Below are 64,188 nucleotides of genomic sequence, written 5' to 3' on the forward strand. Positions count from 1 at the left end.
TTGTGATCAGGATCCTCACTCCTCTTGTCTCCTCCTCATAGATTGTAAGCTCTTGTGATCAGGATCCTCACTCCTCTTGTCTCCTCCTCATAGATTGTAAGCTCTTGTGATCAGGATCCTCACTCCTCTTGTCTCCTCCTCCTCATAGATTGTAAGCTCTTGTGATCAGGATCCTCACTCCTCTTGTCTCCTCCTCATAGATTGTAAGCTCTTGTGATCAGGATCCTCACTCCTCTTGTCTCCTCCTCATAGATTGTAAGCTCTTGTGATCAGGATCCTCACTCCTCTTGTCTCCTCATAGATTGTAAGCTCTTGTGATCAGGATCCTCACTCCTCTTGTCTCCTCATAGATTGTAAGCTCTTGTGATCAGGATCCTCACTCCTCTTGTCTCCTCATAGATTGTAAGCTCTTGTGATCAGGATCCTCACTCCTCTTGTCTCCTCCTCCTCATAGATTGTAAGCTCTTGTGATCAGGATCCTCACTCCTCTTGTCTCCTCATAGATTGTAAGCTCTTGTGATCAGGGTCCTCGCTCCTCTTGTCTCCTCCTCATAGATTGTAAGCTCTTGTGATCAGGATCCTCACTCCTCTTGTCTCCTCCTCATAGATTGTAAGCTCTTGTGATCAGGATCCTCACTCCTCTTGTCTCCTCCTCCTCATAGATTGTAAGCTCTTGTGATCAGAATCCTCACTCCTCTTGTCTCCTCATAGATTGTAAGCTCTTGTGATCAGGATCCTCACTCCTCTTGTCTCCTCCTCCTCATAGATTGTAAGCTCTTGTGATCAGGATCCTCACTCCTCTTGTCTCCTCCTCCTCATAGATTGTAAGCTCTTGTGATCAGGATCCTCACTCCTCTTGTCTCCTCATAGATTGTAAGCTCTTGTGATCAGGATCCTCGCTCCTCTTGTCTCCTCCTCATAGATTGTAAGCTCTTGTGATCAGGATCCTCACTCCTCTTGTCTCCTCCTCCTCATAGATTGTAAGCTCTTGTGATCAGGATCCTCACTCCTCTTGTCTCCTCCTCCTCATAGATTGTAAGCTCTTGTGATCAGAATCCTCACTCCTCTTGTCTCCTCATAGATTGTAAGCTCTTGTGATCAGGATCCTCACTCCTCTTGTCTCCTCCTCCTCATAGATTGTAAGCTCTTGTGATCAGGATCCTCACTCCTCTTGTCTCCTCATAGATTGTAAGCTCTTGTGATCAGGATCCTCGCTCCTCTTGTCTCCTCCTCATAGATTGTAAGCTCTTGTAATCAGGATCCTCACTCCTCTTGTCTCCTCCTCATAGATTGTAAGCTCTTGTGATCAGGATCCTCACTCCTCTTGTCTCCTCCTCATAGATTGTAAGCTCTTGTGATCAGGATCCTCACTCCTCTTGTCTCCTCCTCATAGATTGTAAGCTCTTGTGATCAGGATCCTCACTCCTCTTGTCTCCTCCTCATAGATTGTAAGCTCTTGTGATCAGGATCCTCACTCCTCTCCTCCTCCTCATAGATTGTAAGCTCTTGTGATCAGGATCCTCACTCCTCTTGTCTCCTCATAGATTGTAAGCTCTTGTGATCAGGATCCTCACTCCTCTTGTCTCCTCCCCATAGATTGTAAGCTCTTGTGATCAGGATCCTCACTCCTCTTGTCTCCTCATAGATTGTAAGCTCTTGTGATCAGGATCCTCACTCCTCTTGTCTCCTCCTCCTCATAGATTGTAAGCTCTTGTGATCAGGATCCTCACTCCTCTTGTCTCCTCCTCCTCATAGATTGTAAGCTCTTGTGATCAGGATCCTCACTCCTCTTGTCTCCTCCTCATAGATTGTAAGCTCTTGTGATCAGGATCCTCGCTCCTCTTGTCTCCTCCTCATAGATTGTAAGCTCTTGTGATCAGGATCCTCACTCCTCTTGTCTCCTCCTCCTCATAGATTGTAAGCTCTTGTGATCAGGATCCTCACTCCTCTTGTCTCCTCCTCCTCATAGATTGTAAGCTCTTGTGATCAGGATCCTCACTCCTCTTGTCTCCTCCTCATAGATTGTAAGCTCTTGTGATCAGGATCCTCACTCCTCTTGTCTCCTCATAGATTGTAAGCTCTTGTGATCAGGATCCTCACTCCTCTTGTCTCCTCCTCATAGATTGTAAGCTCTTGTGATCAGGATCCTCACTCCTCTTGTCTCCTCCTCATAGATTGTAAGCTCTTGTGATCAGGATCCTCACTCCTCTTGTCTCCTCATAGATTGTAAGCTCTTGTGATCAGGATCCTCACTCCTCTTGTCTCCTCCTCCTCATAGATTGTAAGCTCTTGTGATCAGGATCCTCACTCCTCTTGTCTCCTCCTCATAGATTGTAAGCTCTTGTGATCAGGATCCTCACTCCTCTTGTCTCCTCATAGATTGTAAGCTCTTGTGATCAGGATCCTCACTCCTCTTGTCTCCTCCTCATAGATTGTAAGCTCTTGTGATCAGGATCCTCACTCCTCTTGTCTCCTCCTCATAGATTGTAAGCTCTTGTGATCAGGATCCTCACTCCTCTTGTCTCCTCCTCCTCATAGATTGTAAGCTCTTGTGATCAGGATCCTCACTCCTCTTGTCTCCTCCTCCTCATAGATTGTAAGCTCTTGTGATCAGGATCCTCACTCCTCTTGTCTCCTCATAGATTGTAAGCTCTTGTGATCAGGATCCTCGCTCCTCTTGTCTCCTCCTCATAGATTGTAAGCTCTTGTGATCAGGATCCTCACTCCTCTTGTCTCCTCCTCATAGATTGTAAGCTCTTGTGATCAGGATCCTCACTCCTCTTGTCTCCTCCTCATAGATTGTAAGCTCTTGTGATCAGGATCCTCACTCCTCTTGTCTCCTCCTCCTCATAGATTGTAAGCTCTTGTGATCAGGATCCTCACTCCTCTTGTCTCCTCCTCATAGATTGTAAGCTCTTGTGATCAGGATCCTCACTCCTCTTGTCTCCTCCTCATAGATTGTAAGCTCTTGTGATCAGGATCCTCACTCCTCTTGTCTCCTCCTCCTCATAGATTGTAAGCTCTTGTGATCAGGATCCTCACTCCTCTTGTCTCCTCCTCCTCATAGATTGTAAGCTCTTGTGATCAGGATCCTCACTCCTCTTGTCTCCTCATAGATTGTAAGCTCTTGTGATCAGGATCCTCGCTCCTCTTGTCTCCTCCTCATAGATTGTAAGCTCTTGTGATCAGGATCCTCACTCCTCTTGTCTCCTCCTCATAGATTGTAAGCTCTTGTGATCAGGATCCTCACTCCTCTTGTCTCCTCCTCATAGATTGTAAGCTCTTGTGATCAGGATCCTCACTCCTCTTGTCTCCTCCTCCTCATAGATTGTAAGCTCTTGTGATCAGGATCCTCACTCCTCTTGTCTCCTCCTCATAGATTGTAAGCTCTTGTGATCAGGATCCTCACTCCTCTTGCCTCCTCATAGATTGTAAGCTCTTGTGATCAGGATCCTCACTCCGAAGTTTGCTCAGTGCACCGGATGTCTGGGGTGCCGCAGTCGAGATGGCAGGGGTCCTCCGCGATCAGACATCTTATCCCCTATCCTTTCGGGGGGGGGGGGGGGGGGGGGAAGAGTACCCCTTTAAGACATTTTCTGACAATACCACCGCCGTCTCCGTCATGAATAGATAAGATATAATGACCGTATCGTTCCAGTTTCTAACCTTCGCAGAGGCCGATTTATGGTCGATCTCCGCCGTACATCTTAAAGGGGAGCGTCATTTAGTTCATCGGGGAGATTGGAGGCTGATCCTGGAGATATTTCGGAGGATTCTGCCCTCCTGGGGTAGACCTCCTGTGGATCTGTTTGCTGCCAGACTTAACAGGCAGGTCAGCAATTTCTTCTCTTGTCCCTGTAGATGGGACTGGGACTTGGCCTATGCTCATTCCCTTGGTCACCTAAAAAACTACAGAGTGACCGTGATTCTAATTATCCAGAAGTCATGGTTCTCCTCCCTGAGGATCTTGTGGCTTTCAGACCCATGTGTCCTGCCAGAGATACAGGACCTTCTCGGTCAAGGGCCAATAGTCCACCCAGACACTCACAACCTTCACTGACGTCTTGGCTCTAGAGAGGTTAAAGGGGTTAACCAGGAAAAAACTTTTTTATATATATATATATATCAACTGGAACCAGAAAGTTAAACAGATTTGTAATTTACTTCTATAAAAAAAATCTTAACCCTTCCAGTACTTATCAGCTGCTGTATGCTCCACGGGAAGTTGTGTAGTTCTTTCCAGTCTGACCACAGTGCTCTCTGCTGACACCTCTGTCTGTGTCAGGAACTGTCCAGAGTAGTAGAAAATCCCCCATAGCAAACCTCTCCTGCTCTGAACAGTTCCTGACATGGACAGAGGGGTCAGCAGAGAACACTTCCTGTAGTCCTGAGCAGTTTGGTGTGCAGCTCATTCGGGTGTGTCTCTTTGTGTGCTCCAGAGACTTCCAGCAGACCAGAGCAGGTGTTTCATCAGCCTCCCCAGGAGTGTGGCAGCCTCCTCGGGAGAGCCTCTCTGCATGGCGTCCCTGGCCTCCACCTCCCGTTCTTCAAGGCTGGCGGGGGGTGGAGAGCAAACAGCAACAGCCATTCCGGCCCGGGGTAGAAGATCTGGCAGAGTCTGCAGCAATGCAGGCTCTGCTCCCCCGGCAATGGGTACCAGCCAGAGATCTGGTGGACAAAAGGCGAGGAGGAGAAGTGTGGAGTTGTGGGTAGAGCGAGGGCCCAAGAAGTCCAGTGCCAACTACTGCTCCCGCCTGGCCGCGAGGTTTGCTGAGTTTGATCGGTGCGGCAAGGATCTGAAGTTGGCCAGAGAAGATCTGCAAGGGGCTCAGAATCTGGTGAACACTGCACCAAAAAAGAACAGGCCAGAGTTAAGGAAAAAGATCGCAGCACTGAAAGCTGAGATTGTGCAGCTGGAGGAGAGGAGAGCAGAGATCTTGGAGGGGAGCGGTCTCTTTAAGGAAAAGCTTGAGAACGACAGCCGGTTTGCCGCCACGAAATCCCCAGGTAAGGTGGAGGTGGATGTTGGGGAGAGTAGTGGCGGTGAAGATAGTGAGGATGGTGGTGAAGCTGTAAAGGAGGAGGAGAAGGTGGAAGAAAGTGCACAAGTTGTGGAGATGGATGCTGTTCCTGTGGCTACTCCCTATGACACCAAAACACAGGACAGCTACATTGAGCCAGCACAGGTGGCACTACCATCAAGCGATAGTGAGGAGGATGTGGAAAGTGAGGCTGGGGGATTGTTGAGGGCGATCATAATGCAGGAGTCCCCAGCCCACCTCCAGAATTTTACCTTTGGAGAAGATCAGTGTGAGGATGTGGTGGTGAAGCGAAAAGCTAAGAAACAAAAGATTCAGGAAACAGTACAATATGTGTTTGTTCCCTTCCAGCAGTCTGGGCCAGCTGCAAAGCTGGTTCAGGCTGCTGGGCCCCCCAGACTGCCAGACCCCGTTTCTGTGGTGGAACGGAACCAGCATGGGGGGTACAGCATGGCGTCAGAAAAGGCAGAGGGCGCAATAGATGTGAAGCCCACCCATCTTGCCGGTAGGGAGGGGCAGGATGGGCTGATGGTGGGCAGTGGCGAGGCAAGCTATGCTGCCGTGTGCTCGGGGGGCGGTTCCCCGAGTGCTATGGGCATTACCGGCACTGCGGGGCACTCCCCTGTGAGGGGGGGGAGTGTCCGGGTGCCGGTGGAGGAGAGTGGTAGGTCTGTGTGCTCGGGGGGCGGTCCTCCGAGTACTGTGTATTCTGTGGGCGCTGCGGGGCACTCCTCTGTGAGGGGGGGGGAGTGTCCGGGCGCCGGCATCATCCACAGAACCCGTGTGGTTGGGAAAAGTAGGTGCTGGCACTGTGGGAGGAGCTGGGGTGCGCCCGGAGGGGCAGCCCCAGACTCCGGAAGTGACTTCAGCTATGGAGCAGGAACTATCAGCATCGACCCCGGCAGCTAAGCCAGAAAAAAAGAGTGTAATAAAACCTGCAACACTACAAGTCCCAGCCAGCCCAGAAAATGTTAGTCAGGATAAGAGTGCTGGATGTGAGAATGCTGAGTGTGGAAGTGTTGTGGATGAGAGGAGTGTATGTGGGAGAGTCAGTGGAGTGAATGATGGTGGGAGTAGTAGTGGTATGAATGGGAAGAAAGATGATGAGAGGAGTGGTGTGAATGGTGTTATTAGTGGTTCTGGGTTTGGTTCTGGGTCTGGTCCGGCTGCCCCCCCGGTAGTGACTGCTCCTAGGAGCTATGCCAATGTCGCTGCCGGGGGTTCAGGGGGGTCCCCGTCTCCGTCCGGCTCTGGAGGCCTCTTGCAACAGCGCTTCCTGGAGGCTCTACGCAGGGGTGACAGGTCGATCCAGGTAGAGGGAAGGGGTGAGGTCGACCTGTCTTTCTGGATAGAGAGGCACGGTTTGGGGGCTTTTCGAGAGAGGAATGGGGAGGTGGTCTGGTCCCTCCCGACATCCGGGCAGGACAATAACCGTAGGAATGTGGTCCGTCTGATTTGGAGGGGCGAGGATGCGTGCCCACCTCGCGCAAAAGTGGTTGAGCTCCTCCTTCAGATGGAATTCAGGGCGAGCGACATCTTTGCCCTGATTCACCCCTATGGTTCGTCTGAGTTTGACGTCAGTTTCGTTCGGCCAGAGGGTCTTGAACTCTTCTGGTCGAACTACGAAGTGGCGAAGAACGAGCCCGGCTGGCGGGATTTCGCCGTAAAGGCGATTTCCCGTCAGAACTCTGTCAAGAAAGTGACCGTTTTGACCCGTAACGAGTCGCTTTCTTGTTATGACATCATGACCTGGCTCGGACGGTATGGGGATGTGACGGACATGCCCAAGAAAAACTTTGATGAGCACGGGATCTGGTCCGGGGCCTGGACGTTTTCCGTCAAACTCAAGCGTTCAGGGAGTACAGTTGCCCACATTCCGTCAGCCGCCTTCCTTGGACGTGATAGGATCCAGGTCTTCTACCAGGGGCAGCCTAAGGTCTGTCACAGGTGTGGCAGCCCCACCCACTTTAGCGCAGCCTGTACTGTGCAGGTCTGCGCTTTGTGTGGTGGGGTGGGTCATCTGGCCGCATCCTGTAGGCAGATCCAGTGCCACCTGTGTGGTGTCCTCGGGCACCCTTTCAGCCGTTGTCCTAGCGCCTTCACCCGTGCAGCGGCCGCTCCGGCTGAGGAGAGCTGTGAAGTTGCCTCGGCTGGGGAGGGCACGGGCAGGGATGGGGGCGCAACAGGGCTAGTGAGGAGGAAAAAGGGCCCCGCCAAACTAAGGCGGGAGGAAAATCGGAGGAGGAGTAGGGAGCTGGAGAGTGCCCAGGTGGCGGGGGTAGTTCCGGCCCCTGCTCCTGAAGCTGGCCCTGTAACCGCTGAAACCCAGGAGGAGGACGTGCTGGATGAGGGGGTCAGGAGGCTGCGCAAAGAGGAGGGCAATATGGCCGACACTTCCGATTCCTCCCACTATGAAAGTGTGGATGAGGAGAGTGGAGAGAGGCCTAAAAAGAAAGACAAGGGCAAAAGAAAAGGGAGAAAGAAGAGGTCAGAGCCCTCTGTTCCCTGTACTACGGGCCAGGTCCAAAACGGAAGCCTGATTGCCCCCCCTCTGATTGACCTGTCAAACCGGTACCTCGTCCTCGATACCATCTCCTCCCCCTCCTTGAAGGGGGAAGGTGAGGGCCAGGTGCCTAGGAAGAAGGAGCCTCCGGGGGGAACTGGGCCCTGTCCTATTGAGGCTCCTTCCTTGGAGGGCAGGGCTAGACCGGGGCCGGACGTAGATGGGGATCAAATGGACCAAACTGAATTAAAAAAAAGAACTAAGAGTGGTCCTGCCCTCTCGTCTTCTTCGGGGGATGAGGGGGCTAAAAAGAAGGGAAAGAAAAAGTAAAGGGTGTGGCCGTCTAATTTAATCACCCTGTATGGCGGCACTCACCCCATTGACGCTGGCATCTATTAACTGTGCCAGCATAAAGTCAGATACGGCTAGATTCGCAGCCTTTGATTTTCTCGGCCGCGTTGAAGCTGACATTTTCTTTTTACAGGAGACCAGGTTGCCAGATCTAGCCTCTCTGGTAAAAGCCAGGAGAGTGTGGAGGCGCGGTCCCTCCCACTGGTCTCTTGCGGCTGAGCCGTATAGTGGGGTGGCGGTCCTTTTTACCGCTCCTGTTGAATGCCGACGGGTTATTGAATTAGAAATGGGGAGGTGCCTGATCTTAGATGTCTTCATGAAGGGACAAGAGCTTCGGCTCATTAACATCTACGCCCCGCAAACTAAGCGGGGCCGTAAAGATCTCTTTATGAGGAATAAGCCCTTTCTTTTTACGAGTCGGCAAGTGATCTTTGGAGGGGACTTCAATAATTGTTAGTACAAAAATAGGGGGGCTCACCAAATCATGCAGTGGGTGCTACTACTCAGTAAGCAAAGAACTTTATATACAAGGGTAAAGATTTACTGTAAAGAGTGCACACCACAGGATCAATATTCATATAAGTAACATGTTTTATTTTATTAAATATCATATAAATGTGAAAAAAGACAGAAAGAGCTAAAATCAGTTAAAAGGCTCTTAATTGAGCAACCTCTACAACATGGGAGAGGGGCCATGAACCCCCTTCTCACCAAAGTCCCGTCCCTCTATAATACAATACAATGGCTCAGGCAGTGGTGCTAACTAATAAGATAATACACATACAGCATCAAACTATGTCACCGAATAAATAATCCTGACTTCAATAATGTCACGAGGTCCCAAGATCAGAGAGGCTCCAATGGTCCGCTGGATTGCGATAGTGTGGCACTGATTAGCATAACTAGAGAAGCTCGCTTAGAGGACGCCCACATCCGGAGCCCCTCGGGCCACGCGGGTTTCACCTATCATCAAGGTAGTCGCAGGTCTAGGATAGACAGGTTTTATTTGAAGGAGGAAGCCGTCTCTTCCGCAGTGTCCATGGTTGAGGTGGAATTCTCCGATCACTGTATGATTTTGTTTTCCCTGAATGTTTCAGAGACCCCTCGGATGGGAAAAGGTTATTGGAAGCTGAATTCGTCCCTCCTGGAGGAAGCGGAGGTAAGACAGTCCTTTGAGGATTTTCTTCAGAGTCAGGTACCTTTACTGGGCCTTTGTAGTAGTAAGTCAGAGTGGTGGGAGATATTCAAGAAGCGGGTTGCGGGGTTCTTCCGCCAGCTCTCGAGCCTCAGGTCCCTGAACAGGTATCGCCTGTATCAGGGTCTGAGGAGGAAACTCGAGCTTCTTGTCTCGACTGGAGGTAGCCGAGAGGATATCTCCAGAGTGAAATCCTTGCTGATGAGGTGTCAGTACGATAGGCACGCATCTTTGGTTTTTGAGAGGGATTTCGGGAAGTACCGCTCGCCCGACCCTTACAGGAACTGCAAGATGTCAGTGAGTAGTAAAGTCATTTCAGGACTGATTGATAGTACAGGATCTCTGAATCGGTCCAGATCAGGGATCTTGGAGGTCGTCAGATCCTTCTACTCGCACCTCTTGGGGAGGAAGGATCTAGATCGAGACAGGATGTCGGTTTTCCTGACTGAAACCATTCCTGAGCCAGGGGTAGACACGTCTCTTGATGTTTTGGCAGAAGAAATCAGGGAAGAGGAAGTGAGACTGGCGATCGAGGGGCTTGCCCCCAAGAAGTCGCCAGGCCCGGATGGCTTAACATCTGAGTGGTACAGGACCTTTAAGGAGTCTTTAGCTCCCCTCTTGACTGAGGTATTTAATGAGTGTCTCTCCTCGGGCACTCTGCCGAAGTCAATGAGGAGGTCAGCCCTGATTCTTCTGTCAAAGGGTAAAGATCCTAGCCAGATTGAGAATTGGAGACCCATAGCTCTTCTCAATACGGACAGGAAGCTTCTGGCCAAGATACTGTTTAATCGGCTGGTGAAGTTTGCACCCCGGCTCCTTTCGGGGGCTCAGCACTGCTCTGTTCCAGGCCGAAGCACCTTAAGTGCTGTCCTCAGTGTCAGGGAGGCAGTGGAGCGGAGTAGTGCAGGTCTCTGGAAGGGGTACTTACTGTCCTTGGATCAGGCCAAAGCATTTGATCGGGTGAACCACGAGTACCTATGGTCCGTCCTCCTGAGATATGGCTTACCAACTACTTTTGTTAATTGGCTTAAGATCTTGTATGCAGGGGCAGAGAGTTTCCCGCTTGTGAACGGGTGGTCTGGCCGCTCTTTTGAGGTGGGGTCCGGAGTCCGTCAGGGTTGTCCTTTGAGCCCGCTTTTATACGTGTTCGCAATCGATCCCTTCGTCCGGAGGGTAGATTGTGGGCCGTTGGCGGGAGTCGGGATGAGTCTGGCGGAGCCGGCTGTCGCCCAGAGAGTGGTGGCGTACGCTGATGATGTCACTATTTTCGTCTCCTCGAGAGAGGAGGTCGATGTGGTGATGTCGGAGGTGGAACGCTACTCGGAGGCATCCGGGTCTAAGATCAACCGGGATAAGTGTGAGAGTCTCTGGCTGGGAGGGGGAGATCCCACGTTTGATCTCCCGGACACCCTTCCAGGGCCCCAAGAATCAGCAAAAGTCTTAGGCATCACATTCGGCCAGGATGATTATCCCACCAAAAACTGGGATGGTAAGCTCCAGGATGCCACTCAGAAGGTGAACCAGTGGAAGGGTTGGTCTATGACCCTCAGGGAAAGGGTACACCTGATCAAATCGTACCTGCTCCGCTTGTTTATCTATCTGGGCAGCGTATGTATCTTGCCAGAGGCTTACTATACTAGGATCTACAGCCTGTTTTTCCAACTGTTATGGGGGAACAGGATGAACCTAGTCAAGAGGGAGGTTACGTACCGCACGAGGAGACTAGGGGTTTATCTATGGTAAACCCTGTGGTGTTCTTTACGAACACCTTCTTGAAAGCAAACCTCTGGTCAGAGAGGGCTCCTCCGTGGGTACTCTCCTGCAGGGAATGGTTTCGGCCTTTCTTCCAGGAATGGGAGACAGGAGGGCAAGTGAAGGACCTCCGTACGCCCCATGGATATCTTCCGGGTTACGCTACCCCGACTCTGAAGGCGATACGTCGGTGGGGTCTGGGAGTGTGGGAGATCAGGACCCAGTCAAGGCAGTTCCTTGACAAACGGGTTCTGTTGACCCACTTCCAGAAGCCTCTGGCGCTCAGGGACTGCCCAGGTCGGGATCTGAGGGTGGGGTTGTATCTTTTGAACATGAAAAGGATCCCCCAGAAGTTTTGGGACTTGGCCTGGCGCTGCTTTCAGGGGAAGCTATATGTAAGGGACAACCTGAAGTGTAGGAACTCTGATGACCGGGGTTGTCCCCGAGAAGAGTGCGGGGACACGCTGGAAAGCATGGACCACTTCCTGCTTCATTGTCTCTTTAATATAGGGGTTTACAACCGGGTGGGCGCTTCCATCGGTTGGAGTCAACTTGCCGGCCTTACCTATCCGGAGTGGGCTTATGGGGCATTCAGGTCCCTGGGTGGCCGAGACCGGGGCACTTTATTCTTAGTTAGCTTAGTGGTTAGGTACTACACGTGGAGTGCACGGTGTTTAGTGTCGACCCAACAGAAAATCCTCTCCGAGGTGGAGGTCTGTAGGAATATCACCGGTGACCTTGGGAAGATCAGGTCTTTGGAGTATGGCAGTCTTGGTACCAGTAGGGCTTCTCTCCTATGGAGAGGTTTTTCTTTTGATGTGCCCTAGGTACTAGGCCCTTAAGGTGAAGTACCTTATTTTGGCCAGGGATAGTGTATATATCTTGGGGTGAGTATAGGGTCAGTTTCATGAAGGGATAGTGATAGGGTTAGAGGTTGATAGGGAGAGGAATTTAAATTTAATTTTATCAGGATTGCCATCCTTCTTCCTGGTGGGGGGCTATGCATGTCACCTTAGCCTTTTGTTTTGTTTTCTATGGATGGATTGTAAAGGGCTTGCAGGCAACCAAACTTGGGCCTTGTGGTTTTGGTGTATTGTACTGTTAATATTGCTTGTTGTAGAGTATGTAAATATTGTTTTGTATATATATATTGTTCTGTTTACATTAGGTGGGTAGGGGTGTATTTTAGGTTGGGTGGGGGGTTTTCGGGGGGTGGTGGTGGTCTGTACCCAGGACTGGACTGTTGCAGTGGGTACTATTTTGGGGGTCTGGTATGGGTCAGTTGTGGACAAAAACTGTGACCTATGGACTCTGACCCATGTCCAGAGGGGGTGGTGGGTGATGGGATAGTTTAGTATAGGTTGTTTTTCTGTGTTATTGAGTTGTTTGTTATGTATATTATGTATAGTTTTATGTATACACCTTTTTTTTTGTATTATTTTTTAATATTTTATTTAATTATTTTATTTAATTTATTTATTTATTTATTTATTTATTTATTTTTTTATTTGTATAATGTCATAATTATTTGGGAGAGAAAGGCAGTCGGACCAGTTTTCAGTTATTATAGTAAAGTGTTAAGAGTACTCTATTTTTATGTTTGTGTTTATGTTTGTGTCCCAGTGTGGATTAGTTTTTGTTTGTGGGTATATGTATGTGTGTGTGTGGTGGGGGTAGGGGAGGTTAAAAAAAACTTAAAAAAAAAAAAAAAGGGTGTGTGTATATATATATGTGTATATATATATATATATATATATATATGTATGTGTGTGTGTATGTGTATGCATATATATATATATGTGTATGTGTGTATATATGTATATATATATGTATATGTGTATATATATATATATATATATATATATATATATGTATAAAAAAAAAAAAAAAATATATATATATATATATATATATATATATATATTGTTATCCAAGTTGGATTATTTTTGTTACGGCAGCTAGCCATATTTTTGTTTTGTTATTGGGGGGGGGGGGGGAGCAGTGTGGTTATGTTTCCTAGTTTGGATATTTTTAGTTTTTGATCCCAACGTGGAAAGCTTTATTTATGTTCATTAGGTATGTGTGTGTGTGTTGGACTATAGTAGGTAATGATTTATTTATTCATTTATTTTTGGTTTATCTGGGCTGGACGGTTAGGAAGGTTTAAGTTGTTATTTTGAGACGGATAGTTTGTTTTTATGTTCAGTTTTGTTCATTTTGTTACAGTGAAATGAACTTGTTTTATGTTTTGTAAAGTTTTGTACTTTTATAATAAAAAAAGAGTGTCAGCAGAGAGCACTGTGGTCAGAAAGGAAATGACTTCCTGTGGAGCATACAGCAGCTGATAAGTACTGGAAGGATTAAGATTTTTTTAATAGAAGTAATTTACAAATCTGTTTAACTTTCTGGTACCAGTTAATTTATAAAAGAAATGTTTTCCAGTGGAGTTCCCCTTTAATGGGGAAGTGCTGGCCAGTGAGTTTAGGCACCTCAGGGTCCCCACTCCCCGAGGGACAAAAGTACCACCCCCCAAAGGATAGGAGATAAGATGTCTGAATAAAATGTCAGATGTGGCTCTGGATGCTTGTGACCTCATGGCCACACCCCCCTCAATGCAAGTTTGTGGGAAGGGGCGTGGCAGCCATCACGCCCCCTCTTATAGACTTGCATTGAGGGGGCCTGGCTGTGACGTCTCGAGCCTCCGGCACGAACGCTGGGTGCTGCAAGGAGATCAACGGCGGGACCCCCGCAATCAGACATCTTATCCCCTATTCTTTGAAGAGGGGGGATAAGATGTCTAGGGGTGGAGTACCCCTTTAAAGCCAAAGGCCCACTCTGCTCAAGCTGTTGCTTCTTCGCAGGCAGAAATAAAGAGGTGCCACCATTGCTCAAATCTGCGGAGCGCCCACCTGGTCATCTCCAAGTACTTTTTTTTCGTCACTATAGACTTAAAGGGATACTCCGCTTTCAAAGGATGGGACAATAGACAGGTAAAGACTCCAGGATGTGGACAGGACGCACGGGCGCTCGACAACCAGGTAACAGGATAAAAAGGTTTATTTTCCCATAGTGCAACGCGTTTCACAGCACAGCTGCTTCATCAGGCATAGTTGGGTGGGTTCACAGCACACTATATATATATATATATATATATATATAGATCCATTAACCCTTTCAGGATCATTCATCACCTGAAGGCTTATTATACATTTATAACATACCATCACAATAATAGCAGATAATACAAATATATATAATACAAATGGAACCCCATAAAATATATATATATATGACAACCTCCACACAGAAGGAGAAAACATAAAGGTGAAAATGAAATAAAAATAGAGATGTTAATAATAATAAAACTTCAAGAGAGAATACGCGACCCAATCTATAGATAAATATTCTATGGGAAGTGCTATTTATTTATAAAGTATCGAAGTGCGTATCAGACACCATTCGATGCCCACAACCATACAAACTGCACCATGTCAACATGGACCAACCCCAACAGGTCCGATTCCAAGTACAGTGCTCCCTCAAGTTACAATATTAATTGGTGCCAGGACGACCATTGTATGTTGAGACCATTGTATGTTGAGACCAGAACTCTATGGAAACCTGGTAATTGGTTCTGAAGCCACCAAAATGTCATCCAAAAATAAGGAAAAAGGGAGGATTAAAGATAAATAAGTAGATAACTAATATAGATAAAACAAATCCTTATATATAAAAGTAAGAAATAGCTGCTGGGAGCTGTAAATCACTGTCTATGTCAGTGTTTCCCAAGCAGGGAGCCTCCAGCTGTTGCAAAACTACAACTCCCAGCATGCCCGGACAGCCAAAGGCTGTCCAAGCATGCTGGGAGTTGTAGCTTTGAAACAGCTGGAGGCTCCCTGCTTAGGAAACACTGGTCTATGTAGAGGACAGGAGCTTCTACAGGGTCCTAAAAAAGTAAAATGGAGTCGCCCTTACCTGGTGTCCAAATGAGCAGGTAACCCTGGTACAGGTAAAGAGTACAGAACATGTAATACCTCCCTGTACTGTAGAGGGCGCTACCAGACATCAGTCAGTGCATACACTTCAGTAATACAGGTAAAGAGTACAGAACATGTAATACCTCCCTGTACTGTAGGGGGAGCTACCACATACCAGTCAGTGTATACACTTCAGTAATACAGGTAAAGAGTACAGAACATGTAATACCTCCCTGTACTGTAGGGGGCGCTACTAGACATCAGTCAGTGCATACACTTCAGTAATACAGGTAAAGAGTACAGAACATGTAATACCTGCCTGTACTGTAGGGGGCGCTACCAGACACCAATCAGTGCTTTCACTTCAGTAATACAGGTAAAGAGTACAGAACATGTAATACCTCCCTGTACTGTAGGGGGCGCTACCAGACACTAGTCAGTGCATACACTTCAGTAATACAGGTAAAGAGTACAGAACATGTAATATCTTCCTGTACTGTAGGGGGAGCTACCAGACACCAGGCAGTGCATACACTTCAGTAATACAGGTAAAGAGTACAGAACATGTAATACCTCCCTGTACTGTAGGGGGAGCTACCAGACATCAGTCAGTGTATACACTTCAGTAATACAGGTAAACAGTACAGAACATGTAATACCTCCCTGTACTGTAGGGGGCGCTACCAGACACCAGGCAGTGCATACACTTCAGTAATACAGGTAAAGAGTACAGAACATGTAATACCTCCCTGTACTGTAGGGGGCGCTACCAGACACCAGTCAGTGCATACACTTCAGTAATACAGGTAAAGAGTACAGAACATGTAATACCTCCCTGTACTGTAGGGGGCGCTACCAGACACCAGTAAGTGTATACACTTCAGTAATACAGGGGTTTTACCAGTAAACTGCCCATTCTGATTGGTCGGTTCTTCCGGCCATTGACACGTTTCACAGATCTGGACTGTCCGTAACATTGTATGTTGAGTCTGGTTTCAACTTACAATGGTTCAGAAAAGACCATTGTATGTTGAAACTATTGTATGTTGAGGCCATTGTAAGTTGAGGGATCACTGTACAAACAAAGTAAGAAAGATTTACATTTATTTAAGAGCATTATAAGGGGAGGGAGGGGGGGGGATACTCTTTATTTGTAGTGTCGAAGCGCATCAGAAACCGTCCCAAGCCGCATTGACACAAACTGCACCATGTGAACATGGACCAAAATGAGCGAGTCCGGATCCAAGTCCCAACATAATGAAGAGGTTGCGTTAGTTGCGGAGCATTTACTCCATTCAATGGAAAATGTTGACTCTTAAAATTTCTATTTTTAGTGGCAATCCTTCATCTCCTATTTTTTCTTAGTATATTCATATCACGTAAATGGTTATGCTCCATGTTTTCATTATGGGATACGCACTTTTTTTAAAATAATAAGTTATTTATAATATGTCAAACTTGGTTCGATCACTTTTCACACGGTGCGTGCATCGATTTCATTCGATACACGCCTCAACATTTTCCATTGAATGATAGCGCCCCCTACAGTACAGGCAGGTATTACATGTTCTGTACTCTTTACCTGTATTACTGAAGTGTATGCACTGACTGGTGTCTGGTAGTGCCTCCTACAGTACAGGGAGGTATTACATGTTCTGTACTCTTTACCTGTATTACTGAAGTGTATGCACTGACTGGTGTCTGGTAGCGCCCCCTACAGTACAGGGAGGTATTACATGTTCTGTACTCTTTACCTGTATTACTGAAGTGTATGCACTGACTGGTGTCTGGTAGCGCCCCCTACAATACAGGGAGGTATTACATGTTCTGTACTCTTTACCTGTATTACTGAAGTGTATGCACTGACTGGTGTCTGGTAGCGCCCCCTACAGTACAGGGAGGTATTACATGTTCTGTACTCTTTACCTGTATTACTGAAGTGTATGCACTGACTGGTGTCTGGTAGCGCCCCCTACAGTACAGGGAGGTATTACATGTTCTGTACTCTTTACCTGTATTACTGAAGTGTATACACTGACTGGTGTCTGGTAGCGCCCCCTACAGTACAGGGAGGTATTACATGTTCTGTACTCTTTACCTGTATTACTGAAGTGTATGCACTGACTGGTGTCTGGTAGCGCCCCCTACAATACAGGGAGGTATTACATGTTCTGTACTCTTTACCTGTATTACTGAAGTGTATGCACTGACTGGTGTCTGGTAGCGCCCCCTACAGTACAGGGAGGTATTACATGTTCTGTACTCTTTACCTGTATTACTGAAGTGTATGCACTGACTGGTGTCTGGTAGCGCCCCCTACAGTACAGGGAGGTATTACATGTTCTGTACTCTTTACCTGTATTACTGAAGTGTATACACTGACTGGTGTCTGGTAGCGCCCCCTACAGTACAGGGAGGTATTACATGTTCTGTACTCTTTACCTGTATTACTGAAGTGTATGCACTGACTGCTGTCTGGTAGCGCCCCCTACAGTACAGGGAGGTATTACATGTTCTGTACTCTTTACCTGTATTACTGAAGTGTATGCACTGACTGATGTCTGGTACGGCCCCCTACAGTACAGGGAGGTATTACATGTTCTGTACTCTTTACCTGTATTACTGAAGTGTATGCACTGACTGGTGTCTGGTAGCGCCCCCTACAGTACACGGAGGTATTACAGGTTCTGTACTCTTTACCTGTATTACTGAAGTGTATGCACTGCCTGGTGTCTGGTAGCTCCCCCTACAGTACAGGGAGGTATTACATGTTCTGTACTCTTTACCTGTATTACTGAAGTGTATGCACTGCCTGGTGTCTGGTAGCGCCCCCTACAGTACAGGGAGGTATTACATGTTCTGTACTCTTTACCTGTATTACTGAAGTGTATGCACTGACTGATGTCTGGTAGCGCCCCCTACAGTACAGGGAGGTATTACATGTTCTGTACTCTTTACCTGTATTACTGAAGTGTATGCACTGCCTGGTGTCTGGTAGCGCCCCCTACAGTACAGGGAGGTATTACATGTTCTGTACTCTTTACCTGTATTACTGAAGTGTATGCACTGACTGGTGTCTGGTAGCGCCCCCTACAGTACAGGGAGGTATTACATGTTCTGTACTCTTTACCTGTATTACTGAAGTGTATGCACTGACTGGTGTCTGGTAGCGCCCCCTACAGTACAGGGAGGTATTACATGTTCTGTGCTCTTTACCTGTATTACTGAAGTATATGCAGTGACTGGTGTCTGGTAGCTCCCCCTACAGTACAGGGAGGTATTACATGTTCTGTACTCTTTACCTGTATTACTGAAGTGTATGCACTGCCTGGTGTCTGGTAGCGCCCCCTACAGTACAGGGAGGTATTACATGTTCTGTACTCTTTACCTGTATTACTGAAGTGTATGCACTGACTGGTGTCTGGTAGCGCCCCCTACAGTACAGGGAGGTATTACATGTTCTGTACTCTTTACCTGTATTACTGAAGTGTATGCACTGACTGGTGTCTGGTAGCGCCCCCTACAGTACAGGGAGGTATTACATGTTCTGTGCTCTTTACCTGTATTACTGAAGTATATGCAGTGACTGGTGTCTGGTAGCTCCCCCTACAGTACAGGGAGGTATTACATGTTCTGTACTCTTTACCTGTATTACTGAAGTGTATGCACTGCCTGGTGTCTGGTAGCGCCCCCTACAGTACAGGGAGGTATTACATGTTCTGTACTCTTTACCTGTACCAGGGTTACCTGCTCCTTTGGACACCAGGTGAGGGCGGCTCCATGTTACTTTTTTTAGGACATTGCGTGTTCTGTACAGGACCCTGAAGAAGCTCCTGTCCTCTACATAGACCAGTGTTTCCTAAGCAGCGAGCCTCCAGCTGTTGCAAAACTACAACTCCCAGCATGCCCGGACAGCCTTTGGCTGTCCGGGCATGCTGGGAGTTGTAGTTTTGCAACAGCTGGTGGCTCCCTACTTGGGAAACACTGACATAAACAGTGATTTACAGCTCCCAGCAGCTATTTCTTACTTTTATATATAAGGATTTGCTTTATCTATATTAGTTATCTACTTATTTATCTTTAATCTTCACTTTTTTTTCCTATTTTTGGATGACATTTTTGGTGCCTTTAGAACCAATTACCAGGTTTCCATAGAGTTCTGGTCTCAACATACAATGGTCTCAACATACAATGGTCGTCCTGGCACCAATTAATATTGTAACTTGAGGGAGCACTGTACTTGGAATCGGACCTGTTGGGGTTGGTCCATGTTGACATGGTGCAGTTTGTATGGTTGTGGGCATCGAATGGTGTCTGATACGCACTTCGATACTTTATAAATAAATAGCACTTCCCATAGAATATTTATCTATAGATTGGGTCGCGTATTCTCTCTTGAAGTTTTATTATTATTAACATCTCTATTTTTATTTCATTTTCACCTTTATGTTTTCTCCTTCTGTGTGGAGGTTGTCATATATATATATATTTTATGGGGTTCCATTTGTATTATATATATTTGTATTATCTGCTATTATTGTGATGGTATGTTATAAATGTATAATAAGCCTTCAGGTGATGAATGATCCTGAAAGGGTTAATGGATCTATATATATAGTGTGCTGTGAACTCACCCAACTATGCCTGATGAAGCAGCTGTGCTGTGAAACGCGTTGCATTATGGGAAAATAAACCTTTTTTATCCTGTTACCTGGTTGTCGAGCGCCCGTGCGTCCTGTCCACATCCTGGAGTCTTTACCTGTTTATTGTCGCATTTTATTGGGGCGAGGAGCGGCTGCCTGACACCTTATTTATGTTCTACGCCTTGATCCATTGTTGCACTTGGTGAAGTGTAACCCATTGGGGTAAGAGCAACACTCACCATTAATGATTCCTCTGTGCAACAACGGTATTATACAATGGAGCGCTGTCTGTCTTTTGTCTCACTTCAAAGGATGGGGGCAAAGATGGTCGCGGGTCTGATCGCGGGTCTGATCACGGGTCTGATCACGGGTCTGATCGCGGGTCTGATCGCGGGTATCCCGGTAAGGGGCCTGGGCTCGGCTACACCCTCCTGTAGCAGCTGCAGCACAGAAGACCAATGTTTAAACAGAGGTGTCCTGCTTTATGTACGATACGCATATAGCGCACAGAGGCCCTCATTTACTAAAGTCCAACCGACTCTTTTGCACAGTCAGTACCGTAAAAGCACCAGTAGATGGCGATCTTTTATTGCAGTAAATGCTCACTGCAGGATATTAAAGGAGAACTCCAGAATATAAAAATTGTCCTCCTTAGGCCCCGTTCACACTACGGAATTCTCGCGGCTGAATTCCGCGAGCGGAGATTCTGCCTGGCGGCCGCCGCCGAAGATACTAGGGCGCTAGGGCCGCGGGGCACTGAGCCGTCACCATTGACGGCTTTGCGGTGCTCGCAGAATCCGCGCAAAGAATGAACATGTTCTTTCGTTGCGCGGAACACTTTCAGCGGCGGAAATGTCCGCCGCTGAAATTCCGCAGTGTGAACGGGTTAAAGTTCGCACCGTGGAATTGCGTCCGCGGAATTCCGCACAGAAATTCCGCAGTGTGAACAGGGCCATACTGCCAGCAAAAAAATAAAATAAAGATGTAGATACCTTCCTTCGCTCCCCTGGGGCCTTCAGTAACCGTCTCCCGTCTCCGCCGTGATCCTCTTTCTAATTTATGGTGGTCGGCGAGTCATACTGCACTCAGCCAATCACCAGCCGCAGCGAAGTCCCGACTCGGCCGGCGATAGGCTGAGCGGCAGTGTGAGAATGCTTCAGGACACAAAATTCTTCACCTGCTGCCGGGGCAGAAAACGTCACACTACCGCTCAGCCTATCGCCGGCCGAGTCGGGACTTCGCTGCGGCTGGTGATTGGCTGAGTGCAGTAAGACTCGCTGACCACCGGCAACCAGGAAGAGGATCGCGGCGGAGATCGGAGCCGGTGACCGGAGGGAGCGAAGGAAGGTATGTACATCTTTATTTTTTTTTCTGCCGGCAGAAGGAGGACAATTTTTATATTCTGGAGTTCTCCTTTAACATCTGAATGACCAGTAGCTAGATGGCGCGCAGAAGAAGAAGCATCACAGTAGGATCGCCAGATAGTGTCCGGTCCTGCGCATACACCCTCCGAGGGATAACCAGGTTGGTGAATGCAGGGTTTAAATTAGAATAAATGAAGATGACCGTGGTTAATGATGGAAGTGAGGACAGTGTGTGACCATTTTGTATGTCCGCAGTAAAGGCCAATTCCTGACGGCAGAGGAATAATGGATATGAGTGGGCCGGGCCAAATTATAGGTTGGTGAGGAAGATTAATTAACGAAAATGGAGTGAGATGTTAATATAGATGAATTTCATTTGTGGGCAGGTCACAGAGGTGTTAAGAGTGAATATATAATACTGAGTGGAAAAGATGAATGGTACATGTATATAATAACACATATATATATATATATATAACCAGACTAAAGTTCTCATACGATAAATCCCGTATACTTCTTTGTGCTTGAGCTTCTGAAATCTGTTTGAGAGGTCATGTGGAATTCTTTCCAATGGTGTAATTCGGTTCAGTTTCCGGATGAAATTGGGCACAATGCCTGGAGACGCCATGCAATTGGAATGTATTACGAATATTAAAACAATTTTTATTTAGTCTATTGTGTAAAGTGTTGTGCGTCCGACATACTGGAGGGAACATTCACATTGTACATATACAACCTAATCTGACTGGCATGTAAGTCGGGTTTTCATATTAAAAACGTCACCGTTATTTTTGGAAGTTATGGCTGTCTGGCCGTGTGTTATTTCAGTACAGCACAGGCAGTTTTTTCTATTACATTTATAGATTCCTGGTTTAGTTAAAAAAAATCTCCCTTCTTCATGGTATTCTGGCGGTGTTTTGAAGAAAAAAAAAAAAAAAAAAAAAAAGCGCTGGATGGGACTTTAAGATGTACCGTATTTTTCGGCATATAAGACGTTCCGGCATATAAGACGCACCCAATTTTAAAGGAGGAAAATCTAGAAAAAAAAGATTCTGAACCAAATACAATGTAAAGTATAGGACAATGATCTTCAACCTGTGGAAGGTTGAAGACCACTGGTATAGGAGGTAATACTCACGTGTCCCCGCCGCTCAGGACCTGTCACCGCTCGTCACCACTGCCCTGGATGTCGCCCTCCATCGCTGTCGCCGCGTCCCCGGGGTGTCCCCGTCGCTCCGGAACGTCTCTGCTGCCCAGTATCCTCGCTCTCCGTTGAAGCCATCACATCACTACGCACACTGCTCCTATTGGATGACGGGACGGCGTGCGCAACAACGTGATGACGATGAAGGAGAGCGCCGGCAATGCAGGGGATCCCGGCACAGAGCAGACACCGAGGAGGCAGGTAAGGTCCCTCCCGGTGTCCTGTAAGCTGTTCGGGACACCGCGATTTCACCACGGTGGTCCCGAACAGCCCGACTGAGCAGCCGGGTTAGTGTCACTTTCGCTTCAGACGCGGCGGTCAGCTTTGATCGCCGCATGTGAAGGGTTAATACAGGGCATCACCGAGATTGGTGATGTCCTGTATTAGCCGCGGGTCCCGGCTGTTGATGGCCGCAGGGACCGCCGCGATAGGGCAGGTTTTTAATGTGTATTTGCCATATAAGATGCACCAACTTCCCCCCCCCCAGTTTTGGGGAAGAAAAAGTGCGTCTTATACAGTGAAAAATATGGTATACAGTATAGTAATGATAAGTACCTGAGAAGAATAAGGAGGTAGAAAAAGGGTAAAGTGCATATGTATCTTAGTGTCTTTCTGAGACTGAAAGAAATATATATATATATATATATATATATATATATATATATATATATATGAAATTACCATATAAATACAAGAAAAGATGATTAAAACAAATACATATAATGACTAAAAGATGCAAACCTGGCATATCAGGGGCATGATGTGCTGCTGTATAATAGGTGATAGGAATTGCTGCCCGAACCTACAGAAATAGAGAGCGGTAGGTTGTAACTAATGTGCTACTAATGTGCAAAAAAGGCAAAGAATAATGATAATATTCACAGAGTCCCGCTATAGGGAATAACGCTGTGTTTTATGGCGGAGCTCTGGGTATCCTGCTGAAGTACATGCTACTGGGTTTTTAAAATGTTTTTTTTTAATGGTTGTAGTACTATTGTTGTATGTAGTAATGAAATTAGCAGCATATTTTTTATTCTTCTAGGAAAGACAGGGTGGCACCACTGCTGAGCATATCATAGATATGAAATTGCCATGTAAAAAACAATGGTAATCAGGGTGGAGGGTATGGTGTGCAATGTCCATAATATACAAACAGTAGAAAAAATGGTTCATGCACTCACCATAGAAATGACCTTTCTTCTTAAATTTCTCCGGCTACCAGCATGGAAAGATGGATGAACCGCACAGCCGAGGCTGAGCGGAGTGACGGCAACAAACCTTGTTTCTCGGTCTTCCCGCTTCCTCTAGCCTCACTGTTTGGATGCTCCCGGAAGTCTTTTACAGGAAATCCAGGATCGCTATCCGGAAGGAGGGTTAATCCAATATTTTTCACTCGTGCAAAAAATAAAGAAATATGTGAAAAAAAATTCTCTATTTAAAAACAAATATAATACAGGACCATAATCATAAAAATACGGTTAGCTCGTTTCTGTCATTTAGACCCAGGATTCCGAGCGCTTCAGTGCGCAGAATCCACGGACACTCTCATGTGCGTTCCCTTTCCGGTCTGTCAGCTGTCACTTTCTCCAGGCCGAAAAAGATGAGTTTATTTCTGTCACTATTGTGTTTTTCTTTCATATGCTCTGAGTCTTACTGATCCTAAACCCGTTATTAGGGAGCGCTTATGCTCCCTAAAACGGGAAAAAAGACACCTCTTAGTCGATCCGATGTAGTAAAATTTACAAGGACACAGAATGGCGTAAATTACCCACTCTGATCTACAACATATAAAGTCCTTCATGATGACATCTGTGCTTCCCAATTTTAGATAGGCACCTTTTACCAGCTGGGGCAATGGATACATGTCACGCATCTGAAATTACCTTTTGATTCATTTTCTTTGAGCCAATTTTTTGAGGGTTTATTATCTGAGCAAAATGTAGAAGTTACCAAAACATTTCACATCAAATGTTTTTTTTTTTTAGAGCGATTTCTTGCAGACCTGGATCTCTATGTAGAATATGCCAATTATTTATTATGGCTTTCTTGATGGTATCGGACATCGAGTTATTTTGGAATGTAAAGACAAACCTTTCAAAGCTCCCGTTCAACGCGATTAATACATCATCCACAAACCACATATATGTCTTGATGTGGAGTAAGAATGAGTTTGAGGAATTATAAATCATTTTTTGTTTTAGTGCGGCAAGATACAAGTTGGCGAATGTGCATGCCTGTTACGCCGAGCGCTCCGAGTCCCCGCTCCTCCCCGGAGCGCTCGCAGCATCCTCTCATTCGCAGCGCCCCGGTCAGACCTGCTGACCAGGTGCGCTGCAATATCTCTCCCAGCCGGGATGAGATTCGCAATGCGGGAGGCGCCCGCTCGCGATGCGCGTCCCGGCTCCCGTACCTGACCCGTTCCCTGTTTGTCTTGTCCCGGCGCGCGCGGCCCCGGGTCTCTGCAATTTAAAGGGCCACTGCACCACTGATTGGCGCAGCAGGCCTAATCAGTGTTATCACCTGTGCACTCCCTACTTATACCTCACTTCCCCTGCACTCCCTCGCCGGATCTTGTTGCCATTGTGCCAGTGAAAGCGTTCCCTTGTGTGTTCCTAGCCTGTGTTCCAGACCTCCTGCCGTTGCCCCTGACTACGATCCTTGCTGCCTGCCCTGACCTTCTGCTACGTCCGACCTTGCTCTTGTCTACTCCCTTGAATCGCGCCTATCTTCAGCAGTCAGAGAGGTTGAGCCGTTGCTGGTGGATACGACCTGGTTGCTACCGCCGCTGCAAGACCATCCCGCTTTGCGGCAGGCTCTGGTGAATACCAGTAGCAACTTAGAACCGGTCCACCAACACGGTCCACGCCAATCCCTCTCTAGCACAGAGGATCCACCTCCAGCCAGCCGAATCGTGACAGTAGATCTGGCCATGGATCCCGCTGAAGTCCCGCTGCCAGTTGTCGCCGACCTCACCACGGTGGTCACCCAGCAGTCGCAACAGATAGCGCAACAAGGCCACCAGCTATCTCAACTGACCGTGATGCTACAGCAGCTATTACCACAGCTCCAGCAAGCTTCTCCTCCGCCAGCTCCTGCACCTCCTCCGCAGCAAGTGGCCGCTTCCAGCCTTCGATTATCCTTGCCGGATAAATTTGATGGGGGCTCTAAGTTTTGCCGTGGTTTCCTTTCGCAATGTTCCCTGCACTTGGAGATGATGTCGGAACAGTTTCCTACTGAAAGGTCTAAGGTGGCTTTCGTAGTCAGCCTTCTGTCTGGGAAAGCTCTGTCATGGGCCACACCGCTCTGGGACCGCAATGACCCTGTCACTGCCTCTGTACACTCCTTCTTCACGGAGATTCGAAGTGCCTTTGAGGAACCTGCCCGAGCCTCTTCTGCTGAGACTGCCCTGCTGAACCTGGTCCAGGGTAATTCTTCTGTTGGTGAGTACGCCATCCAATTCCGTACTCTTGCCTCCGAGTTATCCTGGAATAATGAGGCCCTCTGCGCGACCTTTAAAAAAGGCCTATCCAGTAACATCAAAGATGTGCTGGCCGCACGAGAAATTCCTGCTAACCTGCATGAACTTATTCATCTTGCCACCCGCATTGACATGCGTTTTTCCGAAAGGCGTCAGGAGCTCCGCCAGGATATGGACTTTGTTCGCATGAGGCGGTTTATCTCCCCGGCTCCTCTCTCCTCTGGTCCTCTGCAATCCGTTCCTGTGCCTCCCGCCGTGGAGGCTATGCAAGTTGACTGATCTCGCTTGACACCTCAAGAGAGGACACGACGCCGCATGGAGAATCTTTGCCTGTACTGTGCCGGTACCAAACATTTCTTGAAGAATTGTCCTATCCGTCCTCCCCGCCAGGAAAGACGTACGCTGACTCCGCACAAAGGTGAGACAGCTCTTGATGTGAACTCTGCTTCTCCACGCCTTACTGTGCCTGTGCGGATATCTTCTTCTACCTTCTCCTTCTCTGCTATGGCCTTCTTGGATTCCGGATCTGCAGGAAATTTTATTTTGGCCTCTCTCATCAACAGGTTCAACATCCCGGTGACCAGTCTCGCCAGACCCCTCTACATCAATTCTGTTAACAATGAAAGATTGGACTGTACCGTGCGTTACCGCACGGAACCTCTCCTAATGTGCATCGGACCCCATCACGAAAAAATTGAATTTTTGGTCCTATCTAACTGCACTTCAGAAATTCTTCTTGGATTACCGTGGCTTTAACGCCATTGCCCAACCCTTGATTGGTCCACAGGAGAAATCAAGAACTGGGGTACTTCTTGTCACAAGGACTGTCTTAAACTGGTTCCCAGTACTCACAGTCGTGACCCTGTGGTTCCCCCGGTATCTGGTCTTCCTAAGGCCTATCTGGACTATGCTGATGTTTTTTGCAAAAAACAAGCAGAGACTTTGCCTTCTCACAGGCCTTATGACTGTCCTATTGACCTCCTCCCGGGTACTACTCCACCCCGGGGCAGAATCTATCCTCTGTCTGCTCCAGAAACCCAAGCCATGTCGGAGTACATCCAGGAGAATTTAAAAAAGGGGTTTATCCGCAAGTCCTCCTCTCCTGCCGGAGCTGGATTTTTTTTTGTGTCCAAAAAAGATGGCTCCCTACGCCCTTGCATTGATTACCGCGGACTTAATAAAATCACGGTAAAAAACCGCTACCCCTTACCCCTTATCTCGGAACTCTTTGATCGTCTACAAGGCGCCCACATCTTTACCAAGCTGGACTTAAGAGGTGCTTATAATCTCATCCGCATCAGGGAGGGGGACGAATGGAAGACTGCATTTAACACCAGAGATGGACACTTTGAGTATCTGGTCATGCCCTTTGGCCTGTGCAACGCCCCTGCCGTCTTCCAAGACTTTGTTAATGAAATTTTTCGTGATCTCCTATATACCTGTGTTGTGGTTTACCTGGACGATATTCTGATTTTTTCTGCCAACTTAGAAGAACACCACCAGCATGTCCGCATGGTTCTTCAGAGACTTCGGGACAATCAACTTTATGCCAAAATGGAAAAATGTCTTTTTGAATGTCAATCCCTTCCTTTCCTAGGATACTTGGTCTCTGGCCAGGGACTACAAATGGACCCAGATAAACTATCTGCCGTGTTAGATTGGCCACACCCCTCCGGACTCCGTGCTATCCAACGTTTTTTGGGGTTTGCCAATTATTACAGACAATTCATTCCACACTTCTCCACTATTGTGGCCCCTATCGTGGCTCTAACCAAGAAAAATGCCAATCCTAAGTCCTGGTCTCCCCAAGCGGAAGACGCATTTAAACATCTCAAGTCTGCCTTTTCTTCTGCTCCCGTGCTCTCCAGACCTGACCCATCTAAACCCTTCCTATTGGAGGTAGATGCCTCCTCAGTGGGAGCTGGAGCAGTTCTTCTACAAAAAAATTCTTCCGGGCATGCTGTTACTTGTGGGTTTTTTTCTAGGACCTTCTCTCCGGCGGAGAGAAACTACTCCATTGGTGATCGAGAACTACTGGCCATTAAATTGGCGCTTGAGGAATGGAGGCACCTGCTGGAGGGATCAAAATATCCAGTTACTATATACACTGACCACAAGAATCTCTCCTATCTCCAGTCTGCCCAATGACTGAACCCTCGCCAGGCTAGGTGGTCGTTGTTCTTTGCCCGTTTTAACTTTGAAATCCATTTTCGCCCTGCTGACAAGAACATTAGGGCCGATGCCCTCTCTCGTTCTTCTGATGCCTCTGAAGTAGAAGCCTCTCCGCAACACATCATTCCTCCGGACTGTCTGATCTCCACTTCTCCAGCTTCCATCAGGCAAACTCCTCCAGGGAAGACCTTCGTTTCTCCACGCCAGCGTCTCGGGATTCTCAAGTGGGGACACTCCTCCCACCTCGCAGGCCATGCGGGCATCAAAAAATCCTTTCAACTCATCTCTCGATTTTATTGGTGGCCGACTCTGGAGACTGATGTTGTTGATTTTGTGCGGGCCTGTACTGTCTGTGCCCGGGATAAGACTCCTCGCCAGAAGCCTGCTGGTCTCCTTCATCCTCTGCCTGTTCCTGAACAGCCTTGGTCACAGATTGGTATGGACTTTATTACGGACTTGCCCTCATCCCGTGGCAACACCGTTGTTTGGGTGGTCGTTGATCGACGGCATTTTGTTTCCTCCCGCCAGGATGACTGGGCAGATCTTCTACCATGGGCCGAATTCTCATACAACTTCAGAGTCTCCGAATCTTCTGCTAAATCCCCATTTTTCGTGGTGTACGGCCGTCACCCTCTTCCTCCCCTCCCTACTCCCTTGCCCTCTGGTTTGCCCGCTGTGGATGAAGTGACTCGTGATCTTTCCACCATATGGAAAGAGACCCAAAATTCTCTTTTACAGGCTTCATCCCGGATGAAAAAATTTGCTGATAAAAAAAGAACTCCCCCCATTTTTGCTCCCGGAGACAAGGTATGGCTCTTCGCTAAGTATGTCCGCTTTCGTGTCCCCAGTTACAAACTGGGACCACGCTATCTTGGTCCTTTTAAAATTTTGTGCCAGATTAACCCTGTCTCTTACAAACTCCTTCTTCTTCCTCCTTCTCTCCGTATTCCCAATGCCTTCCATGTCTCTCTCCTTAAACCACTCATCCTTAACCGCTTCTCTCGCAAAGTTGTTTCTCCTACTCCTGTTTCTGGTTCGTCTGACGTCTTCTCTGTGAAGGAGATTCTAGCCTCCAAGATTGTCAGAGGTAAAAAAAAATTTTGGGTGGATTGGGAGAACTGTGGCCCAGAGGAGAGATCTTGGGAACCTGAGGACAACATCCTAGACAAAAGTCTTATCCTCAGGTTCTCAGGCTCTAAGAAGAGGCGGAGACCCAAGGGGGGGGTACTGTTACGCCGAGCGCTCCGGGTCCCCGCTCCTCCCCGGAGCGCTCGCAGCATCCTCTCATTCGCAGCGCCCCGGTCAGACCTGCTGACCGGGTGCGCTGCAATATCTCTCCCAGCCGGGATGCGATTCGCGACGCGGGAGGCGCCCGCTCGCGATGCGCGTCCCGGCTCCCGTACCTGACCCGTTCCCCGTCTGTCTTGTCCCGGCGCGCGCGGCCCCGCTCCTTAGGGCGCGCGCGCCGGGTCTCTGCAATTTAAAGGGCCACTGCGCCACTGATTGGCGCAGCAGGCCTAATCAGTGTTATCACCTGTGCACTCCCTACTTATACCTCACTTCCCCTGCACTCCCTCGCCGGATCTTGTTGCCATTGTGCCAGTGAAAGCGTTCCCTTGTGTGTTCCTAGCCTGTGTTCCAGACCTCCTGCCGTTGCCCCTGACTACGATCCTTGCTGCCTGCCCTGACCTTCTGCTACGTCCGACCTTGCTCTTGTCTACTCCCTTGTACCGTGCCTATCTTCAGCAGTCAGAGAGGTTGAGCCGTTGCTGGTGGATACGATCTGGTTGCTACCGCCGCTGCAAGACCATCCCGCTTTGCGGCAGGCTCTGGTGAATACCAGTAGCAACTTAGAACCGGTCCACCAACACAGTCCACGCCAATCCCTCTCTGGCACAGAGGATCCACCTCCAGCCAGCCGAATCGTGACAATGCCACAGGCATGCCCATCGCCGTTCCAGACTTTTGTCTGTACAATTTTTGATGAAAGATAAAGCAATTATTACCGAGAATAAGTTCCAACCCTCCTGAAACAAACTCTACGAACGTGTCACTTGTTTCTGCATTTCTTAGAAAGTCTCCTACTACTTGGATCCTCAACTTTTGAGGTATCCGCAAGTAGAGACTTTCTACATCGAAGATACCTAGACTATAGCCTTCTTCCCACTGCACACCCTCCAGCAGTTGCAAAAAGTTATCTGTATCCTTTAGATACGATGGGAGGTTTAATAGGAGGGGTTTCAGTAGCCAATCTAAGTACTTCGATAAGTACTCCAGTGGTGAGCCAATGCCTGCCACTATCGGTTTCCCATTGCGGTTTCTTGATCCTGTTGGGTAATAATTTTTCTGCCTTTTTCTTGTTTAGGATGCCTCTTTCTACGTTGTTGTGAAGAAATGTCCTTAATTTGTACACAATTTTGGCAGTGGGATCTGACCCTAAGGGTACATATACATCGATGTTATTAAGTTGCCTCAATATTACCATCACACTCCCTGCTTTGTCGGCCCTTTTTATAACTAGGTCACTTCGTGTAGGGACTTTTATGACATCGGATCGACTAAGAGGTGTCTTTTTTACCGTTTTAGGGAGCATAAGCGCTCCCTAACAACGGGTTTAGGATCAGCAAGACTCATAGAACATATGAAAGAACCCCTGAGTATAGAGCCATCCCCCTCTCCCACAGTGAGTTGGCAACACCTTCCATTAGCCCTGATGGATTTCTACGTACTCTCCTCTGACCCTCTTCTATCCTCAGCTCCCCTCCTCCACTCCCCCCTTTTTTATTATTTTTTCCTTTCTCCCTCTCTTACTTTCTAACTAGCTTTTTTTGTCCCCATCCCCCTCACTGTTTCCCTAATGTGTCCTGTAGTTCTTGTGGTGTTTGCGTACCCCCCCTTTTTTTTTAAATAGTGAAACCTATGCGTTTTGGTTAGGCAGTTTATATACTGGACTCAGCTCTCTTGACCTCGCTAAATGCCCTTTATGTACAATTTATGTCCTACTGGACAGAGGTCAGTTCTTTCTTGTTGCCCTGCTTAGACCAGTTATTATACGTAAGTGTCCGTACATGGTGCACCCTTTTCTAATAACCACTCACGCTGTGTGTTAACTTACCTCCCTGTTTGATGCGGATGCTGTTTGTTCTTGTATTGGCTTTTCTTTTTTGTTAATAAACTTTTTGAAATTGAAAAAAAAAAAAAAAAAAACATATGAAAGAAAAACACAATAGTGACGGAAATAAACTCAACTTTTTCAGCCTGGAGAAAGTGACAGCTAACAATGAGAGTGTCTGCATTCTGCACACTGAAGCGCTCGGAATCCTGGGTCTACACACTAGGAACAGTGGCACTTAAAGCAAGATCTGGAAGACCAAGAAAAATATCAGACAGAACAGCTCGCAGGATTGTGAGAAAAACAATTCATAACCCACGTTTGACTGCACAATCCCTCCAGAAAGATCTGGCAGACACTGGAGTTGTGGTTCACTATTCCATTATAAAGAGATACTTATACAAATATGGTCTTCATGGAAGAGTCATCAGAAGAAAACCTCTTCTACGTCCTCACCACAAAAATCAGTGTTTGAACTTTGCAAATGAACATATAGACAAGCCTGATACATTTTGGAAACAAGTTCTGTGGACAAATGAGGTTAAAATTGAACTTTATGGCCGGAATGAGCAAAGGTACGTTTGGAGAAGAAGGGGAACAGAATTTAATGAAAAGAACCTCTGTCCAACTGTTAAGCATGGGGGTGGATCAATCATGCTTTGGGGTTGTATTGCATCCAGTGGCGCAGGGAACATCTCACGAGTAGAAGGAAAAATGGATTCAATAAAATTTCAGCAAATTTTGGATGCTAACTTGATGTCATCTGTGAAAAAGTTGAAGTTAAAGAGAGGATGGCTTCTACAAATGGATAATGATCCTAAACACACCTCGAAATCCACGGGGTATTACATCAAGAGGCGTAAACTGAAGGTTTTGCCATGGCCTTCACAATCTCCTGACCTCAACATAATTGAAAATCTATGGGTAGACCTTAAAAGAGCATTGCGTGACAGACAGCCCAGAAATCTCAAAGAACTGGAAGACTTTTGCAAGGAAGAATGGGCAAAGATACCTCAAACAAGAATTGAAAGACTCTTGGCTGGCTACAAAAAGCATTTACAAGCTATGATACTTGCCAAAGGGGGCAGTACAAGATATTAACTCTGCAGGGTGCACAAACTTTTGCAGACGCCTTTTTTTGTTTTCTGTTATTTTGAAAGTGTAAATGATGGAAATAAAATGTAACTTTTGTTGACATATAAGAATGTCTAATCTGTAATTTGATGCCTTTTGGAGATTTGTCAATCTTTCCTTGGCTTCTTTATGCACATTAATAATTTTTTTTACCTGGGGTGCCCAAATTTTAGATCCCCACTGTAATATATATGTTATTATATACATGTACCATTCACCTTTTCCACTCAGTATTATATATTCACTCTTAACACCTCTGTGATCTGCCCACAAATGAAATTCATCTATATTAACATCTCACTCCATTTTCGTTAATTAATCTTCCTCACCAACCTATAATTTGGCCCGGCCCACTCATATCCATTATTCCTCTGCCGTCAGGAATTGGCCTTTACTGCGGACATACAAAATGGTCACACACTGTCCTCACTTCCATCATTAACCACGGTCATCTTCATTTATTCTAATTTAAACCCTGCATTCACCAACCTGGTTATCCCTCGGAGGGTGTATGCGCAGGACCGGACACTATCTGACGATCCTATTGTGATGCTGCTTCTTCTGCGCGCCATCTAGCTACTGGTCATTCAGATGTTAATATCCTGCAGTTGGCATTTACTGCAATAAAAGATCGCCATCTACTGGTGCTTTTACGGTACTGACTGTGCAACTCAGATATTCCTGCCGAAATGAATGAGTTTTGTATGATTGTATTTTTATACCAAGAACATCGTATATATCTTTATTCTGTTTCTGAGTATTTTTTATTCTGATTTTATATATTTCTAGATTTATGCACAGTACATTTTTAAGGTTTTACCTGCAACTTTGCACACGGCCATTTTCTGGAAGTGGTCATCAGAACTATCCATATAAATGAATAGCTTTTTCCTGTAAACTGTATGCCTGATGAAGATCCCTGTCCGGGAACGAAACTCGTTGCAAATAAATACTTTATTTTAATACCTGGGGACCAGCGCCTTATCCAGAGGAGCCCACTTTTATCATTCCACTACCTACCTGGGTGGCACTACCTACCTACTTGGGGCATTACCTACAACCTACTGAGAGGGATCATCTACTACCTACCTACTAGGGCATTATATACCTGAGAGCATTACCTGACCACCCACTGGGGGCTTCTCTACCTACCTACTAGAGGCATTACATAATAGAGGAGGGGAAATTACTTACCTACCACCACCCAATCCCCATATCCTTCCCCCCCCAAAACAATTACTCCCTCATACTATGCAGGGCACCAATGGGGGCATTATTTGGGGCACTGAAGGTAGGGGACAGGTAGGGAAAAGGTGCCAAAAAAGTGTGGAGCTTGTATGCTTTCTGGCACATTCTATGGAGACGAGTTATGTTCAGAAGAAGACTTCATGACGGTCTGGGCCAGACAGAGAAGAAAAGAGAACGACTCCAAAAAGACGCTTCCTGTGAGTCCGTAGATGTAACTACATAAACAATGGGGAAGATAGCGGGGAACTCGGGGATGGGTAGGGGCTCAGACTTTCAGCAGCCCCAAAATTCAGATTTTAGCCCTGCCACTAAATATTCTGTCTGTTATAATTGTGGACTTAAAATTATAATGAATGAGACCAGACGGACGTTTTATCGATTTCAATCCAATTCCCCCCCAAAAAAAGTAAATTTCTGGATCTTGTGAAAGTTAGACGTTTTTAGATGTTTTATGTCTAAATAAACAGCCTGAAATACAGCTTGTTCACATAGCCTGATGACTTTAAAATGTGTTTTCCTTATGAAACATTTTCCATATACTCCATCAAAATGGCAGCTACCTTGTATGATTTCTCTCATGTCTAACACAAGTATATTTATCAGCAAAACATTTCCCACATTCTGCACATGCATATGGCTTCTCTCCTGTGTGAACTCTCTCGTGTATAAGAAGACTTGGTTTACTTGAAAAGCATTTTCCACATTCTGAACATGAATACGGCTTCTCTCCTGTGTGAATCCTCTCATGTGAAACCAGATCTAATTTTCTTGAAAAACATTTCCCACATTCTGAACAGGAATACTCTCCTGTGTGCCATTTTTCATGTCTAATATGATCTGATTTACTCGTGAAACATTTCCCACATTCTAAACAGGAATATGGCTTCACTCCGGTGTGAATTCTCTCATGTGTAGTAAGATTTGATTTATATGTAAAACATTTCCCACATTCTGAACACGTATATGCTTTTGCTTCTGTGTGAATTCTCTCATGTAAAACAAGATATGATTTACGTGAAAAAGATTTGCCACATTCTGAACATAAATATGGCTTCTCTCCTGTGTGAATTCTCTCATGTAAAACAAGTTTTGATTTACGTGGAAAAGATTTGCCACATTCTGAACACGTATATGCCTTTTCTCCTGTGTGACTTCTCTCATGTTCAACAAGATATGATTTGTCTCTAAAACATTTCCCACATTCTGAACATGGATATGGCTTCTCTCCTGTATGACTTTTCTCATGTACAACAAGATGTGATTTACGTGAAAAACATTTCCCACATTCTGAACATGGATATGGCTTCTCTCCTGTATGACTTCTCTCATGTGTAACAAGATGTGATTTATCTCTAAAACATTTCCCACATTCTGAACATGAATACAGCTTCTCTCCTGTATGACTTTTCTCATGTCTAGCAAGATGTGATTTATCTATAAAACATTTCCCACATTCTGAACATGAATATGGCTTCTCTCCTGTGTGAATTTTCTCATGTATAATTAGACTTTGTTTAGATGTAAAACATTTCCCACATTCTGAACATGAATACGGCTTCTCTCCTGTGTGAGTCCTCTCATGTAAAACTAGAGCTTGTTTAGTTGTTAAACATTTCCCACATTCTGAACATGAATACAGCTTCTCTCCTGTGTGAATTCTCCTGTGTTTAAGAAGATATTTTTTTGCAAACTTTTTTCCACATTCATCACATTCAAACTTTTTCACCCCTTTCTGATCTCTACTTGTGGTAACAATGTGTGGTTGGTCAGGAGAAGGTTCCTCATGATCAGGGGGATTATTATGCAATAGATCTTGATGGAGATTAGGGGTAAGGAGGTCTTCTCCTGAGGGGCGCTCCATGATCTCTCCATCTTCTCCTGAGGAGCGCTCCATGATCTCTCCATCTTGTCCTGAGGAGCGCTCCATGTTCTCTCCATCTTCTCCTGAGGAGCGCTCCATGATCTCTCCATCTTCTCCTGAGGAGCGCTCCATGATCTCTCCATCTTCTCCTGAGGGGCGCTCCATGATCTCTCCATCTTCTCGTGAAGAGCGCTCCATGATCTCTCCATCTTCTCCTTTATCATTCAGGGATAACATGACGTTCCCCTCAGAATTCTTACTGGGATTCCCTGTAGGATATAAATGGATTTGTTATTAGTAATTACTAGTAATTATTAGTAATTACGGCTGTTAATTATGGCTGTTACTGCGCCTGCGCAAAATTTCGACTGATGCCATGCCGGAATCAGTCGGAATTTTGCAGTGACGTCACTCCGCACTGCATTCGGCCACTAGGAGGGCGCCCCCTAGTGGCCGAATTTCAAATTGCTTTTAAAATGTTTTAAAAGCATTTTTTTTTAAATAAAAGTATTTTAGAGATATGTTGTAGTACTTAAGTACTACAACATATCAAAAATAATTTTTCATGACAGTGCCCATTTAAACATGCATGGGATAAGCATAAGGCTATCCTTCATATAAGACAAGGCCAGGGACTATTCATAGGATTCAGATTATTGGGCAGACTAGATGGGCCAAATGGTTCTTATCTGCCGACACATTCTATGTTTCTACCCAATGAGGGAGTAGCGGGTAGAGCAACAGGCAACGTTAGCACCGAGATCTCTGGGCAGCCCAAGCACCCTCGGATACAAGGGACGAGAGGCTAGACAAGGCCGAACAAGCATTGGATCCCAGCGGTCAGAAGGAACTGGATGACTCCAAGGAGACACAGCCCAGAAGGCAAGGCACGGAGAGGGAGACAGAAGGGACCCAGCTCCGTTGTCAGTCCAGCTGAAGCAGAAAGGCGCATGAACAGAAGACATGATCTGGGCGCAGGAGGTCGCCTACCAAGACTGTCGTCCAGACACAGAACAACTGCCACACACCCCTAAAGATGAAGGACATGCCGCATCGAGACTGATTCAGAACCTCAGGGAGCCAAGAGCAGCCCACACAGAAGAGCCAGGAAGAGGAAGGTCTTGAGACACTCCAAGCAAGGAGACCGCTGGAGAGCAAGCGTAGAAAGTAAATCGAGAACACCCTCCCACAAAAGGAAAAGGGGGAGGAGACTGAAAGAAAACAACGAGCAGAACCGCACAAGGACTGCCCGTATGTCGTCTAAGCAAGTTACCCTGAAGGAAAGTGCCACATGAGGGTCAGCGTAACCAGAGTAAAAACAACGCCAGGATCGCCAACACCCCACCCAGAAAAAAATGGGGGGTTGGGGGGTGCATAATGAAGAAACCACCCCAGCAGTGCCCAAAAAGAAGGCAACGTGAATGCCAGGAGAGCAACAGAGGTGGGAGGATGATGGAAGGGATAGGAAGAATAGGCGAAGAGCGGTGCTGCCGAGGATGGTAGTCAAACCCGAGCCTCCCACGTGGCAGGAGAGAAATGTACTACTGACGTACCGATGCTCTGCCACCAACTAAATAAACCATCCAAGACAAGGAGGCTGGAGGACGATGGCTTAAAGAACAAAAACAGGGACAGTGCAAGACTTGCAAAACTCCCTGTAGGAAGGAGTAGCGGAAAGGCTGAAATCCCGATAGCAGGCAGCCCAGCAAGTCACCCCGAGGCTGGTAGCGGAAGGGGTCAACGAGATGGCTGGACACGCCATAGGAGGGATCATAGAAGATTGCCCAGAAGAGAAGAAATGCAATGACCACGGGAGAAAAATGTGATGGACTAACCAGCCAGAGCAATAGAGTAACTAATCTCACCATTACGCCTTTTCTGGGAAGGGAAAGGCAAACCCTGGACTAGCCAGAGTCCACTAAGCCCTGACCTGGATACAGCGTCACCCCGCTAATGACAGCGCACCAATCCCCCCCCCCCCCCCCCCGTGGAAGGGGGAAGAGAAAAGGCTGTAGTCACTCGTGCAGGTACTCCACAAACCTGCCCTTTCTATAAAAGGGGGAGTACGCTGGCTGTGAGAGCCACAGCAGGTAGTCCACAAACTACTGCCCCTATAAAACCACTGATACTTCACATAAGGAAGGGGGAAAAGGACGTCATGACTGTCCAGAGCCCGGAGAATATGCAGGGTCACTCTACAGAGCCCCTCGTACCAGCAGCAGGGTACTAGAACCGCCACGAAAGAGGCAAATCATGACATGGGCTTCCGGCCAGGACAATATCAGACACCACTATACACATATGTTACATCCACATGGCAGCGATAAAGTGGTCGCTGCTGCTGGAGAAGGTGGAACATTGCACCTGGAGGGACAGTCATTGGACACCTCCCACAGGTAGTGGGGGACCAGAACTTTAGCTGCAAATGTGGCAGACCGCACGCTTCCTCGGACATTACAAAGAGAGCTCAGAACACGCAGTACGCGCATCACCCCTTTGGCAACTCCCACGTGCAGTGGGGTACCGGAACTGCCAGTGCTAATGTGACAGACATCACGCTGTCCATGGACATCACAGAGGATCCAAACAACATAGGTCCACTCACACGTATAGTGAGGTACCAGAACTGAAGCCGTGGATGCAGCAGGCATCACGTACTCCCTAGGAGTCGTAGAGGGTCCATTGTACGTCGGCAACTCTCACAGTGGAGTGCCAGAACTGCAAATGTGGATGTTGTAAACATCACGCCGTCCATGGGCATCGCAGAGTGTCCATTCTACATCGGTCCACTCAAACATAGTGGGGCACCGGAACTGAAGCCACGGATGTGGCAGGCATCACGTACTCCCTAGTAGTCCATTGAGGGTCCATTGTACATCGGCCTACTATTACTCACAGTGGAGTTACGGAACTGCAAACGCAGATGTGGTGTACATCACGGTGTCCATGGGCAGCATAGAGGGTCCATTCTACATCGGTCCACTCACACATAGTGGGGTACCGGAACTGTAGCTGTGACGGGCGTCGCGTACACCCTAGGAGTCGTAGAGGGTCCATTGTACATCGGTCTACACTCACTCACAGTGGAGTGCCGGAACTGTAGCTGTGGCAGATGACACGCTCACCATTTTACACTGGACTAGCTCATGGAAGCTGCAGACTCTGTCGCCCAAGCCATGGCACCCCGTTCAGTTACCTCGCACAGGTAGAGGAAAAGAACAGTAGACTTGGCACCGGTGAAGAAGGAAACCGACAGGGTGTTGCCAGGTTATCTGGAATTCCCCAAGGAATGATAAGGGTAGCATGGCAAACCAAGCCGATGACTATCCCTAAGTCTGGACCACTGTCAAAATACCATTCCCCAGTAAACGGACCAATCAGGTCACTACGGAAAACGGGCCAGGGCCCGAAACCATCGCTCAGAAAACAGGGGCTAGGAAGTACATGGCTGCAGACTGCACTTATGTAGGCAAAATGGTACTGTGCGAAGGTTAAGTGCTGCCAACACACGGACCAAGGACCTAATATTTTGACAGATAGTAAAGAGTTATGGGAGATGCACTGTACCCGAAGATATTGCCATATCGGGTCAATGCATAGGGTGATGGAAGCAAGCTTCGAATCGGCCCCCGTTCTAAAAAATCCATTTAATATATGGTCCCCAGATAGGGAACGTATCAGATATTAAACTGACAAGAACAGATACTACACCTGATCATAGCCGAAAGGCCGGGAAGCGATCAGAATGCCCTCAAGGCGGGGGGGATGTGAGGTGCCAGGCAACCTCAGGCCACAGAACTGAACAGAGGGTCTGAAGGAGATACTCCAAACCACAGAAGCGATAGGAGCAGTGGAAGGGCCATAGAAAAAAATAAAATAATAATGATGCAACTGTAATAATCATGTGTGGCCACTAGAGGGGGCCTAACACAGGGAAGCAAACAGTGCTGAACAACATTCAGCCACTTTTATTTTTTCTAATCTATTAATATGCAGATTGCCCAACCCTCAGGAGAAAGGGCACGCTGGTAAAAACACGCCCCCAGGTGCTGCCGAAGACTGCTTACAGTGAGGAGAAACCAGGGGTTAAATTTATGTAGCGCCCACGGCCACTGGGAATCGCAGCATGCTGGACACCATGCCTCCCCGGCAGCCATACCAGCCACAATGCCAGGGAACGTGCGGGGTACTGGCTGCACGATCGGGGCACCGGCACGCCTAAGAAAAGTGGGCAGAGCTATAGTTAGGCCCAAGCCACAGGCTCAATTAGAGGGCCGTCCGCAGCACAGGCAAAGAAAAAAATGGCCCTTCTATTGGGCAGTGCAAGAAGCGGGCTGAGCAGCGCAAGCGGGCCGCGCAACGCATTGCAAGAAGCCGTATGCGCAGTGCAAAAAGTGAGCTGAGCATTGAAGTGCTGCCGGGAGAGAACCCGCGACAGCCGGGACTTCCTCATGCGGTGGGGCATGAGGCTGGTGGCCTAGAGGAAGAAGGATAGGGACTGACCCCTGCAGCAGAAAACCATTAACCCCTAATGGGCCATGTAGAAGAGGCCCCTGTATGACAAAGTCCCCCTGTTCAGGGAAAGAGGGGACAAACATACTCACCCAACTTTACTTGTCACAGCCAACCCAACTTTACTTGTCTCTACTGGATACATAATTCCATACAACACCTGATACCCCCCCAGTTTCCGGCACGCTGTAATTTGGAGAAATGAAACCATAATAAAACCGATATCGGCACAACGGGGCAGAAATTAGCACTTAAAGTAAATAAGCACTTAAAGTGATGCGCTGCAGTTCTCCTTTAACCCGCGTCATAGCGGGTCGGCCCGGCCTCTAACAACGGCTAACAGCGCGTGGCACCGATCGCGCTACCGCACGCTTTTAACCCTTTAGATGCGGCGTTCAAAGTTGAACGCCGAGTCTAAAGTGAAAGTAAACTAATGCCAGTTAGCTCAGGGGGGTGTTCGGGATCGCCTCGGCGATTACATACTCAGGGTAACACCTCCTGGAATTATTACATACCTGGGGTAACACCTCCTGGAATTATTACATACCTGGGGTAACACCTCCTGGAATTATTACATACCTGGGGTAACACCTCCTGGAATTATTACATACCTGGGGTAACACCTCCTGGAATTATTACATACCTGGGGTAACACCTCCTGGAATTTCCTCCTTCACTTCCCTCATACACAGGTGATTGCTCCTCATCCTCTCTTCTTCATCCTCCACTTTAATAATAGTCAGGTAATCATCCTGATGAGAAAACATCAACATAAGAGACCCCCAAAATCTACCCCCACATCTATGACTGCAGGACCCCCCTATAGAGATATAGGATCAGCCTCATCTACCTGATGCTTCTCTGGGACATTTCCCTCTGGACAGTCCTGGGAATACAGAGGGCGGGGACACCTCTCGGGTGGATTTCTATCAATGACTCCATCTGTAGGGAACACACAGGGAATGAATACATCAGTGCTGGATAGATTTCTATGTTACTAGGTAGTGAGAGTGATATCTATATATATATATATATATATATATATATATATATATATATGTCTCTTCTTACCTTGTGATGTGAGGGGCCGGTGATCCTCCATCATGTCCTGGTACAGATCCTTGTGTCCTTCTACATACTCCCACTCCTCCATGGAGAAATAGACCGCCACATCCTGACACCTTATAGGAACCTGACACACAATGATACCGTCATCACCAGACCCCTCCATTACTGTATAATGTCCCAGCAGTGTCACCTCTCCAGTCATCACCAGACCCCTCCTTTACTGTATAATGTCCCAGCAGTGTCACCTCTCTAATCATCACCAGACCCCTCCATTACTGTATAATGTCCCAGCAGTGTCACCTCTCTAATCATCACCAGACCCCTCCATTACTGTATAATGTCCCAGCAGTGTCACCTCTCCAGTCATCACCAGACCCCTCCATTACTGTATAATGTCCCAGCAGTGTCACCTCTCTAATCATCACCAGACCCCTCCATTACTGTATAATGTCCCAGCAGTGTCACCTCTCTAATCATCACCAGACCCCTCCATTACTGTATAATGTCCCAGCAGTGTCACCTCTCCAGTCATCACCAGACCCCTCCATTACTGTATAATGTCCCAGCAGTGTCACCTCTCTAATCATCACCAGACCCCTCCATTACTGTATAATGTCCCAGCAGTGTCACCTCTCTAATCATCACCAGACCCCTCCATTACTGTATAATGTCCCAGCAGTGTCACCTCTCCAGTCATCACCAGACCCCTCCATTACTGTATAATGTCCCAGCAGTGTCACCTCTCTAATCATCACCAGACCCCTCCATTACTGTATAATGTCCCAGCAGTGTCACCTCTCCAGTCATCACCAGACCCCTCCATTACTGTATAATGTCCCAGCAGTGTCACCTCTCTAATCATCACCAGACCCCTCCATTACTGTATAATGTCCCAGCAGTGTCACCTCTCCAGTCATCACCAGACCCCTCCATTACTGTATAATGTCCCAGCAGTGTCACCTCTCTAATCATCACCAGACCCCTCCATTACTGTATAATGTCCCAGCAGTGTCACCTCTCTAATCATCACCAGACCCCTCCATTACTGTATAATGTCCCAGCAGTGTCACCTTTCTAATCATCACCAGACCCCTCCATTACTGCATAATGTCCCAGCAGTGTCACCTCTCCAGTCATCACCAGACCCCTCCATTACTGTATAATGTCCCAGCAGTGTCACCTCTCCAGTCATCACCAGACCCCTCCATTACTGTATAATGTCCCAGCAGTGTCACCTCTCCAGTCATCACCAGACCCCTCCATTACTGTATAATGTCCCAGCAGTGTCACCTCTCCAGTAATCACCAGACCCCTCCATTACTGTATAATGTCCCAGCAGTGTCACCTCTCTAATCATCACCAGACCCCTCCATTACTGTATAATGTCCCAGCAGTGTCACCTCTCCAGTCATCACCAGACCCCTCCATTACTGTATAATGTCCCAGCAGTGTCACCTCTCCAGTCATCACCAGACCCCTCCATTACTGTATAATGTCCCAGCAGTGTCACCTCTCCAGTCATCACCAGACCCCTCCATTACTGTATAATGTCCCAGCAGTGTCACCTCTCTAATCATCACCAGACCCCTCCATTACTGTATAATGTCCCAGCAGTGTCACCTCTCCAGTCATCACCAGACCCCTCCATTACTGTATAATGTCCCAGCAGGGTCACCTCTCCAGTCATCACCAGAGCCCTCCATTACTATATAAGGTCCCAGCAGTGTCACCTCTCCAGTCATCACCAAACCCCTCCATTACTGTATAATGTCCCAGCAGGGTCACCTCTCCAGTCATCACCAGACCCCTCCATTACTGTATAATATCCCAGCAGTGTCACCTCTCCAGTCATCACCAGACCCCTCCATTACTGTATAATGTCCCAGCAGTGTCACCTCTCTAATCATCACCAGACCCCTCCATTACTGTATAATGTCCCAGCAGTGTCACCTCTCCAGACATCACCAGACCCCTCCATTACTGTATAATGTCCCAGCAGGGTCACCTCTCCAGTCATCACCAGACCCCTCCATTACTGTATAATGTCCCAGCAGGGTCACCTCTCCAGTCAGCAGCTCAGTGATCCTGTGGGTGAGCTCTAGGATCTTCTCCTCATGTATCGGTGAGTGAGGTGGAGGCTCCATGATGGGGCCCCGGGCCCTGCTCCGTCCTCCTGACTCTTGGAGATGGCTACTGGGGGCCACACACTCCCCCCATGTCTTCTTCACTATGGTGTAATCCTGTGTATGGAGAGAGACAATGAGGGGACTGACCCCAGTATTCCTCCCCCACTACAAAGAGGAGATTGTGCCCCCTGTATAGAGCTCTAGTGAGCACATCTGGAATACTGGGGTCAGTTCTGGAGACCTCACCTACAAAGAGACATCCAGAACATAGAGCGGCTTTAAAGATGGGGGACAACAATGGTGGAAATGTAGATGGGGACAATAATGGTGGAAATGTAGATGGGGAAAACAATGGTGGAAATGTAGATGGGGGACAACAATGGTGGAAATGTAGATGGGGACAACAATGGGGGAAATGTAGATGGGGGGCCAACAATGGTGGAAATGTAGATGGGGACAACAATGGTGGAAATGTAGATGGGGACAACAATGGTGGAAATGTAGATGGGGACAACAATGGTGGAAATGTAGATGGGGGACAACAATGGTGGAAATGTAGATGGGGGGACAACAATGGTGGAAATGTAGATGGAGGACAACAATGGTAGAAATGTAGATGGGGACAACAATGGTGGAAATGTAGATGGGGACAACAATGGTAGAAATGTAGATGGGGGACAACAATGGTGGAAATGTAGATGGAGGACAACAATGGTGGAAATGTAGATGGGGACAACAATGGTGGAAATGTAGATGGGGACAACAATGGTGGAAATGTAGATGGGGACAACAATGGTGGAAATGTAGATGGGGACAACAATGGTGGAAACGTAGATGGGGACAACAATGGTGGAAATGTAGATGGGGACAACAATGGTGGAAATGTAGATGGGGACAACAATGGTGGAAATGTAGATGGGGGACAACAATGGAGGAAATGTAGATGGTGGGACAACAATGGTGGAAATGTAGATGGGGGGACAACAATGGTGGAAATGTAGATGGGGACAACAATGGTGGAAATGTAGATGGGGGACAACAATGGTGGAAATGTAGATGGGGGACAACAATGGTGGAAATGTAGATGGGGACAACAATGGTGGAAATGTAGATGGGGACAACAATGGTGGAAATGTAGATGGGGGACAACAATGGTGGAAATGTAGATGGGGGGACAACAATGGTGGAAATGTAGATTGAGGACAACAATGGTGGAAATGTAGATGGGGACAACAATGGAGGAAATGTAAATGGGGACCAGGGCCATTTGAAGGAATTTGGGGGCCCCAAGCAAAATTTGGGGGCCCCTCTCTTGATGTTCACTGACATCACGCTCTAGGGCCGGCGTCAGGACGTAGTATCGCCGGCCCTTGAATGCTGGGAGCGCGACGTGAGCGAACGTCGATACGAGGCCCCCACATTATGTGCAGTATAGCTCCCCACATTAGGTGCAGTATAGCTCCCCAAATTAGGTGCAGTATAGCTCCCCAAATTAGGTGCAGTATAGCTCCCCAAATTAGGTGCAGTATAGCTCCCCAAATTAGGTGCAGTATAGCTCCCCAAATTAGGTGCAGTATAGCTCCCCCACATTATGTGCTGTACAGTTCCCCCACGTTAGGTGCAGTATAGTCCCCCAACATTAGGTGCAGTATAGTTCTCCACATTAGGTGCAGTATAGTTCTCCACATTAGGTTCGGTATAGTTCCCCACATTAGGTGCTGTACAGTTCCCCCACGTTAGGTGCAGTATAGTCCCCCACATTAGGTGCAGTATAGTTCTCCACATTAGGTGCAGTATAGTTCTCCACATTAGGTGCAGTATAGTTCTCCACATTAGGTGCAGTATAGTTCTCCACATTAGGTGCAGTATAGTTCTCCACATTAGGTTCGGTATAGTTCCCCACATTAGGTGCTGTACAGTTCCCCCACGTTAGGTGCAGTATAGTCCCCCACATTAGGTGCAGTATAGTTCTCCACATTAGGTGCAGTATAGTTCTCCACATTAGGTGCAGTATAGTCCCCCACATTAGGTGCAGTATAGTTCTCCACATTCGGTGCAGTATAGTTCTCCACATTAGGTGCAGTATAGTCCCCCACATTAGGTGCAGTATAGTTCTCCACATTAGGTGCAGTATAGTTCTCCACATTAGGTGCAGTATAGTCCCCCAACATTAGGTGCAGTATAGTTTTCCACATTAGGTGCAGTATAGTTCCCCCACATTAGGTGCAGTATAGTTCCCCCACATTAGGTGCAGTATAGTCCCCCAACATTAGGTGCAGTATAGTTTTCCACATTAGGTGCAGTATAGTTCCCCACATTAGGTGCAGTATAGTTCCCCACATTAGGTGCAGTATAGTTCCCCCACATTAGGTGCAGTATAGTTCCCCACATTAGGTGCAGTATAGTTCCCCCACATTAGGTGCAGTATAGTTCCCCCACATTAGGTGCAGTATAGTTTTCCACATTAGGTGCAGTATAGTTTTCCACATTAGGTGCTGTACAGTTCCCCCACATTAGGTGCAGTATAGTCCCCCAACATTAGGTGCAGTATAGTTTTCCACATTAGGTGCAGTATAGTTCCCCCACATTAGGTGCAGTATAGTTTTCCACATTAGGTGCAGTATAGTTTTCCACATTAGGTGCAGTATAGTTCCCCACATTAGGTGCAGTATAGTTCCCCCACATTAGGTGCAGTATAGTTTTCCACATTAGGTGCAGTATAGTTTTCCACATTAGGTGCTGTACAGTTCCCCCACATTAGGTGCAGTATAGTCCCCCAACATTAGGTGCAGTATAGTTTTCCACATTAGGTGCAGTATAGTTCCCCCACATTAGGTGCAGTATAGTTTTCCACATTAGGTGCAGTATAGTTCCCCCACATTAGGTGCAGTATAGTTTTCCACATTAGGTGCAGTATAGTTCCCCACATTAGGTGCAGTATAGTTCCCCCACATTAGGTGCAGTATAGTTTTCCACATTAGGTGCAGTATAGTTTTCCACATTAGGTGCTGTACAGTTCCCCCACATTAGGTGCAGTATAGTCCCCCAACATTAGGTGCAGTATAGTTTTCCACATTAGGTGCAGTATAGTTCCCCCACATTAGGTGCAGTATAGTTTTCCACATTAGGTGCAGTATAGTTTTCCACATTAGGTGCAGTATACAGTAACCCCCCAACCTACGATGGCCCCGACATATGATAAAATCGACATACGATGCTTTTATATGTCGGGGCCATCGCATTAACTGCTATCCGACAGCGCAAAATGCTTAAGCTGCTGTCGGATAGTAGTTTAAGCATCCGGGCAGGTTCACTTACCTATTCCCGCTGCTCCGGGTCCACTTCGCGATCCTCCAGTGTCTTGCGCATCTTCTCCAGGGTCCGGGCCTTGGTTTCCGGCGTCGTTATTACGTCACTACGCACGCCGTGCCCGCGCAGCAGCGTAATAACGTCACCAGAAAGCGAGGCCCGGACCCTGCAGAAGATGCGCAAGACACCGGAGGATCGCGAAGGAGACAGCGGAGCAGCGGGACAGCATCGGGAGCCCCTGGGACAGCATCGGGAGCGGTGAGGACCTGGTGCGGAGCGGCGGGGACAGGTGAGTATAACTTCCTATACTTTACATTGCACGGATCCCTCAACATACGATGGATTCGACAAATGATGGGTCGTTTGGAACAAATTACCATCGTATGTTGAGGGACCACTGTAGTTCTCCACATTAGGTGCAGTATAGTTCTCCCCACATTAGGTGCAGTATAGTTCCTTCACATTAGGTGCAGTATAGTTCTCCCCACATTAGGTGCAGTATAGTCCCCCCACATTAGGTGCAGTATAGTTCCCCCCACATTAGGTGCAGTATAGTTCCCCCCACATTAGGTGCAGTATAGTTCCCCCACATTAGGTGCAGTATAGTTCCCCCATATTAGGTGCAGTATAGTTCCCCCACATTAGGTTGGCAGTATAGTTCTCCCCACATTAGGTGCAGTATAGTTCCCCACATTAGGCTATAGTTCCCCCACATTAGGTGCAGTATAGTTCTCCCACATTAGGTGCAGTATAGTTCTCCCCACATTAGGTGCAGTATAGTTCCCCCCACATTAGGTGCAGTATAGTTCCCCCACATTAGGTGCAGTATAGTTCCCCTACATTAGGTGCAGTATAGTTCCCCACATTAGGTGCAGTATAGTTCTCCCCACATTAGGTGCAGTATAGTTCTCCCCACATTAGGTGCAGTATAGTTCCCCACATTAGGTGCAGTATAGTTCTCCTCACATTAGGTGCAGTATAGTTCCCCCTACATTAGGTGCAGTATAGTTCCCCACATTAGGTGCAGTATAGTTCCCCTCACATTAGGTGCAGTATAGTTCCCCCCACATTAGGTGCAGTATAGTTCCCCCCACATTAGGTGCAGTATAGTTCCCCCCACATTAGGTGCAGTATAGTTCCCCCCACATTAGGTGCAGTATAGTTCCTTCACATTAGGTGCAGTATAGTTCTCCCCACATTAGGTGCAGTATAGTCCCCCCACATTAGGTGCAGTATAGTTCCCCCCACATTAGGTGCAGTATAGTTCCCCCCACATTAGGTGCAGTATAGTTCCCCCACATTAGGTGCAGTATAGTTCCCCCATATTAGGTGCAGTATAGTTCCCCCACATTAGGTTGGCAGTATAGTTCTCCCCACATTAGGTGCAGTATAGTTCCCCACATTAGGCTATAGTTCCCCCACATTAGGTGCAGTATAGTTCTCCCCACATTAGGTGCAGTATAGTTCCCCCACATTAGGTGCAGTATAGTTCTCCCACATTAGGTGCAGTATAGTTCTCCCCACATTAGGTGCAGTATAGTTCCCCCCACATTAGGTGCAGTATAGTTCCCCCACATTAGGTGCAGTATAGTTCCCCTACATTAGGTGCAGTATAGTTCCCCACATTAGGTGCAGTATAGTTCTCCCCACATTAGGTGCAGTATAGTTCTCCCCACATTAGGTGCAGTATAGTTCCCCACATTAGGTGCAGTATAGTTCTCCTCACATTAGGTGCAGTATAGTTCCCCCTACATTAGGTGCAGTATAGTTCCCCACATTAGGTGCAGTATAGTTCCCCTCACATTAGGTGCAGTATAGTTCCCCCCACATTAGGTGCAGTATAGTTCCCCCCACATTAGGTGCAGTATAGTTCCCCCCACATTAGGTGCAGTATAGTTCCCCCCACATTAGGTGCAGTATAGTTCCCCCCACATTAGGTGCAGTATAGTTCTCCCCACATCAGGTGCAGTATAGTTCCCCCACATCAGGTGCAGTATAGTTCCCCCACATCAGGTGCAGTACAGTTCCCCCCACATTAGGTGCAGTATAGTTCCCCCCACATTAGGTGCAGTATAGTTCTCCCACATTAGGTGCAGTATAGTTCTCCTCACATTAGGTGCAGTATAGTTCCCCACATTAGGTGCAGTATAGTTCCCCCCACATTAGGTGCAGTATAGTTCCCCCCACATTAGGTGCAGTATAGTTCCCCCCACATTAGGTGCAGTATAGTTCCCCCCACATTAGGTGCAGTATAGTTCCCCCCACATTAGGTGCAGTATAGTTCCCCCCACATTAGGTGCAGTATAGTTCTCCCCACATTAGGTGCAGTATAGTCCCCCCACATTAGGTGCAGTATAGTCCCCCCCACATTAGGTGCAGTATAGTCCCCACATAAGGTGCAGTATAGTTCTCCTCACATTAGGTGCAGTATAGTTCCCCCCACATTAGGTGCAGTATAGTTCCTTCACATTAGGTGCAGTATAGTTCTCCCCACATTAGGTGCAGTATAGTCCCCCCACATTAGGTGCAGTATAGTTCCCCCCACATTAGGTGCAGTATAGTTCCCCCCACATTAGGTGCAGTATAGTTCCCCCACATTAGGTGCAGTATAGTTCCCCCATATTAGGTGCAGTATAGTTCCCCCACATTAGGTTGGCAGTATAGTTCTCCCCACATTAGGTGCAGTATAGTTCCCCACATTAGGCTATAGTTCCCCCACATTAGGTGCAGTATAGTTCTCCCACATTAGGTGCAGTATAGTTCTCCCCACATTAGGTGCAGTATAGTTCCCCCACATTAGGTGCAGTATAGTTCCCCCACATTAGGTGCAGTATAGTTCTCCCCACATTAGGTGCAGTATAGTTCCCCCACATTAGGTGCAGTATAGTTCCCCCACATTAGGTGCAGTATAGTTCCCCCACATTAGGTGCAGTATAGTTCCCCCACATTAGGTGCAGTATAGTTCCCCCCACATTAGGTGCAGTATAGTTCCCCCACATTAGGTTGGCAGTATAGTTCTCCCCACATTAGGTGCAGTATAGTTCCCCACATTAGGCTATAGTTCCCCCACATTAGGTGCAGTATAGTTCTCCCACATTAGGTGCAGTATAGTTCTCCCCACATTAGGTGCAGTATAGTTTACCCCACATTAGGTGCAGTATAGTTCCCCCACATTAGGCTATAGTCCCCCCACATTAGGTGTAGCATGTTCCCCCACAGACATACAGCCTCCAGCCATACAGTGTATTGGCTGGAGGCTGTATGCCTGTTTACTGCCCTACTTCAGTGCTCCAACCACTACTCATCTGGTCCGGCCACCATAGCAATAGGTCCCGGGACTGGAGGAGCGGTGGTCGGAGTACTGAAGCTAATGTGCCGCTGGTCACTTACCATGCTGGCCAACGCATTTCCTGTTCACTGCTCCGCTCCTCCGCGTTGCTTTCCAATGGGCGCACGCACGGGACGGGGCAATTGCCCCGTTTCCCCCCTGGATCTGCCACTGCATGCATTATATACACACACTGTACACATTCCATACTGTACATTCATCATACACACACACACTGTACACATTACATACTGTACATTAGGGATCGACCGATTATCGGTATGGCCGATATTATCGGCCGATAATCACGATTTTGGGCATTATCGGTATCGGCAATTACCTTGCCGATAAGCTGATAATGCCCTGCCCCCCCGCACCGCGACCGAGCCCCCCCCCGTCGCACCCCCCACCGTAGTGCTGGGCGGTATACCGGTATGGATTTTTTCCCATACCGCTATACCGGTCGGGCCCCTCCCCCACCCTCCGAGTCAATAAAAAAAATTAAACTTACCCGTAATGGGGGTGGTCCGGGCCATCCATCGTTCCTGTAGTGTCCGGGGGCATTCCGGGTGAAGAGTGAACCGGTCCAGGCTGTCCTTCTTCTCCCACGGTCTTCTTCTCCACTCCGGGCAGGCTCCGGCCTAGTACGCTGCATAGACGCCGCTACGCCGTGACGTCAGGTGCGTCGCTGCGCACGGGCGTCACTGCGCAGCGGCATCTATGCAGCATACTATGCCGGAGCGGAGAAGATGACCGCCGGAGAAGAAGAACAGCCCGGACCGGTTCACCCTCCACCCGGAATGCCGCCGTACACTACAGGAAGGATGGATGGCCCGGACCACCCTGACAGGTAGGGGGAGAGAAGCGGGTGGTGGCGGCGGCCTATGGCACCGCAAAAGCCACTGCAGTGCAATGATTTAAAGCGCCCGCTTTAAATCAATGCTCTGCAGCGGTGTCGTGGGGGGATAAATAGCCGATAACTTATACCGATATTCCGGTATAAGTTATCGGCTATCGGCCCTAACCTCCACCGATTATCGGTATCGGCCCTAAAAAAAACGATATCGGTCGATCCCTACTGTACATGCATGCATTATATACACACACATACTGTACACATTATATACTGTACATGCTTCATACACACATACTGTACACATTACATACTATACATGCTTCATACACACACAACACACTGTACACATTAGATACTATACACGCATGCTTCATACACACAACATACTGTACACATTACATACTGTACATGCATACGTCATACACACACATACTGTACAATTACATACTATACATGCATGCTTCATACACACACATACTGTACACATTACATACTGTACAAGCATGCTCCATACACACACACATACTGTACACATTACATACTGTACATGCATGCTTCATACACACACACATACTGTACACATTACATACTGTACATGCATGCTTCATACACACACACATACTGTACACATTACATACTGTACATGCATGCTTCATACACACACACATACTGTACACATTACATACTGTACATGCTTAATACACACACACTGTACACATTACATACTGTACATGCATGCTTCATACACACACAACATACTGTACATGCTTCATACACACACAACACACTGTACACATTAGATACTATACACGCATGCTTCATACACACACACATACTGTACACATTACATACTATACACGCATGCTTCATACACAAACAACGTACTGTACACATTACATACTGTACATGCATGCTTCATACACACACATACTGTACACATTACATACTGTACATGCATGCTTCATACACACACATACTGTACACATTACATACTGTACAAGCATGCTTCATACACATACTGTACACATTACATACTGTACAAGCATGCTTCATACACACACATACTGTACACATTACATACTGTACAAGCATGCTTCATACACATACTGTACACATTACATACTGTACATGCTTCATACACACACACACTGTACACATTACATACTGTACATGCATGCTTCATACACACACAACATACTGTACACATTACATACTGTACATGCTTAATACACACACACACTGTACACATTACATACTGTACATGCATGCTTCATACACACACACATACTGTACACATTACATACTGTACATGCATGCTTCATACACACACACATACTGTACACATTACATACTGTACATGCTTAATACACACACACACTGTACACATTACATACTGCACATGCATGCTTCATACACAGACACAACATATTGTACACATTACATACTGTACATGCATGCTTCATACACACACAACACACTACACATTACATACTGTACATGCTTCATACACACAACATACTGTACACATTACATACTGTACATTCATCATACACACACATTGTACACATTACATACTGTACATGCATCATACACACAACATACTGTACACATTACATACTGTACATGCATTATATACACACACAGCACACATACTGTACACATTACATACTGTACATGCATCATACACACAGATACTGTACACATTACATACTGAACATGCATGCTTCATACACACAACATACTGTACACATCACATACTGTACATGCATCATACACACACAGATACTGTACACATTACATACTATACATGCATCATACACACAACATACTGTACACATTACAAACTGTACATGCATGCTTCATACACACACACAACATGCTGTACACATTACATACTGTACATGCATGCTTCATACATACACACACTGTACACATTACATACTGTACATGCATCATACACACACACTGTACACATTACATACTGTACATGCATCATACACACACACACTGTACACATTACATACTGTACATGCATCATACACACACACTGTACACATTACATACTGTACATGCATCATACACACACACACTGTACACATTACATACTGTACATGCATCATACACACACACTGTACACATTACATACTGTACATGCATCATACACACACAGATACTGTACACATTACATACTATACATGCATCATACGCACACACTGTACACATTACATACTGTACATGCATGCTTCATACATACACATACTGTACACATTACATACTGTACATGCATGCTTCATACATACACACACTGTACACATTACATACTGTACATGCATCATACACACACACACTGTACACATTACATACTGTACATGCATCATACACACACACTGTACACATTACATACTGTACATGCATCATACACACACTGTACACATTACATACTGTACATGCATCATACACACACACTGTACACATTACATACTGTACATGCATCATACACACACACACTGTACACATTACATACTGTACATGCATCATACACACACACTGTACACATTACATACTATACATGCATCATACACATACATACTGTACACATTACATACTGTACATGCATCATACACAACACACTGTACACATTACATACTGTACATGCATGCTTCATACACACACACACACACACACACACTGTACACATTACATACTGTACATGCATGCATTATACACACACTGTACACATTACATACTGTACATGCATCATACACACACAGATACTGTACACATTACATACTATACATGCATCATACGCACACACTGTACACATTACATACTGTACATGCTTCATACACACACACACACACTGTACACATTACATACTGTACATGCATCATACACACACACTGTACACATTACATACTGTACATGCATCATACACACACACTGTACACATTACATACTGTACATGCATCATACACACACACTGTACACATTACATACTGTACATGCATCAAACACACACACTGTACACATTACATACTGTACATGAATCATACACACACACACACACTGTACACATTACATACTGTACATGCATCATACACACACACTGTACACATTACATACTATACATGCATCATACACACACATACTGTACACATTACATACTGTACATGCATCATACACAACACACTGTACACATTACATACTGTACATGCATGCTTCATACACACACACACACACACACACACACACTGTACACATTACATACTGTACATGCATGCATTATACACACACACACACACTGTACACATTACATACTGTACATGCATCATACACACACAGTACACATTACATACTGTACATGCTTCATACACACACATACTGTACACATTACATACGATACATGCCTCATACACACACATACTGTACACATTACATACTGTTCATGCTTCATACACACACAAATAGAATAGATCAGTGTTTCCCAACCAGGATGCCTACAGAGGTTGCAAAACTACAACTCCCAGCATGCCCAGACAGCCTTTGGCTGTCCGGGCATGCTGGGAGTTGTAGTTTTGCAACAACTGGAGGCACCCTGGTTGGGAAACACTGGTATAGATACACACATGCACTTTACATATAGTCATCCACAGTAGTAACACACACACAGGCACAGTACATAGATATACATATATATATATATATCCACACACACACACTTATACACATATATATTTACATCCAGGGACACCTACTGTAGTCAGGCCCCATGTTGTAGAGCCTCTGCGGTCTCCTCTCCTCACAGCTCTCTCCTCCCCCCTCCCCCTCCTCCTGCTCAGACAGCTGAAGGCTGAGAGAAGAGTCCAGGGCTGAGGGAAGATACCAAGTGCAGCGGGGGTGGGGGAGCGTGATTGTGGTGAGGTGAGAAGAACTCCAAAGCTGCAAATTAGTTTATTTTAAAAAAAATTCAGACATTCAGGGGCCCTCTTGTTCGACTGAGAGCCTGGGGCCCGGAGCACAAACTCCAAGAGCATTATTGTTAATCCGGCCCTGGTGATGGGGGGAATTGCCCCGTCGCTACAGGATGGGCAAGCACTGGCTGTGCTCGGGGCCCCCCAGCCAGCAATTGCTTGGTTTGCCTGTCCTGTTGTGACAGGTCTGATGGGGACAACAATGGTGGAGATGTAGATGGGGGACAACAATGGTGGAAATGTAGATGGGGACAACAATGGTGGAAATGTAGATGGAGACAACAATGGTGGAAATGTAGACGGGGAGACAACAATGGTGGAAATGTAGATTGGGGGACAACAATGGTGGAAATGTAGTTGGGGACAACAATGGTGGAGATGTAGATGGGGGACAACAATGGTGGAAATGTAGATGGGGGGACAACAATGGTGGAAATGTAGATGGGGAACAACAATGGTGGAAATGTAGATGGGGGGACAACAATGGTGGAAATGTAGATGGGGGGACAACAATGGTGGAAATCTAGATGGGGGGACAACAATGGTGGAAATGTAGATGGGGGAACAACAATGGTGGAAATGTAGATGGGGGTACAACAATGGTGGAAATGTAGATGGGGGTACAACAATGGTGGAAATGTAGATGGGGACAACAATGGTGGAAATGTAGATGGGGGGCCAACAATGGTAGAAATGTAGATGGGGGACAACAATGGTGGAAATGTAGATGGGGGACAACAATGGTGGAAATGTAGATGGGGACAACAATGGTGGAAATGTAGATGGGGGGACAACAATGGTGGAAATGTAGATGGGGGACAACAATGGTGGAAATGTAGATGGAGACAACAATGGTGGAAATGTAGATGGGGACAACAATGGTGGAAATGTAGATGGGGACAACAATGGTGGAAATGTAGATGGGGACAACAATGTTGGAAATGTAGATGGGGACAACAATGGTGGAAATGTAGATGGGGACAACAATGGTGGAAATGTAGATGGGGACAACAATGTTGGAAATGTAGATGGGGACAACAATGGTGGAAATGTAGATGGGGACAACAATGGTGGAAATGTAGATGGGGACAACAATGGTGGAAATGTAGATGGGGACAACAATGGTGGAAATGTAGATGGGTCACCTCACCTCTCCGGTCAGCAGGTGGATGATCTCCAAGGTGAAGTGTAATATTCTCTTAGTCATCTCATTACTGTCCTTCTCCATCCTTGGGGGATTATTCAGGAGAAGAGGAGACAACTGGATCAGCTGGAGGGGAAGAGGAGGAGACTGAATCACAGAACCAGCGACACAATGTAACAAACTTCCTCCTCATGTTATCTCCTTACTACTAGGGTGACACACTGTAACAGACCTCGTCCTCATGTAATCTCCTTACTACTGGGGTGACACACTGTAACAAACCTCATTCTCATGTAATCTCCTTACTACTGGGGTGACACACTGTAACAAACCTCCTCCTCATGTAATCTCCTTACTACTGGGGTGACACACTGTAACAAACCTCCTCCTCATGTAATCTCCTTACTACTGGGGTGCCACACTGTAACAAACCTCCTCCTCATGTAATCTCCTTACTACTGGGGTGACACACTGTAACAACCCCCCTCCTCATGTAATCTCCTTACTACTGGGGTAACACACTGTAACAAACCTCCACCTCATGTAATCTCCTTACTACTGGGGTGACACACTGTAACAATCCTCCTCCTCGTGTAATCTCCTTACTACTGGGGTGACACACTGTAACAAACCTCCTCCTCGTGTAATCTCCTTACTACTGGGGTGGCACACTGTAACAAACCTCCTCCTCGTGTAATCTCCTTACTACTGGGGTGACACACTGTAACAAACCTCCTCCTCGTGTAATCTCCTTACTACTGGGGTGACACACTGTAACAAACCTCCTCCTCATGTAATCTCCTTATTACTGGGGTGACACACTGTAACAAACCTCCTCCTCCTCATGTAATCTCCTTACTACTGGGGTGACACACTGTAACAAACCTCCTCCTCATGTAATCTTACTACTGGGGTAACACACTGTAACAAACCTCCTCCTCATGTAATCTCCTTAATACTGGGGTGACACACTGTAACAAACCTCCTCCTCATGTAATCTCCTTACTACTGGGGTGACACACTGTAACAAACCTCCTCCTCATGTAATCTCCTTACTACTGGGGTGACACACTGTAACAAAGTCCCTCCTCATGTAATCTCTTTACTACTGGGATGACACACTGTAACAAACCTTCCCCTCATGTAATCTCTTTACTACTGGGGTGACACACTGTAACAAACCTCCTCCTCATATAATCTCCTTACTACTGGGGTGACACACTGTAACAAACCTCCTCCTCATGTAATCTCCTTACTACTGGGGTGAGACACTGTAACAAACCTCCTCCTCATGTAATCTCCTTACTACTGGGGTAACACACTGTAACAAACCTCCTCCTCATGTAATCTCCTTACTGCTGGGGTGACACACTGTAACAAACCTCCCCCTCATGTAATCTCCTTACTGCTGGGGTGACACACTGTAACAAACCTCCTCCTCATGTAATCTCCTTACTACTGGGGTGACACACTGTAACAAACCTCCTCCTTATGTAATCTCCTTACTACTGGGGTAACACTGTAACAAACCTCCTCCTCATGTAATCTCCTTATTACTGGGGTGACACACTGTAACAAACCTCCTCCTCCTCATGTAATCTCCTTACTACTGGGGTGACACACTGTAACAAACCTCCTCCTCCTCATGTAATCTCCTTACTACTGGGGTGACACACTGTAACAAACCTCCTCCTCCTCATGTAATCTCCTTACTACTGGGGTGACACACTGTAACAAACCTCCTCCTCCTCATGTAATCTCCTTACTACTGGGGTGACACACTGTAACAAACCTCCTCCCCCTCATGTAATCTCCTTACTACTGGGGTGACACACTGTAACAAACCTCCTCCTCCTCATGTAATCTCCTTACTACTGGGGTGACACACTGTAACAAACCTCCTCCTCCTCATGTAATCTCCTTACTACTGGGGTGACACACTGTAACAAACCTCCTCCTCCTCATGTAATCTCCTTACTACTGGGGTGACACACTGTAACAAACCTCCTCCCCCTCATGTAATCTCCTTACTACTGGGGTGACACACTGTAACAAACCTCCTCCTCATGTAATCTCCTTACTACTGGGGTGACACACTGTAACAAACCTCCTCCTCATGTAATCTCCTTACTACTGGGGTGACACACTGTAACAAACCCCCTCCTCATGTAATCTCCTTACTACTGGGGTGACACACTCTAACAAACCTCCTCCTCATGTAATCTCCTTACTACTGGGGTGACACACTGTAACAAACCTCCTCCTCATGTAATCTCCTTACTACTGGGGTGACACACTGTAACAAACCTCCTCCTCATGTAATCTCCTTACTACTGGGGTGACACACTGTAACAAACCTCCTCCTCATGGAATCTCCTTACTACTGGGGTGACACACTGTAACAAACCTCCTCCTCATGTAATCTCCTTACTACTGGGGTGACACACTGTAACAAACCTCCTCCTCATGTAATCTCCTTACTGCTGGGGTGACACACTGTAACAAACCTCCCCCACAAGTAATCTCCTTACTGCTGGGGTGACACACTGTAACAAACCTCCTCCTCATGTAATCTCCTCACTACTGGGGTGACACACTGTAACAAACCTCCTCCTCATGTAATCTCCTTACTACTGGGGTGACACACTGTAACAAACCTCCTCCTCATGTAATCTCCTTACTACTGGGGTGACACACTGTAACAAACCTCCTCCTCATGTAATCTCCTTACTACTGGGGTGACACACTGTAACAAACCTCCTCCTCATGTAATCTCCTTACTACTGGGGTGACACACTGTAACAAACCTCCTCCTCATGTAATCTCCTTACTGCTGGGGTGACACACTGTAACAAACCTCCCCCACATGTAATCTCCTTACTGCTGGGGTGACACACTGTAACAAACCTCCTCCTCATGTAATCTCCTTACTACTGGGGTGACACACTGTAACAAACCTCCTCCTCATGTAATCTCCTTACTACTGGGGTGACACACTGTAACAAACCTCCTCCTCATGTAATCTCCTCACTACTGGGGTGACACACTGTAACAAACCTCCTCCTCATGGAATCTCCTTACTACTGGGGTGACACACTGTAACAAACCTCCTCCTCATGTAATCTCCTTACTACTGGGGTGACACACTGTAACAAACCTCCTCCTCATGTAATCTCCTTACTACTGGGGTGACACACTGTAACAAACCTCCTCCTCATGTAATCTCCTTACTACTGGGGTGACACACTGTAACAAACCTCCTCCTCATGTAATCTCCTTACTGCTGGGGTGACACACTGTAACAAACCTCCCCCACATGTAATCTCCTTACTGCTGGGGTGACACACTGTAACAAACCTCCTCCTCATGTAATCTCCTTACTACTGGGGTGACACACTGTAACAAACCTCCTCCTCATGTAATCTCCTTACTACTGGGGTGACACACTGTAACAAACCTCCTCCTCATGTAATCTCCTCACTACTGGGGTGACACACTGTAACAAACCTCCTCCTCATGGAATCTCCTTACTACTGGGGTGACACACTGTAACAAACCTCCTCCTCATGTAATCTCCTTACTACTGGGGTGACACACTGTAACAAACCTCCTCCTCATGTAATCTCCTTACTACTGGGGTGACACACTGCAACAAACCTCCTCCTCATGTAATCTCCTTAGTACCAAATGCCCGATCAGGACCTGCTCAGTATTTGCAAGTTTCAGGAAGTGTAGGACCTGTCCTGATGTCACAATCATGTGACCAGTACATGTGGGGGCGGAGCTCAGCAGGATATAAGAGATTTTGGAAGAAGGACCTGTGAGGATGGTCATGTGGCATAAGTGGGTGGAGCTTCACAGTGGCGAGAAAACTTTCCTCTTGTCTCCTCCTCCTCATAGATTGTAAGCTCTTGTGATCAGGATCCTCACTCCTCTTGTCTCCTCATAGATTGTAAGCTCTTGTGATCAGGATCCTCACTCCTCTTGTCTCCTCCTCCTCATAGATTGTAAGCTCTTGTGATCAGGATCCTCACTCCTCTTGTCTCCTCCTCCTCATAGATTGTAAGCTCTTGTGATCAGGATCCTCACTCCTCTTGTCTCCTCATAGATTGTAAGCTCTTGTGATCAGGATCCTCACTCCTCTTGTCTCCTCATAGATTGTAAGCTCTTGTGATCAGGGTCCTCACTCCTCTTGTCTCCTCCTCATAGATTGTAAGCTCTTGTGATCAGGATCCTCACTCCTCTTGTCTCCTCATAGATTGTAAGCTCTTGTGATCAGGATCCTCACTCCTCTTGTCTCCTCCTCATAGATTGTAAGCTCTTGTGATCAGGATCCTCACTCCTCTTGTCTCCTCCTCCTCATAGATTGTAAGCTCTTGTGATCAGGATCCTCACTCCTCTTGTCTCCTCCTCCTCATAGAGTGTAAGCTCTTGTGATCAGGATCCTCACTCCTCTTGTCTCCTCATAGATGCGTCGCTAAGCATTGTGCATAATAAATCCTTTTGTCCACCTACCTGAAGTATGCTGCGCCTGATTATACCCTTATACTAGGGATACGAAGAATCTCAGCTCTGTTAATCTTAGGAGAGTGATTCTAGTTAGTTCTGGCTCGTTCTGAGAAGTGTGAGCTGAGGATCCAAAGTGAGTGCATACTCTGCAGTTCTTTTACCACCTGATCGCTTCCTACATCACCAGCACTAAACCAGCTACGTTATCTTGTCTTGCATGTCCCACACCAGAGGTACGAGAAGGGGTAGCATTCAGGAGAAAAACATTTTGTGGGCCTGATTGCAATGAAACACCAGGTGCTCGTATTTCTCCAGACCCGGCCTAGTAATGGCTAAGTGATTACCTTCGCGCGTGTAACAAGGACAGCAACCCGATCAAAGAAAAGTAGAACTACGAGCACCAGCACAACCAAAATCCTTTTTTTCCCCCCAATATTTTCGGGCAGTGTCTATTGACACTTTACCACTTGCCCCTGAACTGAAGGCGTGTCCTAAAGAACTGTTCTATAGATCCCAAGTACGATTACTGTAGTGATCAGGAGTAAAGTATCACATTGGCTTTAGAGGTTTGATTTTTCTGGGGTCTTGTGTATTATTTTGTTGTGGGAATCTTTATGGTGATACAAGGTGGCACCGCTCCCGCCACGGGATACTACAACCCTCATCATACATCTATACTACTGACCGTATACACAGCCCTGTTCCTGGCTTTAGGAACTTGACAACTTCAGCACCAAACAACGTATCGCCAACCTCCATGTACGTGACTCTGGCGGGTGGCAGCCACTAGCATGTGCCGTTTCCAGCCTTGGTCGATCTACTCGCATGGCTGATCCTTGCTGCGGACTGTTCCCTCTGCAGTGTATCACGTGGTGCATCCAGAAGGGGTCGATTGAGGTTTGTCGCTTTAAGGGTCCATGCGCGCACCTGATTCTGCTACCCCTTGAATTCCTGACCTGCATCACCTATTAAAGGGGTACTTTTCTGCTCAGCGTTTGGAACAAACTTCGGAAGCTTGTGATGTCATAGCCCCGCCCCCTCGTGATGTCACGCCCACCCCTCAAAGCTAGTCTATGGGAGGGGGCGTGACGGATGTCACGCCCCCTCCCATAGACTTGCATTGAGGGATGGGCTATGACGTCACGAGCTTCCAGCGATCGGAACAGTTTGTTCCAAGCGCTGACCATTGGAGTACCCCTTTAAGTGACGCAGCGAGTCCACACTTGGGGGCGTTACAATCAGAATCTACATGTATAAAAAAAAAAAAACTCAACGTGTGTATACGAGTGTCCCAGCATCACTTCCTAACAGTTGTCGATATGTTGATTTGTTTCGTATATGTCAAATAAAAGTATAGTAGAGTTTTGGGACGTTCCGATACTGACAAACTCCCCAGCCTAAAAATAAAACAGAGCCTGGACAGTTAAAGGGGGACTTCGGTGGAAAACTTTTATTTTTATAAACTGGTGCTAGGAAGTTAAACAGATTTGTAATTTACTTCTATTAAAAAATCTTTACCCTTCCAGTACTTTTTAGCAGCTGTATGCTACAGAGGAAATTCTTTTCTTTTTGAATTTCCTTTTTGTCTCGTCCACAGTGCTCTCTGCTGACACCTCTGTCCGTGTCAGGAACTGTCCAGAGCAACATAGGTTTGCAGTGGGGATTTTCTCCTGCTCTGGACAGTTCCTGATACAGGCATCAGGTGTCAGCAGAGAGCACTGTGGACAAGACAAAAAAGAAATTCAAAAAGAAAATAATTTCCTCTGTGGCATACAGCTGCTAAAGAGTACTGGAAGGGTAAAGATTTTTTTAACCCATTAAGGACGCATCTCATTTTCTCCTTAAGGACTCAGCCCTTTTTCGCAATTCTGACCACTGTCACTTTAAGCATTAATAACTCTAAGATGCTTTTACGAATATTCTGAGATTTTTATTTTGGTGGTAAATTTTCGGCGTTACTTGCATCCTTTCTTGGTGAAAAATCCCAAAAGGTCATGAAAATGTTTTATTTTTCTAACTTTGAAGCTCTCTGCTTGTAAGGAAAATGGATATTCCAAATAAATGTTATTTTTCTTCACAAATACAATATGTCCGCTTCGTGTTGGCCTCATAAAATGGACATATTTTTACTTTTTGGAAAACATTAGAGGGGTTCAAAGTAGAGCAGCAATTCTCAAAAATGTCATGAAAATTGCAAAATCTGAAGGGACAGATGTTACAGAACTACAACTCCCAGCATGCCTGGGCAGTCTAGGCATGCTGAGAGTTGTATTTTGGTAACATCTGGAGGGCTACTGTTTGGGCACCACTGTAATAGTGGTCTCCAAACTGTGACCCTCCAGATGTTGCAAAACTACAACTCCCAGCATGCTTTACTGCCACCTTCTCCGCAGTCTCCACTGATCGGCGGTCCCCACGGCATCTTCTCTTCAGGTACCCGCCGCCATCTTCTCCCCGACATCCAGGGGTGGGCAGAGCGGGGGTTTCCATGGCAACCCGCTGTCGTGCGCTGCCATTGGTCAGAATTAATTTCTGACTAATGGCAGGGGATAGGAAGAGATTGCAGCACTGCGACCTCACTCCTATTCCTCAGGATGATTGGGGCTGTCACTGACCGCTCCGATCATCCCTATTTTCCGGGGGATCGGGTCTGCGATCGCCGACATGGGGGGGGTAGGTAATGATTTCAGCAGGCATCCCGGTCCCCAACCGGCTAGCGGCGGGGACCGGAATTCCCACAGGCGTATCCATACGTCCTTAAGGATGAACTCATTTTTCCCTCAATGACCAGACTTTTTTATTTGACATGTATCTCTTTAAATGGTAATAACTTTAGAACTCTTTCTCTGAGCGATTCTGAGACAGTTTTTTCGTGACATTTTGTACTTTATATAACTGGTGCATTTTTGTTGACACATGCAGCATTTTTTGTGAAAATCTTCCAAATATTGTGAAAAACTGTAAAATTTCTGGCTTTTTTTATGGCGTACATTGGGCGGTAAAAGTGATGTTATATTTATTCTGTGGGTCGGTACGATTATGGCGATACCCATTTTATGTCGCTTTCTATGTTCTTTTTCCTTTTCTGAGAAATTCTTTTTCTGCCGTTCATTTTCCAACAGCCGTAACTTTTTTATTTTCCGTACGACGGCATTGAATAAGGGCTTAGTTTTTGCGAGATGAGCTTTGCTTTTTATTGGTATCATTTTTGTGCTACGTGCTACCTTTTTGATCTTTTTTTTTTATTCCGCTATTTGCGCTTTTTTTAAATGTTTTTTTTATGGCGTTCACCGTGCGGGATAATTTACGTTGTAGTTTTATAGTACACGTCCTTACGGACGTGGCAATACCTATTATGTATATGATTTGTGTTTTTGATCTTTTTTGGTGATAATACAGGGCTTTTATTGGGAAAGGGGCATTTTTTTTCTTTTTTTATACTTTTATTGAAGAACTTTTTATTTAATTTTTTACCCTTTTTACAGGTTATACTATGAATACATTTGTACTGCAGCACAGTATGACCTAATGATCTGTACACACTACAGTCTCTGGCTGGATTTCACAGGCTTCCGTAGCAGGCAGACAGGAGGCCATGATCTGACCTCCTGCTGCCTTAGCAACCAACGGCGACCGGCAATCATATCGCGGCGCCGCCGTTGGTGAACAGTGGGAGAGCGCTCCACCTGTCAACACCATAGATGCCGTGATCAGGATTGATCACGGCATCTACGGGGTTAATGCTGCCAGGACCGGCGCAATCGTGGCTGGAGATAACTAGGACGTATGCCTACGTCCAATTGCGCGAACGTGTCTGATGCTTGGACGTATACATAGCGGGAAGGGGTTAATAGAAGTAATTTACAAATCTGTTTAACGTTCTAGCATAAGTTCATTAAAAAAAATAAAAATTCCACTGGAGTACCCCTTTAATGTTCATGTGATAAGCACTTTGATTTTGTTGCTCTTGCTTCCTGTTTTAAGCGTTTTCCCGTGTTTTCCCGTTCTTAGGCCGACCCGGTCCACGTGGACCTCTTTTTGTCGTATAGTGTTGTGTTTGCTTCTGTTTCTCTCCTGAAATTAAAATGCTTTTTATTAAAAAATAAACTAAGGAGACAAAACGTTTTACCTAACATCGCTGTTTATTGAATATTAATCATTCATAATGTCGCCAATTGAGGGGCTTCACATCGGTAAAAAAATAACACAAATGTAAAAACAATATGGCGTCTTTACAAAGAAAAAAACTATTCCTTCAAAAGAAAGAGAATAAAAAGAAAGCGCAAGATCCTCAAAGAAAGAAAAATGAAAACTGCAACGACAGGTTACTTT

At 46.6% G+C, this 64,188-nt stretch overlaps 1 protein-coding gene and 1 non-coding gene across 2 annotated transcripts; both read right to left on the reverse strand.

Moving 5' to 3' along the window:
* Nucleotides 1-32,419: 32,419 nt before the first annotated feature.
* On the reverse strand, nucleotides 32,420-59,087 carry LOC130282528 (zinc finger protein 260-like). Its single transcript, XM_056530859.1, has 7 exons — nucleotides 59,005-59,087; nucleotides 55,354-55,473; nucleotides 42,674-42,853; nucleotides 40,617-40,737; nucleotides 40,396-40,487; nucleotides 40,189-40,297; nucleotides 32,420-35,302 (listed from the first exon to the last, which is right to left on the reverse strand). Exons 2-7 carry the CDS (start codon nucleotides 55,429-55,431, stop codon nucleotides 33,729-33,731), a joined length of 2,154 nt encoding a protein of 717 aa, XP_056386834.1. The 5' UTR covers nucleotides 55,432-55,473; nucleotides 59,005-59,087; the 3' UTR covers nucleotides 32,420-33,728.
* Nucleotides 38,585-38,774, reverse strand: LOC130337329 (U2 spliceosomal RNA). The gene has a single exon (XR_008878239.1). It is a non-coding gene; the product is annotated as a U2 spliceosomal RNA (small nuclear RNA).
* Nucleotides 59,088-64,188: the final 5,101 nt, after the last annotated feature.

This window comes from Hyla sarda, chromosome 1 (genome assembly GCF_029499605.1).
Source record: "Hyla sarda isolate aHylSar1 chromosome 1, aHylSar1.hap1, whole genome shotgun sequence".
NCBI lineage: Eukaryota > Metazoa > Chordata > Amphibia > Anura > Hylidae > Hyla > Hyla sarda.

Bases quoted from the DNA above. Each gene is read 5' to 3' on its own strand.
- LOC130282528 (XM_056530859.1), bottom strand. From the start codon at position 55,431: ATGGAGAAGGACAGTAATGAGATGACTAAGAGAATATTACACTTCACC. The intron at 42,854-55,353 runs GTGAGGTGACCC...CTCCATACACAG, and splicing joins TCCACCTGCTGACCGGAGAG to GATTACACCATAGTGAAGAA. The intron at 35,303-40,188 runs GTATGTAATAAT...TATATCCTACAG, and splicing joins TCCAGGAGGTGTTACCCCAG to GGAATCCCAGTAAGAATTCT.